The sequence below is a fragment of the Rana temporaria genome, chromosome 12 (assembly GCF_905171775.1).
Source record: "Rana temporaria chromosome 12, aRanTem1.1, whole genome shotgun sequence".
NCBI lineage: Eukaryota > Metazoa > Chordata > Amphibia > Anura > Ranidae > Rana > Rana temporaria.
The window spans coordinates 140732803-140804891 of NC_053500.1; the positions used below are offsets into that span (position 1 = coordinate 140732803).

Here is a 72089-nt window from a genome sequence, read left to right on the forward strand (position 1 = left end):
GAAAGTGAAAAGAAAAGGAAGAGAAGAAAAGGAAGCTAGGGGGGGGGGAAGGGTGAGGAAGGAAATGGAGAGGAGAGGAAAGTGAAATCAAGGAAGAGAAGAAAAGGAAACAGAGGGGGAAAAATGGGTCAGGAAGGAAATGGAGAGGAAAGTGAAAAAAAAAGGAAGAGAAGAAAAGGAAACAGAGGGGGAAAAAAGGAAATGGAGAGGAGAGGAAAGTGAAAAAAAAGGAAGAGAAGAAAAGGAAACAGAGGGGGAAAAAAGGGCGAGGAAGGAAATGGAGAGGAGAGGAAAGTGAAAAGAAAAGGAAGAGAAGAAAAGGAAACAAGGGGGGGGGGTGAGGAAGGAAATGGAGAGGAGAGGAAAGTGAAAAAAAAGGAAGAGAAGAAAAGGAAACAGGGGGGGAAGGGTAAGGAAGGAAATGGAGAGGAGAGGAAATTGAAAAAAAGGAAGAGAAGAAAGGGAAACAGAGGGGGAAAAAAGGGTGAGGAAGGAAATGGAGAGGAGAGGAACGTGAAATCAAGGAGGAGAAGAAAAGGAAACGGGGGAGGGGGAGGATGAGGAAGGAAATGGAGAGGAGAGGAAAGTGAAAAAAAGGAGGAGAAGAAAGGGAAACGGGGAAAAAAGAAAAGAAGAGGAAAAGAGAAAACGGAAGGAAAAAAGGGGGAAAGGAAAGAAAAACAGGAAATGAAAGAAAGAAGAAAAGTAAATGAAAGGAAAATACAATAGAAAAGGAAGGGAATGAGCAAAAGGGAAGGTAAAGGAAAAGGTTAGTATGAAAGTACAGTATAGGCAAAATAAAAAAAATATGATATGATACAGTCAGTAGTATTACAGTAACACAATCAGGCTGGTCGCAAAAATGTATATCCTCAAGGGGAGAAAAGAGAAAAAAGACACGGCGATGGAAAAGAAAAGACAAGGGAGAAGTGAGGAAAAAATGGAAAAGAAAAGGAGAATGAAAAGAAAGAAGAAATTGAAGAGGGGAAATACATGGAAGGGGGAAGAGGAATGGAAAGGAAAAAGAGAGAGTAATGAATAGAATAGAAAAGAAATAGAAAGGACCAAAGAAAAGAGGGTGGATGGAAAGCGGAGAGAAGAGAATTGAGGGAAAGAAATGGGGGAAATGAATAGATGCAAAGAAAAGACGAGAGAAAGGGGTAAGGAGGGGAAATATAGGAAAGGAAAGGGAAGGAAAAGGAAGATATTGTGAATGTATTTGTTGTGGTGTTGAAGATATCGGCATTGTTTTGTCATTGATGATTTCTCGGCACACTGGAGGATCTTAGCCATATCTATGCGTAACTGATTCTATGAATCAGGCGCATAGATAGGACCTGTGTAAGTCAGAGATACGATGGTGTATCTGTAGATACACCATCGTATCTCTTTGTGAATCTGGCCCATTGTGACTGTGAATGTACTTGTTGTGGTGTTGAAGATATCGGCATTGTTCTGTCATTGATGATTTCTCGGCACACTGGAGGATTGTAGAGCTTAAAAGTGCCTATTAAACTATTAATATATTTTCTTTCCTCGTTAAGGAAGTCATAATTGCTCAGAAGTGTCACAATCATAGATCTCTGGCTGCTATTCTTAGCTTACTACATTTATCCCCCGTTTACAACCTTACTGCGGAACTCCGGGCGCATAAAACACACCAATTAATTCAGTGATGAGTTTAATAAAAAAAAAAAAAAAATATGTATTTTTTTATGTTAACAGGTCCCTGAGTCTGCGGTGATGTCAGACTGGGAGGGGGAGGGGCAGAACTAAAGGCCAATCAGGTGTTCTGTGGTACACATGTGCTGAAAAAGGACCATGCTGATAGGAAGTGAAGGAGGAAGGGATGCGCTCAGCAGTCTGCTGCTATCCTAGCAAAGCGGTGCGCAGGACCACCTTTCTGGAACCAGGGCTGCTGTTAGAAATCACGGGGGCTCTTGTACAACCTACCTGGCAGCCCCCCCCCTCCCCCAATATATCAAGACCATGGGCTAGATCCACAAAGAAATTACGCCGGCGTATCTATTGATACGCCGGCGTAATTTCAAAATTCCCGCGTCGTATCTTTGTTTTGAATCCTCAAAACAAGATACGACGACTTCTGGGTTAGATCCGACAGGTGCACGTCTTCGTACGCCTTCGGATCTAAGATGCAATACTTCGGCGTCCGGTGGGTGGTGTTTTCCGCGTCGGGTATGCAAATTAGCGATTTACGACGATCCACGAACGTACGAGCGGCCGTCGCATTTTCTAACGTCGTCTCTAGTCGGCTTTTTCCAGCGTATAGTTAAAGCTGGTATTTTGCGGCGTATAGATAGAATTGTTAAGTATGGCCGTCGTTCCCACGTCGAAATTTGAATTTTTTTTTTTTTTTGCGTAAGTCGTCCGTGAATAGGGATGGACGTAACTCACGTCTAAGTTCAAAAAATTACGTCGTTGCGACGTCATTTCGCGCAAAGCACGGCGGGAAATTTCTGGACGACGCATGCTCATTTCATTCGGTGGGGGGACGCGCTTCGTTTAAATGAAACCCGCCCCCAACCCACCCAATTTGAAATCCGCCGCCAGAAATACACTACGCCGCCGTAACTTACGGCGCGAAATCGCTGAGGATTCCAAAATGCGCCAGGTAAGGTACGGCGGCTGATACGCTGCGCCGATCTACATGTATGTGGATCTGGCCCCATGGAACCAGTGGGATGTCCATCATAAGGCGTTGCATAGGCTCCAGAAGGCGGGACCTGCTATGGGACTTGGCCACACTCGGCCGCACTCGGCTACATTCGGCAGTGCTCGGGATCAGATCGATCGCGGCGCTCGCCACTCGCTCGGCGGCTCGGGGCTAATAATGCAGTTCTGCCACCCTGAGACTCGGGGCTTTACGGGTCACATTCGGGGCTTCAGCCACAGCTAGCCACCCCCTCCCGACGCCCCCTGGTCCTACTATTTGTTTCTACCATTTTCCTCTGCTCTGTTTTTATTCACACCCCCATCATTCAAGTTTCCCCCTCATTTTCTTTCACTGAACATTTTCAACAGGTTTGCAAAATATATATTTTTTCTGTTTTTTTTTTCCTGCCATCTGCTTGTCTGTAGCGTCCTGTAAATATTTATTACTCGCGGTCTGGTGGGGAATGCGCGCGCCTGGGATACCTGAGCCGCTATTTTAATATGCGGCTGTACAGTATCTCGGATTTTGGCGGCGTGAGTTTTTATTAACTGGTTTACGGTGCAGATTTATACTTTATGGAGTCGCGGAGCTCACAGCGCTTTATATGGTATGAGAACAATGCGTTCCCGCGTCTTCATGTATTTGTTAGGAGAATGGACAGCTTGTACTTATAGAGAATGTGTCAGTGGCGGCTGGTGCTCAAATTTTTTTTGGGGGGGGGGGGGGGGGGCCACACAAACTGAAAAAAAAAAAACAAAAAAACATCAATTGCCGCCACTGTGCCCATCAAACGCAGCCACTGCGCCCATTAAATAAAGCGACTGTTGTGCCCATCAAACGCAGCCGCTGTGCCATCATATACAACCACTGTGCCCATCAATTGCTGCCACTGTGCCCATCAATTGCTGCCAGTGTGCCCATCAAACGCAGCCGCTGTGCCATCAAATTCAGCCACTGTGCCCATCAATGGCTGCCAGTGTGCCCATCAATTGCCGCTACTGTGCCCATCAATTGCTCCCGGTGTGCCCATCCATTGCTGCCAGTGTGCCCATCAATTGCTGCCAGTGTGCCCATCAATTGCCGCTACTGTGCTCATCAGTTGCTGCCAGTGTGCCCATCAATTGCCGCTACTGTGCTCATCAATTGCTGCTACTGTGCCCATCAGTTGCTGCCAGTGTGCCCATCAGTTGCTGCCAGTGTGCCCATCAATTGTTGCCAGTGTGCCCATCAATTGCCACTACTGTGCAAATAAATTGCTGCCAGTCTGCCCATCAATTGCTGCCAGTGTGCCCATCAATTGCCGCTACTGTGCTCATCAGTTGCTGCCAGTGTGCCCACCAATTGCCGCGACTGTGCTCATCAATTGCTGCCAGTGTGCCCATCAATTGCTGCCAGTGTGCCCACCAATTGCCGCTACTGTGCTCATCAATTGCTGCCAGTGTGCCCATCAATTGCTGCCAGTGTGCCCATCAATTGCCGCTATTGTGCCCATAAAATGCTGCCAGTGTGCATTCCCCGCCCGCCCAGCACTTACCTGTCTCGGTGGAGCAGCGGGTCACGGCGGCGGTGTCCGCCACACTCCTCTATGTCTTCTCCCATTCTCTCTTCCCGTCCTCTGCTATGATTGGACGCCTGATAGGCATCCAATCACAGCGCCTGTCGTTTCAGCCAATCGGGTGACAGGTAACAGACCCGAGCACCTGATTGGCAAAGAGGCGGTTCAGCGTTAGGAAAGCGAATATTAATTTGCTTTCCTAACACAACGCTGAGTGAACTGCGAGCGCCCACCTCTGCGTCAAGGCAGTCCCTTTTTCTCAAGGTAGTCCCTGATTGTCATCACAGTCCATCTTTGTCAAGGTGCCCATTTTTTCCAAAGCAGCCAAAGCAGTCACTCTTTGTCTAGGCAGTCCATCTGTGTTTAGGCAGTCCCTGTTTGTCAAGGTATCCCATCTTTGTCGAGGCAGTCCCTCTTTGTTAAGGCAGTCCCCTTTTGTCAAGCTAGTCCCTGATTGTCATGGCAGTCCATCTTTGTCAAGGCAGCCCATTTTTTTCCAAAGCAGTCACTCTTTGTTTAGGCAGTCTGTCTTTGTCAAGACAGTCCATTTATGTCAAGGCAGTCCCTCTTTGTCAAGGCAATTCCTGTTTGTCAAGGTAGTCCATCTTTGTCAAGGCAGTCCCTTTTTCTCAAGGTAGTCCCTGATTGTCATCACACTCCATCTTTGTCAAAGAAGCTAATTTTTTCCAAAGCAGTCACTCTTTGTCAAGGCAGTCCCTCTTTGTTAAGGCAGTCCCTCTGTGTCAAGGCAGTCCCTCTTTGTTAAGGCAGTCCCTCTGTGTCAAGGCAGTCCCTCTTTGTTAAGGCAGTCCCTCTGTGTCAAGGCAGTCCCTCTGTGTCAAGGCAGTCCCTCTGTGTTAAGGAAGTCCCTCTGTGTTAAGGCAGTCCCTCTGTGTTAAGGCAGTCCCTCTGTGTTAAGGAAGTCCCTCTGTGTTAAGGCAGTCCCTCTGTGTTAAGGCAGTCCCTCTGTGTTAAGGCAGTCCCTCTGTGTCAAGGCAGTCCCTCTGTGTCAAGGCAGTCCCTCTGTGTCAAGGCAGTCCCTCTGTGTCAAGGCAGTCCCTCTGTGTTAAGGCAGTCCCTCTGTGTCAAGGCAGTCCCTCTGTGTCAAGGCAGTCCATTTTTTTCCCAAAGCAGTCACTCTTTGTTTAGGCAGTCTCTCTTTGTCAAGACAGTCCATTTATGTCAAGGCAATCCCTGTTTGTCAAGGTAGCCCATCTTTGTTAAGGCATCCTATTTGTGTCAAGACAGTCCCTCTTTGTTAAGGCAGTCCCTTTTTGTCGAGGTAGTCTTTGACTGTCATGGCAGTCCATCTTTGTCGAGGCAGTACCTTTTTGTCAAGGTAGTCCCTGATTGTCCATTTTTGTCATGGCAGTCCCACTTTGTCAAGGCAGCCCATATGTGTCAAGGCAATCTCTGTTTGTCAAGGCAGTCCCTCTTTGTTAAGTCCATCTTTGTCATGACAGTACATCTTTTTCAAAGCAGTCACCCTTTCTCAAGGCAGCCCGTCTTTTTCCAAGGTGAATACTGACTGGAGCACGCCGCCACCTCGTGTACGCCATGAACGTACGAGTGTCTAGAACATCACAACACGACTTTGATGTCCTTGGCGCTCTTCCCTAGTCAATGCACACGTCAACTTTCTGTGGCACATTTTGTGCGGCACACAAGGCGAAATGTTTACATTGCGTAATGAGCTGTGATGACGTCTTCGGGTAGATGCGCCCAAAACAACCACGGAGCTGTGACGCTTATTCAGCTCTGTGAGGCAGGTAGAAAAATGTGGATTTAATATCAGTTGTCTTACTCCTTTACAAGGAGAGGATCTTGAATTAAATTAAATAAAATAATGTATTTCATTTTGTATTTCATTGATACATTTTCAATGCTTTGTACCATGGCTGCCAGCTGAAGTGTAAACACTAGAGTTGTGGTAAGTATTGGCCACAGCCGGGATAAGGGGTGGGCGCGAAGAGCGGCTGCCCTGGGCACAATGGTTTATTGCAGGGATGTGGGCGCCTTGACCCTAACCCTAAGGGAAAGGGGGGTGCCCAGTATGGAATCTTTGCCCTGGGCTCTGGATGGCCTTGTCCTGGCACTGGGTATCGGTAATTGGCATTGACGAGTACTAAAAAAAAAATTGTATTGGTACTTGTGAAAAAAAGGGAAAGGTGCATCCCTACTGTCTATGCTGAAAGCGTGCTCACTGCATGCCCCCACAGTGACTGAGCTGTCAAAGGCAGTCCTATAGGTGGATTCAGAAAGAGTTAGGCCGGCGTATCAGTAGATACGCCGACCTAACTCGGAATCTGCGCCGTCCTAAGTTTAAGTGTATTCTCAAACTGAGATACACTTAAACCTATCTAAGATACGACGGCCTGCGCCGTCGTATCTTAGGGTGCAATATTTAGGCTGGCCGGTAGGTGGCGCTTCCGTTGAGTTCGACGTAGAATATGTAAATGCCTAGATACGCCGATTCACTAACGTACGTGCGCCCGTCGCAGTAAAGATACGCCGTTTACGTAAGGCATTTTCAGGCGTAAAGTTATTCCATCAAATAGCTGGACTAGTAATGTTAAGTATGGCTGTCGTTCCCGCGTCGAAATTTAAAAAAATAATTTTTTCACAAGAAAGAAATTTGAAAATTTTACGTCGTTTGCGTAAGTCGTCCGTGAATGGGGCTGGACGTAATTTACGTCCACGTCGAAACCAATACGTCCTTGCGGCGTACTTTGCCGCAATGCACACTGGGATATGTACACGGATGGCGCATGCGCCGTTCGTAAAAAACGTCAATCACGTCCGGTCCCCCCCCATTAACATAAAACACACCCCCTCAGCCTTATTTGAATTAGGCGCGCTTACGCCGGCCACATTTACACTACGCTGCCGTAAGTTAGGAGGCAAGTACTTTGTGAATACAGTACTTGCCTATCTAACTTAAGGCGGCGTAGCGTAAATAAGATACGATTTATTCCATAAATCAATAACCTATTTGGTAGACGCTGCAACTTTTGCGCGAACCAATCAATAAACGCTTATTGCGATTTTTTTTTTACCAAAAATATGTAGAAGAATACGTATCGGCGTAATCGGGGTAGGCGGTACACTTTGGTAGGGGGTGGGTCAGCCAGGCCCTGTGACCTTCAACCTCTGGGAAACTGCCTTCTGACCTTTGACCTCTGGGGAGGTCCCTGTTCCAATTCCTGAGTCCTAGCCATATTCTTCAATGGGAAACCCTAACCCCTAACCCTAAACTCTAACACCCTAACACCCTAACACTAACCCTAACTCTAACCCTAACCCCTAAACCCTAACCCCTAAACCTTAACCCCTAAACCCTAACCCTAACACCCTAACACTAATCCTAACCCCTAAACCTTAACCCTAACCCCTAAACCCTAACACCCTAACACTAACCCCAACCCCTAAACCCCTAAACCCTAACCCCTAAACCTTAACCCTAACCCCTAAACCCTAACAACCTAACACTAACCCTAACCCCTAAACCCTAACACCCTAACACTAACCCTAACCCCTAACCCCTAAACCTTAACCCCTAAACCCTAACACTAACCCTAACCCCTAACCCTAACCCCTAAACCCTAACCCCAAAACCTTAACCCCTAAACCCTAACACTAATCCTAACCCTAACCCGAAACCTAACCTGAACCCTAACTGACCTTTGACCTATGAACTTTAACCCTAAGTGCATCTCCACTTAGTGATTCTCCCCACCCTGAACCCCTACCTTTCCCAGATCCCGCTAGGTTTGTTGGAAAAAAACATAAGTGCATCTCCACTTAGTAACTCTCCCCACCCAAACTTTTTCCAAGAAATTTGGGATTTTTATTGTAGCTAAAAAGTAAAAAATATTGTGCTTTTTTTCAAAATTGTCACTCTTTTTTTTGTTTATAGCACACAAAATAAAAACCGCAGAGGTGATCAAATACCATCATTAAAAAGGAAAAAATTCCGTTGATTTTGTTTGGGTACAACATCGCACGACCGCGCAATTGTAAGTTAAAGCAGGGCAGTGCTGTATCGGAAAAAAAAATGGCCTGGTCAGGAAAGGGGTACATTCTTCTGGTGCTGAAGTGGTTAAAGGGATACCGGGGCTGGGCAGGAAGGGGTTAATTTTTGCGACATGGTCTGATCCATAAGGCTCTATTCGAATTAAAATGCTAATGAAATATCTTTCATAAACACTTCATAAAAGCCCATTATTATGAGAAGCACTTCAACATGAAATCCTTCAATGCCGTCGAAAAGGCTAAACCATCAAAAGAAACAATTTTATTCACAAAGAAATCTGTAATTTAACAAACAATCTGATCCACAAGTGCTGGCTTACAGCAGTGTGGCCAGGGGCGGACTGACCATTGAGTCACTCGGGCACTGCCCGAGGGCCCCATGCCACTAGGGGGCCCCATCCGGGTTGCCAGGCTCAGTAAAACCAGGGACAGTATGTAAAAATCTGTGTTTTTTTTAGATCTGTCCCTGCTATGTCCGAAAATGACATGCTTTTAATGTGAATATCCCAAGATTTTAGCTGCCCGCCTCTGCACTACCTCCTGGCGTGGTGGTCATCTGTAAGCCAGAGGGGCCCCATAATCTTCTATTGCCCAGGGGCCCCATGAGTTGTCAGTCCGCCCCTGCGTGTGGCTATTGTCCTATCTCAGGAGGGATTCACACAGACCCTGTGAGATAGACGCCTCATCAAGCACATTCTTCCACATTTGGAAAGATGATTGAAAATACACTATATTGTCAAAAGTATTGGGACGCCTGACTTTACACACAACATGAACTTTAACCACTTAAGACCCGGACCTTTAGGCAGCTAAAGGACCCGGACAGTTTTTTGCGATTCGCCACTGCGTCGCTTTAACTGACAATTGCGCGGTCGTGCGACGTGGCTCCCAAACAAAATTGGCGTCCTTTTTTTCCCACAAATAGAGCTTTCTTTTGGTGGTATTTGATCACCTCTGCGTTTTTTTATTTTTTGCGCTATAAACAAAAATAGAGCGACAATTTTGAAAAAAAATTATATTTTTTACTTTTTGCTGTAATAAATATCCCCCAAAAATATATAAAAAAATATGTTTTTTTCCTCAGTTTAGGCCGATACGTATTCTTCTACCTAGTTTTGGTAAAAAAAAAAACGCAATAAGCGTTTATCGGTTGGTTTGCGCAAAATGTATAGCGTTTACAAAATAGGGGATAGTTTTATTGCATTTTTAAGATTTTTTTTTTTTTACTACTAATGGCGGTGATCAGCGTGCCTGCGACATTTTTCGTGCCTGCGACATTATGGCGGACACTTCGGACAATTTTGTCACATTTTTGGGACCATTGTCATTTTCACAGCAAAAAATGCTATAAAAATGCATTGTTTATTGTGAAAATGACAATTGCAGTTTGGGAGTTAACCACAAGGGGGCGCTGAAGGGGTTAAGTGTGACCTCATGTGTGTTTCTAACTGTAGGGGGGTGTGGCTGTAGGTGTGACGTCATCGATTGTGTTTCCCTATAAAAGGGAACACACGATCGATGACGCCGCCACAGTGAAGAACGGGTAAGGTGTGTTTACACACAGCTCTCCCCGTTCTTCAGCTCCGGGGAGCGATCGCGGGACTCCAACGGCGATTGGGTCCGCGGGCTCCGCAGACACGGAGGTTTGGACTGGGTCGCGGGAGCGTGCCGTGGGCGCGCGCCCGCGACCGGCAGCTGGTCACTTAAAGAGGACGTACATGTACGTGCATGTGCCCAGCAGTGCCATTCTGCCGACGTAAATGTGCAGGAGGCGGTCCTTAAGTGGTTAATGGCATCCCAGTCTTAGTCCCGTAGGGTTCAATATGAAGTTGGCCCCGCCCTTTGCAACTATAACAGCTTCACCTCTTCTGGGAAGGCCGTCCACAATATGGCTTGTGTAGCAATTTTAGATGATATTTTATTTTTTGGTATTTCTTCTTTTACTTGAAAGTGATGGTTATCTTTTAAGGATGTGTCTGGCTGTGTCATTGTATCCAATATTTTTTTTTTCTTTTTGTTAAATTTTGTTTTATTCTCCGAAATGATTGTCAGTCACCTAAAATAATGTTAGCACAAGCTACGTCGGATTACTAAAAAGCTGATCATGTTTGACTTGTCCTTTTCTAGTCTTCTGTTTCCAATCATTGTTCCCATGGATACCGAAAAAAAAAAAAAAAACCTCCGCCAAAACTTTCAGATTCTGAATTAGCGCTTCAATAACGGATTCCCAGCGAGAGCCGCGGAGATGTTCCGCGTTCATCTTTTATTGTTTTAATAAAGCTTTAATTTGCCATCCAGGCGCTGGGAATCCTTTATCATCGGCGTCATCCGGAATTCCAGCAAACAAACAAAAAGGACTCGTGTGACCTCCCCCCCCTCCTTCTTTTCCCTCTTCCAATGTCGGAACGCCGTTTCCATGGAAACAGGGTTTTTTCTCGCTACTCTACTAATATTGGAGATGAGACTCTAAAGATATTTACAAGCGCCTCGGGGGAAAAGAAGATATTAGCATGGCAGGATGCAGAAGCGGCTCAGGAAAACTTTTTGACACGAAGGTTTTATAGGAGAATTCTGGTAAAATAATAATAAATAGAGGAAGCCCCCCCCCCCCCCCCCCCCCTTAGATGAAGCTGCAAGGCTTCCCAACCAACATAGGCGTGCCCAGGGGGTGTGCCGGGTGTGCCCGGGCACACCCTAATCACTGCTTGAGGTGCAGATTCCCCCTGCTGATATTGCATGTTCCCGAATGGGGCTTCATAAAAAAAAAAAGATTAACCACTTCAGCCCCGGACCATTTGGCTGGCCAAAGACCGGGCCACTTTTTGCGATTCGGCGCTGCATCGCCTTAACTGACAATTGCGCGGTCGTGCGACGTGGCACCCAACCAAGGTCTGCGGCATGAGCAAAGCTTGTCTTTTTTAGAGATGCTGCAAGGGTTGTAGTGTAGTCATAGCATAGACCATGGGGTGCTCAACCTGTAGCCCTCCAGCTGTTATAGAACGACATGTCCCGTGAGGCTGACAGTTACCAGCATAACTCCCAAAGGCAGAGGCACCATGGGACTTGTAGTTCCACAACAGCTGGCGGGCAACAGGTTGAGTGCCCATGGGCTATACCAGGGGACTCCAAACTTTCTACAGAAAGGGCCAGCTTACTGTCCTTCAGACTTTAGGGGGGGCAGACTGTGCCCTGTGAAAGTAAATAATGCCCGATCTTTGGTATTAGCAGGAGATATAGTCGGTGTCAGTGGGAGTGTCAGAACCTGGCACCTCTTCTGTGTCTGGCATTGACTCTTCCCACTGAGCTATCTGGGATGCTGGATAGTTCCCTGCCTGATCTGCTGGACAAACCTTTCTGATCTGTTGGACAACCCTGCCTTGTGTCTTGATTGCTGTTGAACCTTGAACCCCTTGCTCCTCCCATGAACTTCCCATAAAAGCCTTGTCTAACCTCTTTGCCAGGTTATTGTGCCTTCCCTGCCAGTGCCTTGCTGTTGTCTTTCCTACTGCCTGATCCCAACCTGCAACCACCCGTGTTTGACCCTTGGACTGTTCCTGGACTACTCTACTGCCTGATCCCAATCTGCAACCACCCGTGTTTGACCCTCGGCCTGTTCCTGGACTACTCTACTGCCTGATCCCAATCTGCAACCACCCGTGTTTGACCCTCGGCCTGTTCCTGGACTACTCTACTGCCTGATCCCAATCTGCAACCACCCGTGTTTGACCCTCGGCCTGTTCCTGGACTACTCTACTGCTTGATCCCAACCTGCAGCCACTTGGCTTGTTTACTGACCACTAGGGTGACCACATTTCCAAACTACCATTCAAGGACACCCTCCTTCCCAAAAATCAGCTTGTGCTGTAACGAATCACAGCACAGTGATTGGACACAAAAGGCGGGATTTATGATTTCTCCAATCACAAGCAGGGGCGGGGGAATGTGCTTCTCCAGGCATTCCCGGCCAGGACAAGTACTGTCAGTGAGTAAAGCGGTGATGTGGCAGCCTTTTTTGGGGGCATTTGTTTGGCTTGGGGGGTGGCTTTTTCAGTTTCATTCCGGGACACTCTATTGTTGTATTGTCCTGGAATGAAGGTGCCCGGGACAGACCTGCAAAATGCGGGACTGTCCTGGGCAATCTGGGACACGTGGTCACCCTACTGACCACGCTGCTGTTTCATCCTTGTCTGTTTATCCGCTATTGGACCCCGACTTGCTCACACCCTGGTGGGGCAAACTTGAGGACCGCGACCTGGTACTAGCTTGTAGCTAAATCCATCTCCACCATCAGGAGCTCTGGGGAAAACCGGCTAGTACTTAGACTCCGCACCTCAGGGGAGCCTGTGTCATCTGCCAGAAGTGACTGCCTGTCCTGCCACTGCTATTGCAATTGGTCTTCAAGCCCGACACCTGATCATGACAGGGAGACATAGTGGCCCATTTGAGTCATTGGAAGGAAAAATGCCCCATTGTTGGAGTCATTGGGAGGAATAGTGCCCCATTGTTTGAGTCATTGGGAGGAATAGTGCCCCATTGTTGGTATCAGTGGGAGGGGAATAATGCCCCATCATTGGTGTCAGTGGAAGGAAGATTGCCCAAATGTTGGTGTCAGAGGCAGGAAAAATGCCTCAAGGGCCGGATAAAGGCAAGCAAAGGGCCACCTCCTGCCCCAGGACCTCAGTTTTGAGACCACTGGTCTACACTGTACAGCATTGTTTTGATATCACCATGTCACAAGCAATCCTCTTGAAAACAGGAGGCCAAAAACTCATGGGGGGGGTCATTAGCTTTTTCTGTCCGACAAAATACCTGGAAACCCATTGCAGGCAGAGCTATTCTCATGGATAATTTATCAGAGAATTTTGCGCCCCCCCCCACCCCCGTAGCGTCCCTTTAAATCACAGCCGGCATGTCATGCCTTCGGCTGGCACAGCAATAAGCCGCTATCACAGCTCCGCAGCTTGAATCGGGTCCCGCTTCCGACAGATGATACCTGCATTTCAATACCAGCGGCGGCTAATAAAAGGGTCGAGGCTCTCCGCCAAATAAGTGAAAAACTAAAAGCCTTTTAGAATGTCAGGCCATCGAAAATCTCCGCATTTACCGCCAAGCGCGTCCCCCCGCCTGCGCGCCGACCTCGGGATGGCAGCCTTTAATGCCGTATCAATTAAGTCGCATTTGTCTGCCTCTCACTTGCCCTGCAGCCATCAGCCGGCAGTTTGCGGTAGATGACATTTTTTTATTTTCCAGCACTAAAGTCATTTCAGCACTACCTTCATTTCATCACGGGAATTTTTGGGAAAGTGCCCAACAACAGCCCGGGACGAGGAGGACGAGGCGCTATCCATTTCTAAAGGGCGCCTGGGTTTGACCCGGAGACTCAGAAATCTTACCAGCCAAAAAGAAAGAAAAAAAAAAGGACGCGCTTTGTGTCGTCTGTCTCTGCCCCATGGCACACTTCACCGGCAATGGCACGCACTTTATGTTTACCCACTTCAATACCGGGGCACTTACACCCCCTTCCTGCCCAGGCCAATTATCAGCTTTCAGCGCTGTCGCTGTTTAAATGACAAATTGCGCGGTCGTGCTACACTGTACCCAAACAGAACTTTTATCATAGAGATTTATTTTGGTGGTATTTGATCACCTCTGCGTTTTTTATTTTTTGCTAAACATATAAAAAAAAGAAGAAGAAAATAAATAAAATAATATTAATTATTTTGTTTCTGTTGTAAATTTTTGTAAATAAGTACGCTTTCTCCTTCACTGATGGGCACTGATAAGGCGGCACTGATGGGCACTGATAAGGCGGCAGCGATGAGGTGGCACCAATGAGGTGGCACTGACAGGCACAGACGATGGGCACTGGTAGGCAGGGCTGTCTTAATGAGAGGGCACACCTGGGCACTGCCCAGGGGCCCCCGCTGCATGGGGGGCCCCTGCACTTTCCCCAAAGCAGCTGGTCCTTGAGCCCACGCTGCCCCAAAATTGGGGGCCCCATGATGGCACTGAGAGTGATAGATACACAGGGGAGGCAGCTCTGCCTCCTACCTTCTTGATGTCTGTTTACCTGCACTGTCATCATTGTAGGGGCCCCAGAGCATTACTTTGTCCCGGGGCCCGTGATGTTATTAAGACGGCCCTGCTGGTAGGCGGCACTGATGGGTGGCATTGAAAGGCAGCACTCATGGGTAGCACTGGTGGGCACTGATAGGCGACACTGATGGGCACTAAAAGGCTGCACTGATGGGTACTTATGAGTGGCACTGATAGGCGGCACTGATGGGTACTGCTGGCGGCACTGATGGGCACTGATAGATGGCACTTATAGGCATAACTGATGGCACTGGCAGGCATTGGGAATGGGCACTGATTGACAGCTGCCTGGGCACTGATTGGCATTTCCCTGGTGCTTGTGGGTGGGCATCCGAGGGGGGGCTGCGCTGATAAATAATCAGCACAGACCCCCTGCCAGGAGATCAGCCGATCGGCTCTCCTCTACTTGCGTCTGTCAGACGCGAGTGAGGAAAAGCCGATCAACGGCTCTTCCTGGTTACATCGTGATCAGCCGTGATTGGACACGGCTGATCATGTGGGAGGCTCTTTACCGAGATCGATGTAGCGGTGTGTCAGACTGACACACCGCACCACCGATCGCCGCAATGCGCGCCCCCCCAACGTCCAGTCAGGATAACTGAACCACCGCCCGCCTATCATTCTGCTATAGGCCGGGCGGGAAGTGGTTAACCACTTCAGCTCCATGCCTTTTTTTTTTTACACGTAGCAACCAGTATTTTTTGCTAGAAAATTACTTAAAACCCCCAAACATATATATATATATTTAAAAGCAGAGGCCCTGGAGAATAAATTGGTGGGTGTTGCAACTTTTTATGTCACACTGTATTTGTACAGTGGTTTTTCCTTTCGGCCAATCAGGAAACGGGCAGTGGCGGTCCGTCTATAGAGGGCGCTGGAGCGCCGCCCCCTCTGGTGGCTCTCGCACCGCCACTGAAATAACATACATTCATGCATTGCATGAATGTATGTTATTGTTGCCTCTGCCACTGGTCTATTGAACTTGAGCGCCGGCCACCTGAATAACGGCAGCTGGTTGGCTGTGCGGAAGTGCCTATTAGTGCCAGCGGCTCTGATAGGCTTTCCGAGTACAGCCCTTGTCTCCCGGATGTCTTATCCTCGGAACGTACGGGGGCTGCGTTCCTTGGATAAGACTGACGGCCGTCTCAGCCAATCAGGTTCACCGATTCTGGTTATCGGTAACCTGATTGGCTGAAGCGTCACCAAAGCGGGAGCAGACAAAGGGCACAGTGGCATCAATGGGCACAGTGGGACAAAGGGCACAGTGGCATCAATGGGCACAGTGGCATCAATGGGCACAGTGGCGACAAAGGGCACAGTGGTGACAATGGGCACAGTGGCAACAATTAAAGGGCACAGTGGCGACAATTGAGGGGCACAGTGGCTGCGTTTGATGGCATGGCACAGTGGCGACAATTGAGGGGCACAGTGGCTGCGTTTGATGGCATGGCACAGTGGTGATAATTGATGGCACAGTGGCTGCTTTTGATGGGCACAGTGAGGCTGCAATTTCTTTATTTTTTTTTTTCATTTGCGCCCCCCCCAAAAAATTTTGAGCACCAGCCGCCACTGGAAACGGGTCTTACGCTTCCTGATTGGTCGGAGAAGAATCAGTGTAACATTAGCGAATATTCATTCAAAATCTTCATTGCCGTGCCAGAGACAGTAAACGTTGCTTGTTTTATTCGTTGTTTTTTATTTATTTCCATTGAGGGAAGCGGTGGTATTCAGCCCCACCCCCTCCCCTATCGGGTATTATGGACTGCGAGGGGTTAATCTCTCCATTCTCTCCACACTGCTGGCTGCTTATCTCTTGCCGCAGCTTCCAGTATTTGGTTTCATGCTCATCGTAAAGGGCTGTGTCAATATTTGCCGCCATCCTCATAAACAGGAGATGTGGTTGGGTGGAGGTGGGTGGGGGGGGGTCAGGTGAGATGGAACAGGTGTCAGCTGCAATGAGGAGTGCACACCGCGTGCGTGGCTCACCGGGGGGAACGTGGAAGACCTCTGCAGAGAGCTATCACTGATTTTATTGAAGAGTATCTAAAAGCAACAGCGAAAATGTTATACCTTACCAATCCTTAAATGTGGTGGCTGCATTAGTTATCTTTTTTTCATTCCCCCCCCCCCCCCTTTTATATTCACCTAGTGATCCTGCCAGAAACATACTTCCTGTTCTAGGGTGACAACGTTCAGTGTATCTATGGAGGGGAAGTGTTGTCACCAGGGCAGCGGGAATGCCGGGGGGGGGGGGGGGGGCAGTTCTGGCACCTCCAGCGCTGAATGCATGTAATGGCAAAGGGGTGCGGGTTGTGCTACAGTGTATCCTTGAATAGGACAACAGAACACCTCCCCCCTCACCTTATCTCCATAACATTACATAAGGAGGAGGTGCTCTATAGTCTACATAGAACTGGAAATAATGCTAAATTATAAAAGTGCAGTGCAGGTAGTTCTCAGCTGACAAGATTTCTGGCAGGATCTAAGGGTATATATATATATTTTGCACTTATTGAATAGATATAATGAAAAAGCTTCCAAATGTTTATTTCATGTTTCACTATTCCTCCCACTGACATCAATGATGGGGCACTATTCCTCCCACTGACACCAATGATGGGACACTATACCTCCCACTGACACCAATGATGGGACACTATTCCTCCCACTGACACCAATGACGGGACACTATTCCTCCCACTGACACCAATGATGAGACACAATTCCTCCCACTGATACCAATGATGGGACACTATTCCTCCCACTGACACCAATGATGGGACACTATTCCTCCCACTGACACCAATGATGGGACACTATTCCTCCCACTGATACCAATGATGGGACACTTTTCCTCCCACTGACACCAATGATGGGACACTATTCCTCCCACTGACACCAATGATGGGACACTATTCCTCCCACTAACACCAATGGTGGGACACTATTCCTTCCACTGACACCAATGATGGGGCACTATTCCTCCCACTGATACCAATGGTGGGATACAGACTTGATCAGTAGACCTGGTATAGTGTCTTTGCACAGACGTGATATTTTTGCACCAATTCCTAGCCGAGTCCAATACAAATTCATTTTTGAACTGATATTACAGATGAAACCTTTTCTCAGAGGATACACATTGATACATTCTGAGCCGCATCAGAGATCCCCGATCATCACAAGTGGATTTATTATCTTATCATCCCAAGTGTCGCCCTCTAATGTGTCCAGAGTGGAAGGAAACAGGATTGTGAATCCAATCGATCCACGTCCTGATTGTGTGTCCATATTAATGTAAGTGCCCAGATCAGGAGAGAACCGGCGTGTGAGTGACACCGCCATATGTGGCCTTTCCTGCTGGGCCCAGACTGGTTTATCCCTAACTGTAGGCCAGTTAGGGATAAAATAGTGAGGACGGACTATCCATAGATTCCTACTTTTTTGGGACACAAAAAAAATGGTTTGTCTTTCTAGTACTCTGATAAGGTCCCTTCATTTACACACGTACATCACAAGTAGAAGTTTTGATAATAAATGATACTTTTCATGTCAAAACCCTTTTATGGTTTACTTACTAAAATGCCCCTGTGGCTTACAGTATATCACATCACTACTTAAACAAGGAAAGATAGGCTGACCCGGCATAAATATTCTATTCGTACGCCTTCTTCTAGAGATTTTGTTGAGCAGGAAACACAATGTTACAATTAAGATTCATGATCATTGACCATGTTCCTAAACCTCATAGGTTAAAAGGGCATCGGGATTTTTGAATTAAAACACAATATGTAAATAGCGAGGTTGGAAACATTAGAACCAAAAAAGGTTAAACATTGACTTTGCCCTGTATGTATTTCTGTGAGGTTTCATTGTGATTTGGTTTCCTTCCATTTAGGTATTTGCAAGGCTTAACCTGTGCCAGGAGCGGAGATATCTTGTTTCCATATGTGTTTGATTAAGATGTTTCTCTCGATTACTTTGTATACAATTGAATGCATGTGACACGGATTTCCAGTCCTACCAGCATTTGGTTCGGGATAGAGATATAAGGTATTAGGAAGGATCGTGATATGATCGAAAACTGTTTTATTGTTATTGCAAGCAAATTCTGCTTCAAGAAAACATACAATCTGCTGCAGGTTTTGACTGCTGGATTGACTTTATATTCCCAAAAAAATAGGTACCTCTATTCTGTGTGCCCCGAATTTCAAAGTGGGTGAGAGCTGTCAAACTGTCTTTTATATATCAAAAGACAGTGAGAAGAATGTTCCTTACATTGGTGATCAGTGAGAAGAATGTCCCTTACATTGGTGATCAGTGAGAAGAATGTCCCTTACATTGGTGATCAGTGAGAAGAATGTCCCTTACATTGGTGATCAGTGAGAAGAATGTCCCTTACATTGGTGGTCAGTGAGAAGAATGCTCCTTACATTGGTGATCAGTGAGAAGAATGTCCCTTACATTGGTGATCAGTGAGAAGAATGTTCCTTACATTGGTGATCAGTGGGAAGAATGTTCCTTACATTGGTGATCAGTGAGAAGAATGTCCCTTACATTGGTGATCAGTGAGAAGAATGTCCCTTACATTGGTGATCAGTGGGAAGAATGTCTCTTACATTGGTGATCAGTGAGAAGAATGTCCCTTACATTGGTGATCAGTGAGAAGAATGTCCCTTACATTGGTGATCAGTGAGAAGAATGTTCCTTACATTGGTGATCAGTGAGAAGAATGTCCCTTACATTGGTGATCAGTGAGAAGAATGTTCCTTACATTGGTGATCAGTGGGAAGAATGTTCCTTACATTGGTGATCAGTGAGAAGAATGTCCCTTACATTGGTGATCAGTGAGAAGAATGTCCCTTACATTGGTGATCAGTGGGAAGAATGTCCCTTACATTGGTGGTCAGTGAGAAGAATGCTCCTTACATTGGTGATCAGTGAGAAGAATGTCCCTTACATTGGTGATCAGTGGGAAGAATGTTCCTTACATTGGTGATCAGTGAGAAGAATGTCCCTTACATTGGTGATCAGTGAGAAGAATGTCCCTTACATTGGTGATCAGTGAGAAGAATGTCCCTTACATTGGTGATCAGTGAGAAGAATGTTCCTTACATTGGTGATCAGTGGGAAGAATGTCCCTTACATTGGTGATCAGTGGGAAGAATGTTCCTTACATTGGTGATCAGTGAGAAGAATGTCCCTTACATTGGTGATCAGTGAGAAGAATGTCCCTTACATTGGTGATCAGTGAGAAGAATGTTCCTTACATTGGTGATCAGTGAGAAGAATGTCCCTTACATTGGTGATCAGTGGGAAGAATGTCCCTTACATTGGTGATCAGTGAGAAGAATGTTCCTTACATTGGTGATCAGTGAGAAGAATGTCCCTTACATTGGTGATCAGTGAGAAGAATATCCCTTACATTGGTGATCAGTGAGAAGAATGTTCCTTACATTGGTGATCGGTGAGAAGAATGTTCCTTACATTGGTGATCAGTGGGAAGAATATCCCTTACATTGGTGATCAGTGGGAAGAATGTTCCTTACATTGGTGATCAGTGAGAAGAATGTTCCTTACATTGGTGATCAGTGGGAAGAGTGTTCCTTACATTGGTGATCAGTGGGAAGAATGTCCCTTACATTGGTGATCAGTGGGAAGAATGTTCCTTACATTGGTGATCAGTGAGAAGAATGTTCCTTACATTGGTGATCAGTGAGAAGAATGTTCCTTACATTGGTGATCAGTGAGAAGAATGTCCCTTACATTGGTGATCAGTGGGAAGAATGTTCCTTACATTGGTGATCAGTGAGAAGAATGTCCCTTACATTGGTGATCAGTGAGAAGAATGTTCCTTACATTGGTGATCAGTGAGAAGAATGTCCCTTACATTGGTGATCAGTAGGAAGAATGTCCCTTACATTGGTGATCAGTGAGAAGAATGTCCCTTACATTGGTGATCAGTGAGAAGAATGTCCCTTACATTGGTGATCAGTGGGAAGAATGTCCCTTACATTGGTGATCAGTGGGAAGAATGTCCCTTACATTGGTGATCAGTGGGAAGAATGTCCCTTACATTGGTGATCAGTGGGAAGAATGTCCCTTACATTGGTGATCAGTGGGAAGAATGTCCCTTACATTGGTGATCAGTGGGAAGAATGTCCCTTACATTGGTACTTAGTGGGAAGAATGTCCCTTACATTGGTGATCAGTGGAAAGAATGCTTCATACATTGGTGGCCAATGGGAAGAATGCCCCTGTTGGCCAGTGGGAAAAATTCCATCCTTTACAAACAACCAAAAACACCTTTTGACCCAAGATCATTGGTGTTTGCAAAGTAGTGTTGACCCTTAAACTATTCAGGCACCATCAAACAGGAAGTCAATCAGCTACAGCTCAAGGGACTCCAAGCAAACCTTGGAGCAACCCTGGTTGAGAATGGCTGACATCATAGACAATACATGTCTATTGTTATATCTATACCTAGATTCTCTAGTTTGCCAAAGTTGGAAATTACATAAGAGGCCATGGGTCCTAGATAGTGTGACCCTAAAACATCTCAACACTATGAGGTTTTTATTTTTCCACGTTCGATCCTCTATATCTGCCATTTGTACCACTTTATAAATGGCTTAATGTATACGGCATACATTACTCATTGTGTGTCTAATCACGCTTTATCTTTCTTCAATAATTTTTTTTTATCATGCATGTTTTCTTAGATTTTGTCTTAGTTTTACGCATTTTTCTTTTGCACTACCCAAATTTCAATCTAATTTAGGAAAGAGATACCATTTTTCTCCATACTGAGGTTCCTTGTTCTTTTCAATTTCCTTCAGACGTTTACTGATCTAACTCCTCTCCTTTCTCTATTAAAGTCCTCGTACTTCCCCCATATTTCTTTTCTTTTTCTTAGAATTGCGGTTTCGCTGTCTTTTGAGGTCAGGAAAAAAAAAAACAACCACAAATTGGTCTGTGGGATCCATAACTGAAGTCTAGGCGCAAATGCGGAGACGAAATGCCATTAACCTTTCTGGTCGAACGTTCTCAGAAATATTACAATGATAGCAGGCAGATTGGTGTAATTTTAGTTTATTAACAACCCCATCATCTCAATAAGTACTCTGTGCCAGCTCTGATCTCTGGTGTTGATGTGTATCTAGGCACCCTGACTCAAACCCTTTGAAGAGCTAATATTAGTGTCATTCCGCCTCCCGCTTGGAACGGGGGAGGGGTTTAAATGACACATTCTGCAATGGAGATAATCTTGTTTGTGTCCATGATGTGTTTCAGTCCTGATAACCAGCTTGAGAGGCCGTGCACAAAAATTAGATGGTTATAGTCAGTGTGGTGCGGCATGCAACAAAGATACAAAGTGTGCCAGATTGGATTTTACTGGCTATGTAAGCCCTATAAATGAACTTCTCTTATTTGCTCTCTTTTGGTCTGTGGAATTTACCTTTATTTATTTTTTATTTTTTAAAGTGTATTTTGTGCGTCTACTCGAGAGGGGAGCCGGACTGCAGGAGTTGGGAGTAGGCAGGCCTCCCCCAGAGGCAATCTGCCACCTTCCTCCATGCCCCGGGTGGCAATGGTGGGTGTGTGAGGGGGTCCTCCCACACAGCCCGCCCTACCTGCTCCGCTTTGAAGCCCAACGGGGCAGAGGGACCCTAACCCTATAAGGGAGTGAGAGGATCTAGCCCGCTCAACCAGCCCCGTTAGTCCTTCGCCTCTCTTTTTAGAGACCGCGTGGTCAAAGTGCGTGCATGTTAACCCAATTTCGAGTGCGTGTAAGTGTGGTGGTTTTTGTGGGAGGGGGGTGGACGTACTAAGCGCAGGCTTACCTCGCATAGCACACCCACCAGGAGCCGGGCTGAGACCACCAAACTCAATTCACATGTAGCCGAGACCGGGATCCAAACCCCTAGCTGCAGAGGGGAATGGCTTGTCAGCGCAGTGCCAATCGCGTTGAGCCACCGCAGCTCCCACTGGATTTTACCTTTAGACTTGTTTTGTGATATCTGTTTCATAAGTTTTTTTTCCATGTTTTGCACCAATAAATATGCAATTTTAGCTTTGATAAAAAAGTTGCCATTTTGAAAGGGGGGACTGGGGAGTTATAAGTTAATTTAGTTCCCAGACAAAAGAAAAAATTGAACTTACCATAATGTTAATGGAAACCCAGGGCTGGTTTACAATGGTCGCATGATCAATTTGAATAAACCACATCGGTTTAACTTGGCCTATTGAGCCATGCCCACTTGGTATAAGCCACACCCTTTGATGCATTACCTTTTTCCTCTTCTGATTTTCCATGCAGCAGAAGGTGGCAACTCTAGGTCATTAACATAATGCTGTGAAGGGAAGAGGAAGGTGGAGCTAGACAACAAAAATATACGGGTCTAGAAAATACAAATTTTTGCTGTGAAATAAGATAGAACATCTGTTTGTAATGTTGCCACAAGCAATTTTTTAATATATAATTTAAGCACTTTTGAAAATATATAACAAAAAAAAAGAAGAAAAAAATAAATATAACAAATAGAATACATTTTTACTAGTCACATGGCACATATCTGATAAGGCGCGCCCTTGACTATAGACAGAACGCGGATGCCATTTTGTGTTCTGAGCATGTATCAATCCTCCTGCCAATTGTATCCACATAATGCTGTCAAGCCCCGCCTCCAACTGAAATCAAAACTCCACCCAGATTTTCTAAGCCACGCCCACAGATGAACCAAACTGCAATTTTGGAAATCAGGAAGGTGGAATGTCAACTTTACCAAAGATTCGCCAAGGAGTCGCTGTACATTCACCATCGAATCGTTCGTCTAAAGCAAGGGTCTCAAACTGGCGGCCCCCCAGCTGTTGCAAAACTACAAGTCCCACGAGGCATTGCAAAGCTGACAGTTACAAGCATGAATGCCTCAGGCAGAGGCATGATGGGACTTGTTGGAGGGCCACCAGTTTGAGACCCCTGGTCTAAAGTTATACATTCGCCAAGCAAATGCATGTATTTGCAAAGCATGCTGGGATGTATTGATTAATATTGGCCAGCGTTGGTTGTCAGAAATTGTCAGTGCTATTTGGATTGAAAAGTGATGGGGGTTCCAATAATAAAAAAAATATATATTATTTTAGTTTTTATTTCATAAATTTTTTAAATAATATTGTTTTTATGAAATAATATTTTTATTTTATTTTAGAACCCCTTGAAAGAGAGAAAAAATGAAATAATATTATTTTTTTATCTACAAGGGACACAATGATTTAGAAGAAACCCTATTGATTAGTAGGGTTGGGGGGTATCTACAACATCTGTTAGATATTTTTTGCTGTTGGGTTCCCCATTGGAAATGTCCCCTTTCCCTCCCCTTTTCTGTTGAGGCCCCCATTGGAAATTTCCCCTTTCCCTCCCCTTTTCTGTTGGGGTCCCCATTGGAAATTTCCCCTTTCCCTCCCCTTTTCTGTTGGGGCCCCCATTGGAAATTTCCCCCCTTTCCCTCCCCTTTTTTGTTGGGTTCCCCATTGGAAATGTTCCCCTTTCCCTCCCCTTTTCTGTTGGGGTCCCCATTGGAAATTTCCCCTTTCCCTCCCCTTTTCTCTTGGGGTCCCCATAGGAAATGTACCCTTTCCCTCCCCTTTTCTCTTGGGGTCCCCATTGGAAATTTACCCTTTCCCTTCCCTTTTCGGTTGGGGTCCCCATTGGAAATTTACCCTTTTCCTCCCCTTTTCTGTTGGGGCCCCATTGGAAATTTTCCCCCTTTCCCTCCCCTTTTCTGTTGGGGTCCCCATTGGAAATTTTCCCCTTTCTCTCCCCTTTTCTGTTGGGGTCCCCATTGGAAATTTTCCCCTTTCCCTCCCCTTTTCTGTTGGGGTCCCCATTGGAAATTTACCCTTTCCCTCCCCTTTTCTATTGGGGTCCCCATTGGAAATTTCCCCTTTCTCTCCCCTTTTCTGTTGGGGTCCCCATTGGAAATTTACCCTTTCCCTCCCCTTTTCTGTTGGGGTCCCCATTGGAAATTTCCCCTTTTCCTCCCCTACCACCCTGACAACATTGTTACCTCAACAGAAATTTAAAAAACACGAGCCACAGAAAGCAATACAAAAAAGCTGATAGGTGTCCTCCCCTTTTATTGCTTTTAAACAATTCAAATATAACAATTGCATATGAATATTACATATTTACTATTTGCAACCAGTAGGGGGCATGTTGTTTGCAAAAGTAGGAGTTCTCCATCCCTTATCTAATCATAAGTACTGTTTAGCACAACAGCGGCTATCTCAGCCTCCAGAGAACTCCTACTTTTACAAACAGCATGCCCCCTACTGGTTGCAAATAGTAAATGTGTAATATTCAAATGCATTTGTTATATTTACAGTGTTAAAAAGCAATAAATGAGGAGAACACCGATCAGCCTTTTTATTTTTGCTTTCTGTGACTCTTGTTTTTTAGCGACACTTATGTTGAAGTGACAATGTTGTCAGGGAGGTAGGGGAGGAAAAGGGGAAATTTACAATGGGGACCCCAACAGAAAAAAATATCTAACAGATGTTCTAGGTCCCCCCCCAACCCTACTAATCAATAGGGTTTCTTTTAAATCACTGTGCCCCTTATAGAAATAAAAATAAAACAAACCAACAACCATTATCATTTCTCTTTCAAGGGGTCCCTTATAAAAATTTTCCCATGCTTCCCAAGTGGGAAAAAATCTCCCAAGTAGAGTTCCAGACATAAAAAAATAAATTGCTGCTAAACCAACTGCAAACAAGACTTGTGCTTGTAATCGCACTAGAAGAGATACCATTATAGGTCTACTTCACTTATAGTCCATTCATATTGTTCTTAAAGTGGAGGTTCCCCCTAAAAAAACATTCTAACAATACATTGAGAAGACTGATTACACTGTGGGTATGCTGTTTTTTTTTTTTTTTGTACATACCTCGTTATCGCCGTTTCATCCCTCGGCTTCCGGGTATGATTCTTGCTGGACCTAGTTGATTGACGTTCCTCCGACCGGCGCATACTGCGCGTCACGACTTTCCGACAGAAGCCGAATGTCATTGCGCAGGCGCTGTGTAGAGTCGGCTCTATACGGCGCCTGCGCAGCGACATTCGGCTTCTTTCGGAAAGTCGTGACGTCAAGTATGTGTCGGAGGAACGTCAATCAACTAGGACCCACAAGAATCATACCCGGAAGCTGAGGGATGAAACGGCAATATCGAGGTATGTACGCATACCCGCAGTCTTCTCAATGTATTGTTATTGAATTTTTTTTTAGGGGGAACCTCCACTTTAATCAAGCCCTAACAAAGGACATTTTTGGACTGCCGAAACGCGTTGGTCACTCTTTTGATTGCTCCCCCTGACTTTTATCAAAATAAAGTTGCATCTGGACCTCTGAGCAGTGGGGTGGCGCTTCAACTTCCATTTTCTGTGTTACATTACACTACAAGCAAAGGAGACCATGGAGCTCCTCTGGGGTGTTACCTACGTCAACATCAATATTTTAGGAGAGAAATAACTATGAAGATAACCTGACGGGTCCACTGCTATTTTCCCACATTCCTGAAACATGACTTGATGGGGGTGTTAACCCTTCTCTACCCAAACCTAAAAAAAAAAGGAAAAATTTAAGCTAGAGATTCACTTTAGGTGGCGCTATTGCCAGGGCCGGCCCTACCATGGGACCCGATGGTACCATTGTACCAGGCAGCACTTTCAGGGGGCCAGCAAATTTCCTGCCTGCACGCCATCCCATTCCGCCAGCTCCACTCTCCACTCCACTGTGGGGCTAATTGCCGCCCGACCGCTCCTCCCGTTCCGCTCTCCACTCCACTGTGGGGTTAATTGCATGAATAGAGCCATAACAGGTCCTTTTTATACTCCTATATACATGTATAGAGCCATAACAGGTCCTTGTTATACTCCTATATACATGAATAGAGCCATAACAGGTCCTTGTTATACTCCTATATACATGTATAGGGCCATGATAGGTCCACTTTAGTTATCATGATATAAAATAATGGATGTGGGGGCATTTTGGTGGGCGTAATTTTTTTTGGGGGGGGGCAGCATTTCATTCTTGGTACCAGGCAGCACAATGTCTTGGGCCGGTACTGGCTATTGCACATCACTTTCTTTGATGTTGCAACTAAGGCAGGATGTGATATCACTAGTCACGCCAGTTTCCTAAATATGGCTACAACAGAAACAAAATGGCTTCCCGACCTGCGTACAGGCAAAAGCACCCATTAGGTGACTTATTTCCAATGCGCAAGATAACGCTTTATCCTTGGAGCATGGAAACAGTGTTTTGTGGTCTATTTTTACAAATAAAAAATAAATAAAAAACAAGATTTTGATTATATCCACAAACCCGCAAAGATGTAGTGAAATTTAGGCAATGTGCACTTGATAGTTGTTGTACGACACTAGCTCCACGTCTCGGGACTGAAGGTTTAAAATCAGCTGAGGCCTCTTTGTAGCCGTGTCCACTCCTATATTGAATTGCATTGTCCACCCTCTACAAAAGGCCAGGTACCAGCAGCGGGAGGCTCCCGGTGTAGTTGCCATTGCCAACTGTTCTTTTTTTCTTTCTGTAAAGCTGTTCACTTTGAGAAACAAAAAGAAGACTACTAACACATACAATTATATTTTTCCTTAATTGTTGGGATCTGGATAGTCAATATCTCTTTGAAATAATTCAGGGTTTGCTACGTAGAACAATTGGCATCAAGCTCATTCGAAAAAAAAAAAATCTTCAGTTCAATTTCCTTAAAGCTTCCTTTAACATTGTGAAAAATATTTTTTTACTTTATGAGTTAGAATCCTTAAATAATTGTTGTTTTCTGGTATACAAAACATAACTTCAGCATTAACATTCCTGTCGATCCTTGGGTTACAGTTGAATTTTACATCTAGTGTGAGCCACCTCCAAAAGGTTGGACCTACCCATGACCCACAGTTCTACTTCCTCAAAGATTCCTTTATCATTTTCTAAAATATTTTTTTACTTTATGAGTTTGAATCCTTTAATATTTGTTGTTTCTTGTTGATCCGATTCCTTGGGTTACAGTTGCCCCTTGCAGGTTACATCCAGCATGATCTACCACCAGAGGCTGGGCCTACCGGTGACCCATGTTCTAATTCCTTAAAGCTTCCTTTATAATTTTTGAAACAATTTTAACTTTATGAATTACAATCCTTCAATAATTATTGTTTTCTGGTATACAAAAGATAACTTCAGCTTTAACATTCCTGTTGATCTTTGGGTTACAGTTGAATTTTACACCAAGTGTGAGCCACCTCCAAAAGGTTGGACCTACCCATGACCCACAGTTCTACTTCCTCAAAGATTCCTTTATCGTTTTCTAAAATATGTTTTATACTTTATGAGTTTGAATCCTTCAATATTTGTTGTTTCTTATTGATCCGATTCCTTGGGTTACAGTTGCCCCTTGCAGGTTACATCCAGCATGATCCACCACCAGAGGTTGGGCCTACTGATGACCCATGTTCTAGTTCAGTGGTTCTCAAGCTTTTAGTGCCGTGACCCCTTGATAAAATTTCCCAAGTTGTGGGGACCCCTAACAGTAAGATTATTTTTGTAGCCTGGGTTGTCAGCACCCAAGGCAAGACAAGTAATTTGCGCCTCTAACCCACGAAAATTTAGCGGTCCTGAGCCCCTCCACTCGTACACTATTAAAACCTCATATGGTACATTTTAGGACGTACCACTCTATCTCTTTGTTCTCCTTTCTTTCCCTTTTATCTCTCGCTATCTAAATTTATTGTCTTTCCCCCATCTCTCTCTAGCCATCTTTTTTTCTCCCTTTTTCTTTCTTCCTCCCCTCTTTTCCTTTCCTTTCCATGTATTCTCTATTTTTATTCCTTTTCTTACTCCCTGGTGGGGGGGGGGGGGATGGGATGAGTGGCAATGCTTGGGGGTTGTTCTGATCACCCTTAGGTGCTCTTGATCATGGTCATCTGCTGATCCGAGAACTGTAGTGGGGCCTTTTAATGGCAACTAGAATCACAGGTAGTGTTACCCACTGTCTCCGACTTTGTGGTTTCTCGTAGCTGTGACACCTATGCAGAAATCAGGAAATGGGGTCTCCTCCAGACCCTCCCACCTCACAATCCTCACCAGTCAGTGGACCTCTAGTCTCTGCCCCCAGCCATCCCATGAACTGAATGGGCGGCTGCAAAGAGGCTGAGTGGGCAGACGTGGGCTCCAGGAACAGCCCAGCTGGGCAGACGCAAAAAGTCTGGCAGCGAGGTGCGGGCTTCAGGAACAGCCCAGGATTTGGTGACCCCTGGCAAATCATCATTTGACCCCCGAGGGGGGTCCCGACCCCCAGGTTGAGAACCACTGTTCTAGTTCCTTAAAGCTTCCTTTATAATTTTAGAAAAATATATTTTATGAATTACAATCCTTCAATAATTTTTGTTTTCTGGTATCCAAAAGGTGACTTCAGACTTCCTGTTAAACATTGGGTTACAGTTTCCCCTTACATTTTACATCTAGTATGATCCACCACATAAAGGTACTGTATGTAGAACAATCTGCATCAAGCTCATTAAAAAAAATCTTCAGTTTTACTTCCTTTAAAGTAGAACTATAGGCAAAACCATTTTTTTTTTTCATGTTGGATAGAGCAAGGGTAATCTGAGAGATTTCCCTTCACTTCCTGTCCCATATCCAAACAGGAAGTGGGAGAAAATCCCTGAAAATGAAGGGAATTCTTTGAGGACCCCCAGGTCACCAGAATTGGTGTCCCCATTGGAAGGTTTCCTCTCTATTACTTTTCTGGGGACAACCCAAAATGTGGGGTTTTTTCTTACTTTCAGTGGTAATGGTAAACAGGACAAATAGCGAAGGGAATGTTCTTAACAGGGGCACAGACAGCAATAAAAACTGACAAGCTTTCTAAACAATCACAAAAAATAAAAGAAAGTTTTGCCTTAAGTTATACTTTAAAGCTTCCTTCATCATTGTGTAAATCATTTTTACTTTATGAATTAGAATCCTTCAATAATTGTTGTTTCTTGTTGCTCATTGGGTTAGAGTTGGCCCTTGAATTTTACATCTGGTATGATCCACCACCAAAAGGTTGGACCTACCCATTACCCAAGGTTCTGCTTCCTTAAAGCTTCCTTTATCATTTTGTAAATAATTTGTTACTTTATAAATTAGAATCCGTCAATAATTGTTGTTTTCTGGTATACAAAAAATAACTTCAGCTTTAACACGCCTACTGATCCTTGGGTTATAGTTGCCCCTTTGCAGGTTACATCTAGTATGGTCCACCACAAAATCTTGGTCCTACCCATGACCCAGGGTTCTCCTTCCTTTATCATTTTGTAAATACTTTTTTTACTTAATGAGTTAGAATGCTTCAATAATTGTTGTTTCCTATTAATTCCATAGGTTACGGGTACCACTGTGAGGGTTACATCTAGTATGATCCACCACCAAAGGTTTGTCCTACCCATGGCTGGGGGTTCTACTAACTTAAAGCTTACTTTATCATTTTGTAAACAATGTTTTACTTTATGAATTAAAGTCCTTAAATAATTGTTATTTCCTGTTCATCATTGAGTTGTAGTTGGACATTGAATTTTACAACTAGTATGACCCACCAACAAAAGTTTGGACCTATCCATGACTCACGGTTCTACTTCCTTAAAGCTTCCTTTATCATTTTGTAAATAATTTTTTTACTTTATAAATTAGAACCCTTCAAAAATTGTTGTAACTTCAGCTTCAGCTTTGACACGCCTACTAATCTTTGGGTTACAGGTGCCCTTTTGCAGGTTACATCTAGTATGATCCACCACAAAATCTTGGTCCTACTCATGACTCATGGTTCTACTTCCTTAAAGCTTCCTTTATCATTTCGTAAATACTTTTTTTACTTTAAGAGTTAGAATGCTGCAATAATTGTTGTTTTCGGTTGAAACCTTGAGTTACAGTTGCCCCTTTGAAGGTTACATCTAGTATGATCCACCACCAAAGGTTGGTCCTACCCATGACCCAGGGTTCTACTACCTCAAAGCTTACTTTGTAAACAATGTTTTACTTTATATATTAGAGTCCTTAAATAATTGTTGTTTCCTGTTAATTATTGGGTTGTAGTTGGCCCTTGAATTTTACAACTAGTATGATCCACCACCAAAGGTTGGTCCTACCCATGACCCAGGGTTCTACTACCTCAAAGCTTACTTTTGTAAACAATGTTTTACTTTATATATTAGAGTCCTTAAATAATTGTTGTTTCCTGTTAATCATTGGGTTGTAGTTGGCCCTTGAATTTTACAACTAGTATGATCCACCACCAAAAGGTTGGACCTACCCATGACTCGCATTTCTACTTCCTTAAAGCTTCCTTTAACATTTTGTAAATCATTTTTTACTTTATATATTAGAATCCTTCAAAAAAAATTGTTTTATGGTATACAAAAAATAACTTTATCTTTAACATTCCTGTTGATCCTTGGGTTACAGTTTCCCCTTGCAGGGTTACATCTAGTATGATCCACCACCAAAGATTAGTCCTACCCATGACCCCCGGTTCTACTTCTTTAAAGCTTCCTTTATCATTCTGTAAATACTTTTGTACTTTATGAGTTAGAATGCTTCAATAATTGTTACAGTTGCCCCTTTGCAGGTTACATTTAGTATGATCCACCACCAACAGTTTGGTCTTACCCAAGGACCTTAAAGTGCAATGTGAATTTAGATAAAAGTGCACTTTATGAGAAAGGTTGGCCATTAAATTGACAAAAAGTTGTAAATTCAGTTCCTCTGTGCATCCTTGTCTTCAGATATTGCTAAGAAAACGTTAGGGCAGCCAATTTGTAATCTGTAGTGTTTTGTAATGATGTTTAACGGATAATATAAGTTTGATAAGTAGGGTGGCTTAGGCAACAAAAAGAATAAAAAAATATGAATTTACTTGTCAAACTTTTACAAATGCATCCAAGACTTATAATGGATATGGTACGATGTAGCAGAAAACCTGTAATGGCAGTCACATAAAAGGTGCCTTCATAGGCCCTTGGCGTTGATATAGTTCCAGATTTGCTTGATACCTCTTCTTGGTGAGGAAACGCTCCTTGAATACAAATCCTTTTAATAATGAGTTTCTTTTTTTTTTCTGGATAGCAAAAAGAGAAGGAGTTTAGAAATAAGTTTAAACCCAGAGACCATCTCGGAAAATGTAGAAGAAATCAGCAGAGTTTGAAACATCTCCACTTTGTTGGAGGAGCTAAAGAAGTGGTCTGGCAGTGACTAGTTACCGGGGCCTCAGGGGGCAGGTGCCCCAAGAGAAAACCTTCAGAGCACAGAAATCATTGTAGTCTTTTACTAAAAGAAATGGTTTATAATGATAGCAGTAGTTGGAGGACCACTTGAGGTCCAGACATCTGTGCAGAAATGTCTTTCATAAGACCTTCAAATATGTGTCATTTTGTTCACCCTTCCGACCTTCCAAATTCTCTCTGCTACTAATTACATAACCAAATTAGATGGTTGTAGGTGGAATTATTCAGATATGCAGCTATATTTCCAACTGGACTTGCTTAGATGCTAGTCTGAAGATCTCCATTAAGCAATGTGCGTTGCGTCTCTGTGGTTTCATTCATCCTGGACTTGTCTTGTTTGCTATCGCTTCTGTCGCCCTCATCAATGCCACTGACCCTGTGCAAGCACAAAACATTCTGAAAGCTCTTTTTAAAGTTGTCGGAGAGAAAGGCATACAAGATGGGGTTGGCACAGCTGTTGGCGTAACTCAGAACCACCACAAAGTCCCACATGGCCTTCAGGCCCGGAGTTGGCACAATCAAGAGAGACACGGATGAGACGTTGAAGATATAGAACGGGAGCCAGCAAAAGATGAAAACTGCAACCACGATGGACACCATCCTGGTGACTTTTTTTTCTGACCGCTTCCTCTTGGAGGAACCCACTCTTATTCCTGATGACTTGACTTTGATGATGATGAAGAGATAGCAGAGGCAGATAATACTTAGCGGGACTAGGAACCCGAGTATAAAGGCATAAATTATAAAACCAGTGTACCACGTCGCAGAGTTCCCAGGCCAGATTATGGTGCAGCTACCTCTCCCACGATAGAGCTGAACTCCGGCATAATTCATAATTGGCATGATCACCAGGAGAGAAATGGTCCACACTGCGGCATTGACCATTTTGGCAGTCCTTGGTCTTCTCCATTTGGCTGACTTGATGGGGTGAACCACCGCCAGGTATCGGTCGATGCTCATAACAGTAAGGCAGAAGATGCTGGTGAACTGGTTTATACCGTCCACCGTCATGACAATCCTGCAGATGACTTTGCCAAAAGGCCAATGGACCAATGCTACCTGCATTGCTAGGAAGGGCAAGCCAAGCATGAAGAGTTCATCAGCAATAGCCAAGTTGAGTATGTAGATGTTGGTGATTGTCTTCATCTTGGCGTATCGGAGTATGACGTAGATGACTAGTGTGTTTCCACAGAGTCCCACGACGCACACCACAAAGTAAATGAAGGTGAGGATGGCATTGCTAGTAATGTCATAGTATTGAGTCGTAATGTTCGTGGTGGACATGTTAGTTGTGGTCTCTATGATGTCACCCTGTGACACTGGAGAAAAGTACAGCTCCGTGATGTTTGGCAAGTCTGAGTAATCCTGATCCATCTTGATGTCGCGGAGTGAGGCCCAAAAACACGTTTTTACACGGCGTTCATCGCCTTTCCTCAGCTGTCTTCACAACTTGGTTAGGTACACCCCTGAAACAGAACACAGAGATTATAAGAAGGCCAAACAATCGTCAAACAAGATTTGGTTGACTGTTATACTTGATATACTTTATCTACTGCAATTATTTGACTCTATCTAGGAATTAAAATGATAAGTAAAGGCTAAACACTTATTTTTAGTTTTAGATTGGGGGAGGATAAGACCGTCTTTTAACGATCTACGTCCCTGCTTGTGAGGTCCACTCCCTCTAATGGTCCTGCTGGCCAGACATAAAGTGAGGGGAAATCCAAAATGTTTGACTTGTTACCAACACAAAAGGTGAGGAGGAAATCATTCAATGGGGCAAATGTTTCGGTGACAACCAGGGCCAGATCTAGGGTGGTGCTCGAATGGACTGGATATCTCAGATTTTAGTTGCATCCCCCCTCCAGGTCGCTGAACATGCATCCACTAACACATGAGCCAGCCTGATGGGGGCAATTGATTTAAAGGGGTATTCTGATTGGAACAACCCTTTCACTTCATATTTTTTATTGATCACTGTACTGGACACTAAACAGCGTTAGGGCAGTTAGTGGTAGCCCCCCCCCCCAGTATAGTGTACAGATTTATTTTGCTGATCACCGATTTTAACCACTAACTATCACTAACACACACACCATACACCCAGTGCCGATCCTGACCTCCCTGGGGCCCTAAGCAAAATGACACGTCACATTAAAGTTGAGGGGGGAGGGGGTGTTCTGCTGTCGGAAATTACATCTTACATTAAAGTGAGAGCGGGGGGGTGCTGACTTCTTACCTCTTCTCCCATGCAGCCAGCGAGTTGAGGTGAGGGGCCAAAAATGACTTCTCACCAGGCGGGGGCCTCTAGTAATTTGGGGGGCCCTCCGCAGCTTTGCGGGGCCCTAAGCGGCTTGCATAGTGAGCCTATAGGGCGGATCGGCCCTGCATACACCTCCCTTACTAGAATAGCGTCTGGACAGATCAATATCTTTGATCTGATCAGATCTATACTAGCGTCCCCAGTAGAGTAGTGTTCCCAAAAACGCAGCGTTTATATAAGGCCAGATTCTCGTCCAGCGGCGTATCTCTGCGGTGGCAAAACGTATCCGATTTACGTTACGCCGCCGCAACTTAGAGGGGCAAGTGCTATATTCTCAAAGCACTTGCTCCGTAAGTTGCGGCGGTTTAGTGTAAATCGGCCGGCGTAAGGATCAGGGGGCGTGTTTTATGTAAATGTACTGTGACCCGACGTAATTGACTTTTTTCCCGAACGGCGCATGCGGCGTCCGTGGAATTTCCCAGTGTGCATTGCTCCAAAGTACGCCGCAAGGACGTCATTGGTTTCGACGTGAACGTAAATGACGTCCAGCCACATTCACGGACGACTTACGCAAGCGACGTAACTTTTTCAAATTTCGACGCGGGAACGACGGCCATACTTAACATTGTTACGCCACACTTATGCCACCATATAGCAGGGGCAACTATACGCCGGGAAAAGCCTAACGTAAACGGCGTAACTTCACTGCGTCGGCCGGGCGTACGTTCGGGAATTCGCGTATCTACCTAATTTGCATACTCAACGCGGAATTCAACGGAAGCGCCACCTAGCGGTCAGCTTAAAAATGCAGTTACGATCCGACGGCGTAAGAGACTTACGCCTGTCGGATCTAAGGCCTCGTACACACGACCGAACATGTCCACTGAAACTGGTCCTTCGGACCAGTTTCCGCGGACATGTCCGACCGTGTGTAGGGCCGACCGGACAGTTTTCCGGCCTAGCGGACAGGTTTCCAGCGGACAAATGTTTCTTAGCATGCTAAGAAACATGTCCGCTGGAAGCCTGTCCGTCGGACATGTCTGACGGTCAGTACGACTCATCGGACATGTCTGCTGGCCCGAGAACCCGCGCATGGCGTCGAAGTGATTCGACGCATGCGTGGAAGCATTGAACTTCCAGGTTCGCGCACGTCGCCGCGTCATCGTCGCCGCCACGTCACCGCGTTGTCACTGCGTAATCTGTCCGCTGGGAATTTGGTCTGATGGTGTGTACAGCCATCAGACCAAATGATCCCAGCGGACATGTCCGATGAAAACAGTCCGCAGACCGTTTTCATCGGACATGTCCGCTCGTACGAGGCCTAACAGATATCTATGCGTTACTGATTCTAAGAATCAGGCGCATAGATAAGACCGGCCGGACGCAGAGATACGCCGTCGTATCTCCTCTAAGAATCTGGGCCATAGTGTATATATACAGTATACAGGGCCGGATTAACAATGGGGCTGATGGAGCTGCAGCTCCAGGCCCCTTTCTCAAGATAGGCCCATTTGCCCAAAAAAAAAAAAATATATATATATATATATTTTTTTTTTTTAAGAATTTTTTTTTTTTAAAGATCGAATTTGGGGGGTTGTAGCTCGATGACCAGAGGTCACAGAAACCCCACATTTGGGGGTAGGCAGGGGAAGAGCTACCCCACAACTGGTTAAAATATGGGACAGCTATCATTTATGGTTCCGGAGATACGGGCCTGCTTGCACAGCCTGTCAGAAGCTACATTCAGAGCGGCCAATATAAATACAAGCTGACACACTACAGCAGACTGATAGGATCACAGGGCTTATAATAATTATTTGTATATTACTCATGGTAATTAACCCCTTGCCACCCAGGCCAATTCTGACACTTCTCTACTACATGTAAAAATCATCATTTGTTTTTTGCTAGAAAATGACTCTATGGTGGTCTTTGCACTTTTTATGTTGCAGGGTACAGAGCTGCACGATTCTGGCTAAAATGAGAATTGCAATTTTTTTGCTTAGAAGATAGATCACGATTCTCTCACGATTGTTGCGGCGTAACATCATCTTTCACATTTAAAAAAAAAAAAATGGACTAACTTCACTGTTTTGTTTTTATGGTTTTTATTATTCATTGAAGTGGGAAAATGCAGTGTGACATAACATATTGCAGCAATAGCCATTGTATTCCCTAGAGTCTCTGCTAAAATATATATAATGTTTGGCAGTTCCAAGTAATTTTCTAGCAAATAATATTGCTTTTTAACTTAAGAAACAAGTGTTGGACTTTAAAGCGGGGGTTCACCCTATATAAATTTATTTTTATTTTTTTCCTCTAGCATTAAATTCGGCATAGTAGCGCGAGCTACAGTATGCCTGTCTGTATTTTTTTATCCCGGTACTCACTGTGCTATTGTACATTGAAGATTCCGGGGAATGGGCGTTCCTATGGAGAGAGAAGGTGATTGACGGCCGGCCCTGGCACGTCACGCTTCTCCGGAAATAGCCGAAATAGGCTTGGCTCTTCACGGCGCCTGCGCATAGCCTGTGCGCAGGCGCCGTGAAGAGCCGAGACCTACTCCGGCTGTCTTCAGGGAGCGTGACGTGCCAGAGCCGGCCGTCAATCATCCTCCCTCTCCATAGGCACGCCCATTCCCCGCGGGAGTCGGAATCTTGAATGTACAATAGCACTGTGAGTACGGACATAAAAAAATACAGACAGGCATACTGTAGCTCTCGCTACTATGCCGAATGTAATGCTGCACTGTTGTTAAGAAGGGTGAACCACCGCCTTAAGCGGTTAAATTTAGTTACAATGTTAGTTAGTTACAATGTTTCATTTTGTTTACAAACTTCGCAGACTGCCCAGATTTGTTCTTTACACACAGAAGTGTATCCCTTTGATCTAAGAAGGAAGTGTCAGTTACAATGTTTCCTGTTAAAAACTTGGCAGACTGCCCAGATATTTTCTTTTGACAGCTGAAAGTCTCTCCACTTGTTATATGAAAGAATCAGCAAACTCTGCATTGAAGATCGTCAGGGGGGTTGAATCGAGATCACAATTTTTTTAACGATTAATTGTGCAGCTCTAGCACGGTATTTGCGCAGCAATTTTTCAAACATGTTTTTTTGGAAAAAAATGTTTCATTCATTAAAAAAACAGTTAGTTAGTTAAGTTAGCACAATTTTTTTTTTGGTATCCTAAGCGATGCTTTACATTTTTTTAGGTTACATGTTTAGAGTTACAGAGGAGGTCTAGTACTAGAATTATTGTTCTCGCTCTAACAATCGTGGCGTATGTAACCTGTGTGTATCTGGCTCTGATACTACCAGTGCCTACCCAGCCACTGACTAGTATCTCTCCCCAGCCTGTCCCCACACACCCTCTCACCTGCTGACCTGTGGATGGGGGAATCACTCCTGCAGTGTTATTGTGTTCTGCCAGTGCGTACAATGATCAGTGTTGCTAACTTTAGCTGGCAGCACTGATTGTTTTAAGAAAAAAAAACAGGCTGGTTGTACTCAAGTTGATTAATAGATTGACTTGTGTAAAACCAGCTAGCCCATACATAGATTGACTATGACTGGTCTCTGCATAATTGGCGTAATTTCATTCCATGTATGACCCGCTTAACCACTACTCAGTCCCTAAATATCCTTCCACTCCTGTACATAGTGCTCACTGTCATACTCTCCACACTCCTCTCCTGTACATAGTGCCCACTGTCATACTCTCCACACTTCTCTCCTATACATAGTACCCACTGTCATACCCTACACACTCCTCTCCTGTACATAGTGCCTGCTGTCATACACTTCTCTCCTGTACTTAGTGCCCACTGTCGCACCCTCCACACTCCTCTCCTGTACATACTGCCCACTGTCATACCCTCCACACTCCTCTCCTATACATAGTGTTCACTGTCATACCCTCCACACTCCTCTCCTATACATAGAGCCCACTATCATACCGTCTACATTCCTCTCCTGTACATACTGCCCACTGTCATACCCTCCACACTCCTCTCCTGTACATACTGCCCCATCATACCCTCCACACTTCTCTCTGGTACGTACTACCCTCTGTCATACCCCCTCACTCTTCCTGTACATACTGCCCATTGTCATACCCTTCACACTCCTCTCCTGTACATAGTGCCCACTGTTAGACCCTCCACATTCCTCTCCCTCACCTGCACATACTTCCCACTTATATACCGTCCATACTCCTCCCCTATGTCGCTTACCCACAAAAACAGTTCTTTAAAATTATACTGAATATCCTCAATGTTACCAGCTCTAGAATGGACACACTTTTGTTAGTTCAACTAAAGGAAATATCAGTTCTCATATTTGTTCTGCCCCATTATTAGTACTCATTTAATTTTGTGATTACTACTGTGATGTATAGAGGAACATCGGGGATCTCAGCTACTCTAAATATAGCACTTATATAAAAAAGTGGCCCTGAAAATATTTTTTAAATGTTGGCAACTGTGCACTTAGGCACTGCCCAAGGGCCACCGTCCACTGGGTCAGTAGGGGGCCCCATGAGAGGCTCCTGGGATCCTGTGATAATAAAGCGGTAGTAAACTTTCCTGACATTACTACTTTTTAGAGGCCCTGGGGTAGGTTATGCCACAACGTACAAGTATGCACAGCATATTAGCACATTAGTGTACACTTACATTTTCAGACTGAGCCCTCCAGTGCTGCGATGAATCAGGCGGGGCCCGGGCACTTCCATCTTCACCCGGTCTTCCTTCTGGGTTCTGTGCCTTTGGTCACTTGCCTTGGCCGGGCTGCGTTCATGTCATTCCCACGCATTTATTTATTATTTATTACACCCCATTCACACCGACGCCGGCCGCTCGTGCCGCTGGAGGGGAGAATTCCCATTGCTGTCTGTGAGATGGTTCACATCTCATAGACGCCGTACACCTGCGGCATGAAAAAAAAGTCCCGGACCCTTTTTTTCAGGCGGCATTGGCGTTCGGCCATACAAAGCAATAGGAAGGATTTGTAAAAAAAAAGTTACACTATTCGCGGCAAAATACGCCGCGTACGCGGCGTTACTTGTCGCGGAGGTGTGAATGCAGCCTAAAAGGCCCCACCAAAATCCTCAGCACCAGGCCCATGATGTTCTTAATCTGGCCCTGACAGTATATACCCCTTGGCCTTGCATGATATTCTGAAACATCCAAAATATTTCCTAATAGAGCCAGAGCCTGACACAAAATCAATATTCTGGTCATTTTTAGCTCCGTAGGCAGCTGTCTAGCCGGCCTCCGTATCGGGAAATGAGATTCGGCTCATTAGGAGTCGGCGTTGTCTCCATGAAATGTACTAAAATTGGCGAGCGGCTAATATACGGCCTATAACGTGGAAGAGTAATGCACCTCTCCCCGCTGCTTCTGAGGAATTACGCGGCGGCTCCTCAATAACGCTGGTAATGTGGGTTGTATCCTCCAGGAGACCCGAGTTATACGAGGACGCCCACTAAAAGAAGAAGGACAAGAGAACAACTGGTAGGTTCCTCACATAAAATCAGATTATTTATGGCAACGTTTATATGAAATACTGGGCACAGTACTTATGTTGTGCATACTTTAATGGGTTTTTACAAAAGCATGTAGATCAGAAGCAATAAAAGCAACAAAGTATGTTAGTGAGGAATAAATACAATGTGATAATAGGTCTGGCGGCAGGTAGGGGGAGGGAGAGTGCGCTAAAAGCTTGCATTTAAATGTAGTTCAGTGAGCTGCTAAAAGCTCTCACTTTGGTAAAAAAAAAAAATAATCCTTTTATCAACTAAGTAGGTGGAGATGAGAGAACGGGTTTCGGAGTGTTCGTGAAATTCCTCTTCCAGCGATTGTGGAGCTCCAAGTCCCGGATGAATGGCAGGAACGTTTGGCCCCCAGCCGATGCAATAAAGCAGGGGTCTCAAACTGGCCGACCCTCCGGCTGTTTGCGAAACTATCTATGTGACCGATTCATAAGAATCAGTTACGCATAGATCTACCTTAGATCCGACAGGTGTAAGTGACTTACACCGTCGGATCCTAGGCTGCAATCTTCCGCTGTCCACTAGGTGGCGCTTTGTGTTTTACTCGCGACGAATATGCAAATGAGGAGATACGCCGATTCAGAAACGAACGCCCGCCTGTCGATTTTTTTTTACGTCATTTGCGTTCGGCTTTTTCCGGTGGATAGTTACCCCTGCTATATGAGGGGTAGCTACTGTTAAGTATTACCGTCGTTCCCGCGCCGAGTTTCAAATTTTTACGTCGTTTGCGTAAGTCGGTCGCGAATACGGATGGCCGGAATTTACGTTGCTGCCAAAAACAATGACGTCCTAGCGACGTCATTTGGAGCATGCGCACTGGTAAATATCGCCGGCGGCGCATGCGCAGTTAAATCGGCGCGGGGACGCGCCTGATTTAAATTGTACACTCCCCCTAGCCGCGGAATTTGAATTCCGCCGGGGGAGTTACGATCCGCCGGCGCAAGTTTGGAGGTAAGTGCTTTGTGAATACTGCACTAGCCTTGCAAAATTGCGCTGGCGGATCGTAAATCACATAGATTACGCGGATCTAAAGATCCGCTAATCTATGTGAATCTAGCCCATTGTGTTTTGAGAGATTGTTACATACAATATATCAACAAAAGTAAGCACACCCCTCACATTTTTGTTAATACAGTGGAACCTCGGATTACGAGTATAATCCGTTCCAGGAGAATGATCGTAATCCAAAGCACTCGCATATCAAAGCGAGTTTCCCCATAGAAGTCAATGGAAACTAAAATTATTTGTTCTGCATTGACTTCAATGACATGCAATACCGCATGTGGCCAGAGGTGGGGGGGGGGGCGCCGGAGGTTGCATTTGATGGGCGCTGGTGAGGCTGCATTTGATGGGCGCTGGTGAGGTTGCATTTGATGGGCACTGGTGTGGTTGCATTTGATGGGCGCTGGTGAGGCTGCATTTGATGGGCGCTGGTGACGCTGCATTTGATGGGCACTGGTGACGCTGCATTTGATGGGCGCTGGTGAGGCTGCATTGATGGGTGCTGGTGAGGCTGCATTGATGGGTGATGGTGAGGCTGCATTTGATTGGTGCTGGTGAGGCTGCATTGATGGGCGCTAGTGAGGCTGTATTGATGGGCGCTGGTGGGGCTGCATTGATGAGCACAGGTGAGGCTCCATTTGATGGGCGCTGGTGAGGCTGTATTGATGGGCGCTGGTGAGGCTGCATTTGATGTGTGTTTCATTAAAAAGGTGGGGTATACATGGACATGACAAATAGGGTGGAGTCAGGGGTGGAGCCAAAATGAGGTTTCGCCCCGGGTTTCAAAATTCCTTGCATCAGCCCTAGCTGTGTGTTGGGTTATTTTGAGGGGACGGCATATGTACACCGTTATACAAGCTGTACACTCACTACACGACATTGTAGATACAAAGGTCTGGATTCACAAAGAGTTACGCCGGCGTATCAGCCGACTGAACTCGGAATCTGCGCCCTCGTAAGTTTAAGTGTATGCTCAAACTGTCGTATCTTAGGGTGCAATTTTTCCGCTGGCCGCTAGGTGGCGCTTCCGTTGATTTCGGCGTAGAATATGTAAATGACTAGATATGCCGATTCACGAACGTACGCTTGCCCGTCGCAGTAAAGATACGCCGTTTCCGTAATAGGTACGCAGGCGTGGCCTAGCCAATGTTAAGTATGGCCGTCGTTCCCGCGTCGAAATTTGAAAATTTTACGTCGTTTGCGTAAGTCGTCCGTGAATGGGGCTGGACGTAATTTACGTTCACGTCGAAACCAATACGTCCTTGTGGCGTACTTTGGAGCAATGCACACTGGCATATGTACACGGACGGCGCATGCGCCGTTCGTAAAAAAACGTCAATCACGTCGGGTCACCAATCATTTACATAAAACACGCCCCCCTCATCCTCATTTGAATTAGGCGCGCTTACGCCGGCCCCATTTACGCCACGCCGCCGTAAGTTAGGAGGCAATACAGCACTTGCCTCTCTGACTTAAGGCGGCGTAGCGTAAATATGATACGATACGCCGCCGTAAAAATGCACAGATCTACGTGAATCCAGACCAAAGTGTCTTTTCTTCAGTGTTGTCACATGAAAAGATACAAGAAAAGATTTACAGAAACATGAGGGGTGTACTTACTTTTGTGAGATACTGTATTTGTTAGATTGTAACGCATTCGGAGGATTTTATTTATTGTTGCATCATCACATAAGCACAGCACAAGTTCATTTCTTTGTAGATGTAAGTCGCTGTGTTTTGAGATAGTGTTACACATTTGTTACATTGTTACACATTTGGATGATTTTTGTTGTTATCACAGAAGTGCAGCACAATTGTATATAATCCTCGCTGTGTCGCTTTGCACCGGGAATAAATCCTCCTCTTCATGTTAATTCTTTGCTTCGGACGGACAATTTCCCGGCGGGTGAAAACGCAGATTGGCTCATTAATAACGAGGGGCGGTCTCTGGACAAGGAGTTTAATGAAGAAATATAAATGATGGGGGGGGGGGGGCGTCTCCCCCTCCCGGAAGGAACGGCTCCTCCCAGCTGGAGAAAAATCCATTCTGAGCGCAAATTTCTAAATCGCATTGAATGTCGGTAAGGCCTCGTTCCTCGCTCACACAGGCGTGCTACAGTCAGTGTACCAGTGTTGCCAACCGTGCGTATTTTTACAGACAGTTCATAAAAACAGGCACTTTTTTCCCCCCGTTCATAAATGTCCGTGGTTGCGGGAATGTGCCAGTAAAAATAGCTGAGATCGGTTCGGCTTGGAACTGCGCATGGAGATTGGAGGCTGGGGGTGATGGTGGCTGTGGTGGCACCACAGAGGGGAATGGAGGCAGGGGGCAATGGAGGCAGGGAGTGATTGGAGGCAGGGGGTGTTGGTGGCACAGCAGAGGGGCATGGAGGCAGGGGATGTTGGTCGCACCGCAGAGGGGGATGGTGGCACCGCAGAGGGGGATGGAGGCAGGGGGGTGATTGAAAGCAGGGGGTTATTGGAGGCAGGGGGTGATGGTGGCTGCTGTGGCACCGCAGAGGGGGGTGGAGGCAGGGGGTGTTGGTGGCACAGCAGAGGGGGATGGAGGCAGGGGGCAATGGAGGCAGGGGGAGATTGGAGGCAGGGTGCAATGGAGGCAGGGGGTGATTGGAGGCAGGGGGTGATGGTGGCTGCGGTGGCACCGCAGAGGGGGGGTGGAGGCAGGGGGCAATGGAGGCAGGGGGTGATAGGAGGCAGGGGGTGTTGGTGGCACAGCAGAGGGGGGTGGAGGCAGGGGGTAATGGAGGCAGAGGGTGATTGGAGGCAGGGGGTGATTGGAAGCAGGGGGTGATTGGAGGCAGGGGGTGATTGGAGGCAGGGGGTGATGGTGGCTGTGGTGACACCGCAGTGGGGAATGGAGGCAGGGGTGTTCGTGGCACAGCAGAGGGGGATGGAGGCAGGGGGGAATGGAGGCAGGGGGAGATTGGAGGCAGGGGATGTTGATGGCACCGCAGAGGGGGATGGTGGCACCGCAGAGGGTGGGGGATGGAGACAGGGGTTGTTGGTGGCACCGCAGAGGGGGATGGAGGCAGGGGGAGATTGGAGGCAGAGGGAGATTGGAGGCAGGGGGAGATTGTGGCACCGCAGAGGGGGGTGAAGACAGGGGGTAATGGTGGCAGGGGGTGATTCGAGGCAGGGGATGTTGGTGGCACCGCAGGGGGGATGGTGGCACCGCAGAGGGGGATGGAGGCAGGGGACGATGGAGGCAGGGGGTGATTGGAGGCTGGGGGCTTGGTGGAGATTGGAGGCAGGGGGAGATTGGAGGCAGGGAAGGATTGTGACACCGCAGAGGGGGGGGGGGGGAAGGCAGGAGGTGTTGGTGGCAGAGGGGGGTGAAGGCAGGGGGTGTTGGTGGCAGAGGGGGATGGAGGCAGGGGGTGTTGGTGGCAGAGGGGGATGGAGGCAGGGGGTGTTGGTGGCAGAGGGGGATGGAGGCAGGGGGTGTTGGTGGCAGAGGGGGATGGAGGCAGGGGGTGTTGGTTGCAGAGGGGGGTGAAGGCAGGGGGTGTTGGTGGCAGAGGGGGATGGAGGCAGGGGGTGATGTGACTAAATAATTTGCCTTTATTATATCGAAAATAACAAAAATATGTTTTTTTACCTTAAATCACATTGCTATTTGCCTAGCGGACTTGTTTGTAGCCTAAATACAGAAATTTGCACCTAAAAATTGTATTTAGTAACTTTTGTGAAATGCCAGTAAAAACATAAATTTCGGGCGTCGTGCCAGTAAATTTCAATCTGGTAGATTGGCAACACTGCAGTGTACATCCATGTGAGGGCCGTATTTGCCCACATGGGTATGTGCAGGTGCAGTGCCAGGATGAGGTCATCTATGGCAAACTGCGACCCCCCCAAGATGTAAGAGCATTGCGTGTCAGCAAAAATCCCCCCCCCCCCCCCCGAAAATGAAAACTGAGCGCTAATCTACATTCTTACCCCCTAAGAATTAATTCCCCCCCCCATAGAAAATCAATCCACCCCATTGCTGACATCCCCCCTCCCAGCACAAGTCTTTGCCCCCATCAGTTCTCCTCCACAGATCCGGATGAAGGTAATGACCCACAATGCCGATCCAACCCAGATCCATATCCATCCAATGGGGTCTCCATCCCACCCCCCGACCCTTTCCTGCCCAGGCTGGTGTCAGACCACTAAGTGGAAGAATTGCGCACACCGCGGTCTGTTTACATCTCTATCATTTCATTAGAGGCTGAGCAGACGAACATTCCAGGTAGATGTCATCTGGCTTTCGCCAAAACCATTTGTCTTCCCTGAAATCTATTTGTCAGGCCTGTCAACGGGGAGGAGGATGAAGCGAGGATGAAGCGAGGATGAAGCTCTGTTTACCATCTATAGAAGCAGACGGTGCGCCTCGCTCATCACATCACATCACCAGGCCACATCCAGTGTGAAAATCCGATTGGAGCTTCAGGTTGGTCTCCTGGGCTTTGTAGTTCCACAGGGGTCATGGATATAGTTATATAGGATGAAGAACCACGCATGTTCATTGGGTTCAATACTTCCATTTGTGTTTGTTGGGTCATTGGTAAAAAATAAAATAAAAAATTGCCTACTTGTAGTCTCCACCAGGGGGCATATGTGACAGGTGACAACACAGGAGCACAATTGGGAGAGAGGGACAGAGCGTTGTCACCCTATACCAAGAAGTGTCTGAACAAAACCCTTATGGCGGGATCACCACAGGTTATTTCAAGGATGCAGATTTCAAAGTTACCGGTAAATACATTTTTTGAAGTTACATTTGCTTTGCTTTCTGCGACACATTTCCTTCACTGTAGGGGCTCCTCCTGGTGGTCATCTGTATGTAGACAGTGCAATCAACACATTTGTGAACTAACGCCTAAACAGGAAACCTGTATACTGACCAACCTTATGACCCCCCGGATCCTGAGACACTGGGCCGTATTCAAGTAGATTTGCGCATTTATTACGGAGGCGCAGGGCAACGATTTTGCCCTGCGCCCCCAATATTTTTTTGCGCTGCCCTCGATTCACGGAGCAGAAGCTCCGTAAATTGCGCGGGCGCGCCGGCAAAATGCGCAAGCACGCGCATTTTAAATGATCCCGTAGGGGGCGGGAATCATTTAAATTAGGCGCGTTCCCGCGCCGATCGTAGAGCGCATGCTCCGTCGGGAAACTTTCCCGACGTGCATTGCGGCAAATGACGTCGCCATTCACGAATCACTTACGCAAACTACGTAAAATTCTAATTTCGTGACGCGGGAACGACGGGTATACGTAACATTGGCTGCCCCTGCTAATAGCAGGGGCAGCCTTACGCAAAAACCGCCGTACGGAAACAACGTAAATTGCGTACGCAGGGCTCGCGCAACGTTGTGAATCGGTGTTAGTATGCAATTTGCATACTATACGCTGAGCACAACGGGAGCGCCACCTAGCGGCCATCGCAAGAATGCAGCCTAAGATATGCGGGCATAAGAGCCTTATGCCGCGCAGATCTTAGGCTGCAGTCGGCGTAACGAGGTTCCTGAGTCAGGAGCATTCGTTACGCCGGGGCAAGTAAGCAATTTCGCTGTGTAACCTATGGTTACACAGGCGCAATTGCTTCTTGAATCTACCCCACTGTTAACCCCCCCCCCCCGCAAACGGCGCGTATTTCGTCAGGGGTGGGTACACCCAAGTCACGTCGACTTTACAGGTTGGCCCCACCCAGACCGCCACCTCTGAATCAGCAAGGACCACCCACCCGTGAGCCCAATTGCTGCAACGAATGCATGTGCAGTGTTACTCAAATAAAGTTCATTCTGCGATTCCAGGACAGAGCCCAGGACACATCATTGGCAGCACAGAGGGTCAAGACGCGGGACTGTCCCGGCCAGTCCAGGACTGTCACTCTCTAATCACCATAGATAGATTCCTGCATTGTATGAATCTAACTATGGTCACTGCTGTCACCCCCTATTCAGGTGTCCGGCCCCTTTTCGGGCACCGGGCACCTGAATTACAGCGGTTGGGGTGTTTTTTGGAAGCACCTGATTAGAGCCTTTTGCTCTAATAGGCGTCCAAAAAAGTGAGAAGCGGGCGCAACGCTGTGCGTTCCTTCTTACTCGGCTTAATGTTAGAAATCAGGTTGCCGGGTCTGTTACCAGTTTCCTGATTGGCTGAAACATCAGGCACTGTGATTGGGCACCTATCAGGCGTCCAATCATAGGAGAGGAGGACAGGAGAAGACGCATTGGAGGGGAGAAGACACCGCTGCTCGCCGTCACCTGCTGACCCACCGAGACAGGGTAACTGCCGGGCAGATGGCGAGGGGGCGGGAGGGTCACAGTGGCAGCATAGGATGGCGCAGTGGGAGCATTGGGAGCATTTGATGGCACAGTGGCAGCATTGGGAGCATAGGATGGCACAGTGGGAGCATTTGATGGCACAGTGACATCATTGCAAGGCACAATGGCTGCGTTTGATGGGCACAGTGGCTGAGTTTGATGGCACAGTGGCTGAGTTTGATGGCACAGTGGCGGTATTTGATGGGCACAGGGGCTGCGTTTGATGGCACAGTGAGGCTGCAATTGATGTTTTTTTTTGTTTGCTCTGGGGCCATGGGGCCCTATATATTCCACTGGCACCAACAATGCGGCCCTATATCTTCCACTGGCACCAACGATTGGACATTATGGGCCAGATTCACAAAGAGATACGACGGTGTATCTACAGATCGTAAACTGGTCCTATCTATGCGCCTGATTCATAGAATCAGTTACGCATAGATAGGGCTAAGATCTGACAGTGTTACACTGTGTTACACTGTCGGATCTTTTTTTCAATTTAAAAATTACGATAAATAATATGTAAATCAGCGAGATACGCAAATTCATGAACGTACGCGGACCCGACGCAGTCTTCTTACGACGTTTCCGTAGCGGCGTACCCGTCGTATACTTACCCCTGCTTTCATCAGGCGCAGCCAATGTTAAGTATAGCCGACGTTCCCGCGTCGAATTTAAATTTTTTAACGTCGTTTGCGTAAGTCGTTCTCGAATACGGACGGACGTCGTTTACGTAAGCGTCGCAACCACTGACGTCCTAGCGCCTGATTTAAATAGTACACTCCCCTAGCCGCGGAATTTGAATTCCGCCGGGGGATTTAGGATCCGCCGTCGCAAGTTTGGAGGTAAGTTGTTTGTGAATTAGCCACTTGCCTCCTAAACTTGCGGGAGCGGATCTTAATTCACGTAGAACGAGCGGATCTATAGATCCGCTGCGCTACGTGAATCTGGCCCCATATCTCCCACTGGCACCAACAATGGGGCCCTATATCTTCCACTGGCACCAACGATTGGGCATTACATCTCCCACTGGCACCAACGATGGGGCTATATTCCTCCCACTGGCACCAACGATGTTGCACTATATCTCTCACGTGCACCTCTAAGTGTAGCAATAAGTTGCTAAATGTTGTACCTTCATTAAATATAAACATATTGCTACAGTTAGAGGCTCCTCTCTTCTCTTTTATACTCCGTTGTGACATGACGCTACTTGTATATCAAGACATCGCTTGTATATCGAGTCAAAATTTATAAAAAAATGTTGCTTGTCTTGCAAAACGCTCTCAAACCAAGTTACTCTCAAACCGAGGTTTTACTGTACGCTATTACAAAATATTTTACCATAGTACACCAAAATATAAAGTACTAGTTCATCAGATGCATAAATAGTGCTCCAACATATAAAATGAAAGCGTCCAAATAAAGTTGGAAAAAAAAATGTAACCCAGGAAAGAGAATCACTGACCACCTCTAGCACGTGCGTAAAAGATCTCGGGAGCAGCTTAGCAGATAACCATGACCCTCTGGTTCGGTGCGGTCATAGTAAACATGTGCGCAATCACAAGGTTCCTCTAAGCAGCTGCCAAACTCTCGATATCAAAAGCTCCAAGGTGCTTCGCAAGGTCTCTCCGTCATAGAGAGATAATGATAGGATACGGGAAAAAGAAGACCCACACCTGGTGTAAAATCCAGGATAAAAGAGACTTTTGCAACAATTGAATTCAGATGTTACGGCTGTCCTCAGACGTGGTGGCAGCATTCGTTTTCTTTCTTCAAGCCAAGCACGTGTTCTCATCCAAAAATCACACTCTTAAAGCAGGTGTAGTACTGGACCATAGAACAAGGGAATTTTGGCGCCGTGATGGAGGAACCACCGTGTGCACCCGGGTTCGCCTTCCTCGGTTACACGCCCATTTCTCCTGGGGCAACGGCAGTCGGTGAGCCGGTTATGTGGTGGAGGATCGGTAAGAGACTAGGGGGAAGACAGGAGAGTATGACCCCCCTCAGAGTTCCACAACAATCGCCACAATAGTCACAACAATCGTGGAACTCTGAGGGGGGGGGGGGTCACATCCAAAACACAACCTGGTTAGAATGGTGCCAATCTGGGTAACAAGCAACGATTCAACTCACCCAGTTGTCCATGGCCACAAGGCAACTTTAACAAGTGACAGAATGAATATGACCATTCATAACTGGATAGTGTAGGTATTGGGCACTTGCGAGTTTGGGAAAGATGCCCTCCAGGTCTGTACCCCCTCTAATTACTATTGCTAGCTAAAATAATCTTTGTGTGCCACCACAGCCAATGTCTCCAACTTCTTGAGCACCACCACAGCCAATGTCTCCAACTTCTTGAGCACCACCACAGCCAAGGTCCCCAACTTCTTGAGCACTACCACAGCCAATGTCTCCAACTTCTTGAGCACCACCACAGCCAATGTCCCCATCTTCTTGAGCACCACCACAGCCAAAGCCCCCAACTTCTTGAGCACCACCACAGCCAATGTCCCCAACTTCTTGAGCACCGCCACAGCCAATGCCACCAACTTCTTGAGCACCGCCACAGCCAATGCCCCCAACTTCTTGAGCACCGCCACAGCCAATGCCCCCAACTTCTTGAGCACCACCACAGCCAATGCCCCCAACTTCTTGAGCTCCACCACAGCCAAAACCCCCAACTTCTTGAGCGCCACCACAGCCAATGCCCCCAACTTCTTGAGCACCACCACAGCCAATGTCCCCAACTTCTTGAACACCACCACAGCCAATGTCCCCAACTTCTTGAGCACCACCGCAGCCAATGCCACCAACTTCTTGAGCACCACCACAGCCAATGTCCCCAACTTCTTGAGCACCACCACAGCCAAAGCCCCCCAACTTCTTGAGCACCACCACAGCCAATGTCACCAACTTCTTGAGCACCACCAGAGCCAATGTCCCCAACTTCTTGAGCACCACCACAGCCAAAGCCCCCAACTTCTTGAGCACCACCACAGCCAATGCCACCAACTTCTTGAGCACCACCACAGCCAATGTCCCAAACTTCTTGAACACCACCACAGCCAATGTCCCCAACTTCTTGAGCACCACCACAGCCAATGTCCCCAACTTCTTGAGCACCGCCACAGCCAATGCCCCCAACTTCTTGAGCACCACCACAGCCAATGTCCCCAACTTTTTTTCAGCGGTACATCTGAAGCACCACTTTCAACATAAAGTTGGCTTCAAAAGACATTCCATAACATTAGACTAAATCACTTTGACTGGCCATCTGTCGACAACTAAGCATATCACATCCAAAACACAACGTGACTTTAACTGTGGATGGTGACCAGTTTTTTACAAGTGACGGAGTGAATTTGAGCATTGGCATTCGGGTAGTGTAGGGATGACCAATAAGGAGCATCACATTCAAAACACAACTTGGTTTGACAGTGGATGGTGCCGTGAATCAAGGATCTATTCAAGTCATACAAGATGCCCATGGCCACAAAGCAGTTTTACAAGTGACGTAATTAATATGAGCGTTAATAATCAGGACACCCTTAGCTAAGTACCATGGCCAAATGTGAGAATGTGAAAGATGCCCTAAGGAAACCCCCTCCCCCACTCCCTCCATTAACTACAACCCTAGCTAAAATAATCTTTGAGCATCACCACAGACAATGGCCCGGATTCACAAAGCACTTACGCCGACGTATCTTGAGATACGCCGCGTAAATATAAATATGCACCGTCGTATCTATGCGCCGTGCCGACAAAACTAGATACGCCTGAAAATAGGCTTCATCCGACCGACGTCACTTTCCTACGCCGGCGTATCGTGGGCGCATATTTATGCTGGCCGCAAGGGGCGCTCCCATTGATTTTAATCAATATGCAAATGAGGGAGATCCGCCGATTCACAAACGTAGTTGCGCCCGGCGCATAATATACGCGCTTTGCGTAAGTCGTACGTCCGGCGTAAAGTTATTCCCCATATAGGAGGCGCAAGTCATGCAAAGGTATGAACCAGGGAAAACAGCCGTCGTATTTTACGTCGTTTACATAGTACGTGAATATGGCTGGGCGTAGGTTACGATCACGTCGTAGGCAGTGATTGGACGTATCTTAGGCAGTTGTTTCGACGTGATTCTGAGCATGCGCACTGGGATGCGTCCAGGCACAACCTAATCCCCCCATGCACTAGTGCCACCCAGTGTATCATCCAGTGTACAGAAGTGTGCAGGGGGAATGGGACCTGAGGGAAAGGGGGCCCACTGTGCCCTGTCACGCACTACATACCCAGATTAATCCATATCTCTCTTACCCCATCCTCTCTCTCTCTCTCTCTGACCCCCTTCACCCTCTCTCTCTCACCCCCATTACCCCCTCTCTCTTACCCCCCTCACCCTCTCTCTCTCACCCCCTTACCCCTCTCTCTCTTACCTCCCTCACCCTCTCTCTCTCTCACCCCTCACCCTCTCCTCTCTCTCTTACTCCCCCTCACTCTCTTTCTCACCCCCCTCTTTCTTACCTCCCCTTACCCCTCTCTCTCTCTCGCACCCCTCTCTTACCTCCTCTCTCTTTCTCTGACCCCCCATCTCTCTCACCCCTCTCTCTCACACCCCCTTATTTTCCCTTTACCCCCTCTCTCTCCCCTCTGACCAATTCTGCCATAAGATTTATATATATATACAGCACACATACCCACACGCATATGTTTGAGTTGTGGGGGGCACACCCTAATGCAATAGGCTGGGCACACCTATGATTGTGAGAATAAGAAAGATGCCCTAAGGAACCAATCTCTCTTGCCCCTCCAACCCCATAAACTCTAACCCTAGCTAAAATAATCTTTGTGCATCACCACAGACAATGTCTCCAACTTCTTTCAACATTACATGAGTAGCACCAACTTAGTATCCACTTCCAATATCAGGTTGGCTTCAAACGATGGGGATGCCCAATGAGTACTTGTGGAATGTGGACCCCTCAGGGTCCAATGCCTGTTGCCCACCCCTATTAGAATCCCTAACTAAAATAATCTTTGAGCACCACCACCACAGCCAAAGCATCCTTCTTCTTTCAATGGCACACGTGTAACACCAACTTTGTATCTACTTCCAACACAAGGTAGGTTGCAAATCAATTTCCAGAATATTAGAAGAAGATATGTTTGACTGATCACCTGTTGAAAACTGGAAGCATCACATCCAAAGCACAACTCAGACAATTTTTGCAAATGATAGAATAAATCATTGATCATTGATATTAAGGTAGTGTAGGGGCGCTCAATGAGCACTTGCAAGTACGGGAAAGATGCCTTCAAGGTTTAGTCCCTCTTACCCCCTCCTATTAATACCCCTCGCTAAAATAATCCTTGAGCACCCCCACAACCAAGGTCTCCAACTTCTTTCAATGGTATATGTGTAATGTAACACCAACTTGGTGCCCACTCCCAACACAAGGTAGGTGACAAATGGTTATTCAGAATAGTAGAAGATATATTTGACTGATCACCTGTTGAAAACTGGAAGCATTACATCCAACGCTTAGTGTAGGACGCTCAATGAGCACTTGCAAGTATGGGAAAGATGCCCTCAAGGTCTAGATCTACTAATAATAGTAGAGCCAACTTGGTGGCCACTTCCAATGAAAGGTTGGCTGCAAACGATTTCCCAGATTACTTGGTTATCCCTATGATAGAAGCCAAGCCACCCAGTTGTCTATGACCACCAGACAGTCTTTGCAATCGACAGAAAAAATGTGAGCATTGATAAACGGTTAGCGTAGGGACGCCCAATGAGCACTAGCAAGCGTCGCAAAAGTGTCTGCAGTCAAGATTACAAACGTTCCCTTTTCTCTATGGAATAGTAGAAGGATTCTTCCTTGGGGTAAGAATCCTTCCACTTTTCCATGCATCAGAGCCCAGCGTTTCAAGAAAAGTCACCACGGATTTGCGACTTTGATGGAGATATATCATCTGCCTTCATGAGAGCGTCGCCTTAAGCATTTTACCAAATCATATTTTTTTAATGATGAGCATCTGTTGACATGTTGATTTCTGCGTCCCAAACATATTGCACCGGTCTCCCTGCTTTCCTCCAACACGTCCTCCGGCCGTAATCGGCGACCTCTGCTACCCGCGTTTTAAGGTCTCCCAGGCAGCCTTTCACATCTAATGATTCCACAACACTGACTGCCAGAAAACAAATAAATAAATAAATAAATAAAAGCTCCTTTTTCTTGCTACCGGTCATTAAAGTCACCGATAAGATGACTTCAAGTCGCAATTTACTTTGAACAAATAAGCTTTTCCAGGCAAACTGCCCAGATTGATGCCATCCAGCTTTCTATATTGAGTTCCTATAGTAATGTGTCTGGAAAGCCCCCTTTGCCCACAAAAGCTGGAAGTTTATGACTCAATTTACATGATGCAGTTTTTGGCTTTGAGCATTTTCATTACCAACCGCACACTTACCATTTAGAAGTGATAACATTTTGCGAGGATCCCTACCCTGATCACATCCCTTTGCCAATAATACCCCCCATCCTATCCAACCACGTTCCTCTGCCACTAATACCCCCCACCCTACCCCAACCATGTTCCTCTGCCACTAATACCCACCACCACCCTCCCCTGACCACATCCCTTGTCCCTCTGCCACTAATACCCCCCACCACCCAACCCCGACCACGTCCCTCTGCCACTAATACCCCCCACCACCCTTCCCCGACCACGTCCCTCTTCCACTAATACCCCCACCACCCAACCCTGACCACTTCCCTCTGCCACTAATACCACCCTACCCCGACCACGTCCCTCTGCCACTAATACCCCCCCACCCTACCCCAACCACGTTCCTCTGCCACTAATACCCCCCACCACCCAACCCCAACCACGTCCCTCTGCCACTAATACCCCCCACCACCCTACCCGAACCCTGTCCCTCTGCCACTAATACCCCCCACCACCCTACCCTGACCACCTCCCTCTGCCACTAATACCCCCCACCACCCAACCCTGACCACTTCCCTCTGCCACTAATACCCCCCACCACCCTACCCCAACCATGTCCCTCTGCCACTAATACCCCCCCACCACCCAACCCTCGACCACATCCCTCTGCCACTAATACCCCCCCACCACCCAACCCCGACCACGTCCCCCTGCCACTAATACCCCCCACCACCCAACCCTCGACCACGTCCCTCTGCCACTAATACCCCCCCACCACCCAACCCTCGACCACATCCCTCTGCCACTAATCCCCCCCCACCACCCAACCCCGACCACGTCCCTCTGCCACTAATACCCCCCACCACCCAACCCTCGACCATGTCCCTCTGCCACTAATACCCCCCCCCCCCCCCCGCCACCCTACCCCAACCACATTGAACAAATAAGCTTTTCGAGGCAAACTGCCCAGATTGATGCATCCAGCTTTCTATATTGAGTTCCTATAGTAATGTGTCTGGAAAGCCACCGTTGCCCACAAAAGCTGGAAGTTTATGACTCAATTTACGTGATGCAGTTTTTGGCTTTGAGCATTTTCATTACCAACCGCACACTTACCATTTAGAAGTGATAACATTTGCGAGGATCCAGAAAATGCATGTGTAATAAAATTCAAATAAGGTCATTGGGAAAGCAGAATATTTATGCGGGTGTCACCGCCTTGCGCTTTAAGGACAACATGCAAATCTGTGTTCCAACTAATGAAAATTTTGGCCATCTAAATGTTGAATGCGTAAAAATAAAAAAAACGCAGCAGCTGCAATAAATGTGTTTTTTTTGCATTTTATGTAATTAGGGTAGGATGGTAGTTTGTAGGGGAACCAAAACAGGTGCACTTACCTGGGCACAGGAGCTGAAGTTTTAGGAGGAGACTGTCTCTCCAACCCTGGAAGTCAAAACGTCCAGCATGGCTAAGTTTTTCACCTGCAGGAAATCCGCATGGGATGCAATGTAATCTGCAGCAGAGTGTCAGAGAACATTGGGGGAGAGTGGGGATGTGATAGAGAACGGTCCTTGTCTGTGTTTGTACAGGGACTCCTCCTCAGGCTGGTCCTCAGCTGCACACCTCTGAGCTGTGTCTGCTCAGGCTGAAGCTCCTCTTCCATCTGAGCTGCTTGTGCAGCAACCAGAGAGGAGTACAAGCTCAGTTCCTCCTGCTCACCCACAGGGGGCGCTCTTCTCCAACTAGAGCTCTGCAAAGATGGAGACAGCATCACTTAGTCTCTTAATTCACTCTTTCTTCTTCTTCTCACCATCTGTTTCTATCTCTCTTTCTTTCCCTCTCATTTCTCTTTTTTCACCTCTTCCCTTTCTTTTGCTTTTTTTCACTCCTCTGTACTCCCCATCTTTTCTCCTCTGTAGGCTCTTTCTCTCTCCCTTTTTCTCTCCTCTGTACTCCCCATCTTTTCTTCTCTGTTGCCTCTTTCTCTCTCCTTTTTTTCCCCTCTGTACTCCCCATCTTTTCTTCTCTGTTGCCTCTTTCTCTCTCCTTTTTTTCCCTCTGTACTCCCCATCTTTTCTTCTCTGTTATCTCATTTTCTCCCCCCCCCCCTGTACTCCCCATCTTTTCTTCTCTGTTGCCTCTTTCTCCCCCCCCCTGTACTCCCCATCTTTTCTTCTCTGTTGCCTCTTTCTCCCCCCCCCCCTGTACTCCCCATCTTTTCTTCTCTGTTGCTTCTTTCTCTCTCTCCCCCCCCCTCTGTACTCCCCATCTTTTCTTCTCTGTTGCCTCTTTCTCCCCCCCCCCCTGTACTCCCCATCTTTTCTTCTCTGTTGCTTCTTTCTCTCTCTTCCCCCCCTCTGTACTTCCCATCTTTTCTTCTCTGTTACCTCTTTCTCCCCCCCCCTCTGTACTCCCCATCTTTTCTTCTCTGTTGCCTCTTTTTCTCCCCCCCCCCCCCTGTTCTTCCCATCTTTTCTTCTCTGTTGCTTTTCTCTCTCTCCTTTTTCCCCCATCTGTACCCCCATCTTTTCTTCTCTGTTGCCTCTTTCTCTCTCCTTCCCCCCCTCTGTACTCCACATCTTTTCTTCTCTGTTGTCTCTTTTTCTCTCCCCCCCTCTGTACTCCCCATTGTTTCTTCTCTGTTGCCTCTTTCTCTCTCCTTTTTTTTCCCCTCGGTACTCCCCATCTTTTCTTCTCTGTTGCTTCTTTCTCTCTCCTTTTTTTTCTCCTCTGTACTCCCCATCTTTTCTTCTCTGTTGCCTCTTTCTCTCTCTTTTTTTCCCCTCTGTACTCCCCATCTTTTCTTCTCTGTTGCCTCTTTCTCTCTTCTTTTTTCCCCCTCTGTACTCCCCATCTTTTCTTCTCTGTTGTCTCTTTCTCTCTCCCTTTTTCCCCCTCTGTACTCCCCATCTTTTCTTCTCTGTTGCCTCTTTCTCTCTCCCTTTTTTTCCTCTCTGTACTCCCCATCTTTTCTTCTCTGTTGCCTCTTTCTCTCTCCTTTTTTCCCCTCTGTACCCCCCATATTTTCTTCTCTGTTGTCTCTTTCTCTCTCCCTTTTCCCCCTCTGTACTCCCCATCTTTTCTTCTCTGTTGCCTCTTTCTCTCTCCTTTTTTTCCCCTCGGTACTCCCCATCTTTTCTTCTCTGTTGCTTCTTTCTCTCTCCTTTTTTTTCTCCTCTGTACTCCCCATCTTTTCTTCTCTGTTGCCTCTTTCTCTCTCTTTTTTTCCCCTCTGTACTCCCCATCTTTTCTTCTCTGTTGCCTCTTTCTCTCTCCTTTTTTCCCCTCTGTACCCCCCATCTTTTCTTCTCTGTTGTCTCTTTCTCTCTCCTTCCCCCCCTCTGTACTCCCCATCTTTTCTTCTCTGTTGCCTCTTTCTCTCTCCTTTTTTTCCTCTCTGTACTCCCCATCTTTTCTTCTCTGTTGGCTCTTTCTCTCTCCTTTTTTTCCTCTCTGTACTCCCCATCTTTTCTTCTCTGTTGGCTCTTTCTCTCTCCTTTTTTTCCTCTCTGTACTCCCCGTCTTTTCTTCTATGTTGCCTCTTTCTCTCTCCTTTTTTCCCTCTCTGTACTCCCCATCTTTTGTTCTCTGTTGCCTCTTTCTCTCTCGTACCCCCCCCTCTGTACTCCCCATTGTTTCTTCTCTGTTGCCTCTTTCCCCCCCCCCCCCCCCCTCTGTACTCCCCATCTTTTCTTCTCTGTTGCTTCTTTCTCTCTCTTTTTTCCCCCCCCTCTGTACTCCCCATATTTTCTTCTCTGTTGCCTCTTTCTCTCTCCTCCCCCCCCCCCCTCTGTACTCCCTAGGCATGTGCATTACGTTTCGTTCCGAATCTAAATTCGGACACATTTTTCATTATTCGGACATTCGAATGATTACGAATTCCCGAATTGTAATATTAACAAATTTACCGAATCCGAACTAATGTTTTCGAATCGAAAACCCGCGGACGAAATTCGATCGAACATCGAAAACAACTTCTATTCGAATCAAATTAGAAAACAAATTCAAATCGAATCGAATTCAAAAACAATTCGATTCGAAAACAAATTCGAATGAAAATTGAAAGCAAATTTGAATCTATTCGAATAGAATTTGTTTTCGAATCCGATTAGAATATTATCGAATCCGGTCGAAATATTTTCGAATTCGACCGGATTTTTCTAAATTCGGTCGAAAACGAACGGATTCCGAAAACGAATTTAACACAAGTAACGAATCTAACTTAACGAAATTAATTAAATAACAAATTAAAACGAAACGAAACGTAACAAATTTTTCCCTTTTGCACATGCCTAGTACTCCCTATCTTTTCTTCTCTGTTGCCTCTTTTTCTCTCCCCCCCCCCCCAGTTCTTCCCATCTTTTCTTCTCTGTTGCTTCTCTCTCCTTCCTTTTTTTCCCATCTGTACCCCCCATCTTTTCTTCTCTGTTGCCTCTTTCTCTCTCCTTTTCCCCCTCTATACTCCCCATCGTTTCTTCTCTGTTGCCTTTTTCTCTCTCCTTCCCCCCCTCTGTACTCCACATCTTTTCTTCTCTGTTGTCTCTTTTTCTCTCGCCCCCCCCTGTACTCCCCATTGTTGCTTCTTTGTTGCCTCTTTCTCTCCCCCCCCTCTTTTTGTACTCCCCATCTTTTTTTCTCTGTTGCTTCTTTCTCTCTCCTTTTTTTCCCCCTCTGTACTCCCCATCTTTTCTTCTCTGTTGCCTCTTTCTCTCTCCTTTTCTTTTTCTTTTTCTACCCAATATCTAATTTCCTCTTGTCTTTATATGCCTCCCTCTCTGCTCTCTCTCTCTCTGCTCTCTAGTCTGTGTCTTTGTTTTTCTCCCTCTTCTCTATTTATTCTCTCTCCTTCTTTATCTAAGCACTGTGCAAACTGTTGCTGCTATATAAATCCTGTATAACCCTCTCATGCCTAATGCCGCCCGCGTACAGACGATCGGAAATTCCGACAAATTCCGTCAAGAAAACCGTGGATTTTTTTTCTGACGGAATGTTGGCTCAAACTTGTGTTGCATACACACGGTCACACAAATCATGTCGGAAATTCCGACCGTCAAGAACGCGGTGACGTACAAGACGTACAAGATCAATGAAGTTCAATAGGCAGTTCGGCTCTTCTGCTTGATTCTAAAACATGCGTGTTTTTGTGCGCGTCGGAATTGCATACAGACGAGCGGATTTTCCGATAGGAATTTTTTCCATCTGAAAATAAAAGAACCTGCTCTCAATCTTTTGTTGGCGGAAATTCCGACAGCAAAAATCCGATGGAGCCTACACACGGTCGGAATATCCGACCAAAAGCTCACATCGGACTTTTCTTGTCGGATTAGCCTATTTCTGAAATTTGGTGTTTACGCGTTAAAATCTGTATTTATTTGCTAGAAAATTAGAACCGCCAAACATTATACAGTAAAACCTTGGATTGCGAGCATAATACGTTCCAGAAACATGCTTGTAATCCAAAGCACTTGTATAGCAAAGCATTCTTTTTTTTACAGGGTATAAAAGAGAAGCGAGGCGCCTCTAAGTGTAGCAATAAGTTGCTAAATGTTGTCCCTTCATTAAATGTAACCATATTGCTACACTTAGAGGCTCCTCTCTTCTCTTTTATACTCAGTTGGGACATGACGCTACTCTTATTTCAAGTTATATATACGCTTGTATATCAAGGCAAAGTTTATGAAAACATTTTGCTTGTCTTGCAAAACGCTCTCAAACCAAGTTATACTGTATATATATTTTTTTAGCAGAGAATCTAGAGAATAAAATGGCGATTGTTGCAATATTTTATGTCACACGGTATTTGTGCAGCGCTGTTTTAAATGCAACTTTTTAGGGAAAAAGACACTTTCATGAACTTAAAACGAATTAAACATGTCGCGCTTTAAAATAGGCGCACATTTGTGGAAAGGCGTCAAACTACGGTACCTAAAAATCTCCATAGACAACGCTTTAAAAAATAAATTACGGTGACCAGGTTAGAGTTACAGAGGAGGTCTAGTGCTAGAATTATTGCTCTCGCTCTGACGATCACTGCGATACCTCACATGTGTGATTTAAACACCATTTATATATGCGGGCGCGACTTCCGCCATATGTGTTTAGTTTGCTGCACGAGTGGATGGGGGCGCTTTAATTTTTTAAAACATTTTTTATTATTTTTTATTTATTTTTTTTATATTTTTACATTCTTACATAAAAAAAAAAAACTTTGGGCCAGATTCACAGAAGAAATACGCCGGAGTATCTGCTGATACTCCGGCGTACTTTCAAATTTGCCGCGTCGTATCTTTATTTGTAATTCACAAACAAAGATACGACGTCATTTGGCTAAGATCCGACAGGCTTACGGCTTTGTACGCCTTCGGATCTTAGGATGCAATACTTTGGCGACCGCTGGGTGGAGATCGCGTCGTTTTCCATGTCGGGTATGCAAATTAGCTGTTTACAGCGATCCACGAAGGTACCCGCGTTCGTCGCATTCTCTTACGTCGTCGCTAGTCGGTTTTTCCCGTCGTAAAGTTGCGATTGCTATTTAGGTGGTGTAATATTAGACAGCCCATGTTAAAGTATGGCCGTCATTCCCGCGTCGAATTTCAAATTTTTTTTTTTTGCGTAAGTCGTCCGGGAATACGAAAGGACGTAACGCACGTCGCCGTTCAAAACAATACGTCGGGCGACGTCATTTTCGCGCAAAGCACTGCGGGAAATTTCAAAACGGAGCATGCGCAGTACGTTTGGCGTGGGAACGCGCCTAATTTAAATGGTACACGCCCCATTTGAATTAGGCGGGCTTGCGCCGGACGGCTTTATGCTACGCCGCCGCAAGTTTACACGCAAGTGCTTTGTGAATCAAGCACTTACGCTGAAAACTTGCGGCGGAGTAACGTAAACGGGATACGTTACGCCGCCGCAAAGGTATGTAAATCTGGCCCCTAGTGTTGGTCCATCACATAAAATATATTTATTTTTTTAGATTTCAACTCTCTTATATCTTTACCTTCTGTCTCTTTTCCTTCGTTCCCTTTCTAAACCCATTTTCCTTCATTTCCCTCTATATCTTTCTGACCCTTCTTTATTTCTTTTTTTCGTTCTTTCTTTCTTTCTTTCTGTCTTTCTTTCTTTCCTTTCTTTCCTTCTTTCCGTCTTTCCTTCTTTCCTTCTTTCTTTCTTTCTTTCTTTCTTTCTTTCTGTCTTTCTTTCTTTCCTTTCTTTCCTTCTTTCCGTCTTTCCTTCTTTCCTTCTTTCTTTCTTTCTTTCTTTCTTTCTTTCCCTCTTTCTTTCTTTCTTTCTTTCTTTCTTTCTCTCAAGTCAGTTCAATTTGATTAAACTAAAATAAACATGTTATAACGTCCTGCTCTGGGTATGGGTTGGTTGGGGATCATGGGAATAGCTCTAGGACAATTTTGGGGTGTAACGGATAATAGAGGGTCCATGCAAGTCCTCTCTCTATCTCTTAATATCTTTCTCTCTCTCTTTCAACTCAGTTCAATCCAAATGAGCTTCATTGGCAGGACCAAATACATTTTAACATTTTGCCTCCCCCTCCCCCATCACTGCTGACATTTTTCTGTCACTCCTCTTATCTCTGTGTCACTCTCTTTCTATACATATTGTGTACATTTTGTTGCTGATTGAATATTTGCAAACATTGTTGCCACTCACGGATAACGTCTCCTGAAGGGCCGGAGCCGTGGTTACTCTTCTATGGATTTCAAACAGAAATATTCAATTAAAGAGAGACTCCGGCTTTGCTGTAAATTGTATATTGCTGGAAGAGACCCAGAGGGGAGCTGAATTATACAGCTTCCTATATTCTCTGTGTGTGAAGATTCTGTATAAAAAGGGGAATTGTAACACTAAAGTCTGTGGACTAATATCCCCCCCCCCACCACCAATGCACCACCACCCTACCCCGACCACATCCCTCTGCCACTAATACCCTCCCACACCACCCTACCCCGACCATGTCCCTCTGCCGCTAATACCCCCCACCACCCTACCCCGTCCCTCTGCCACTAATACCCTCCCCCACCACTCTACCCTGACTATGTCCCTCTGCCGCTATTACCCACCACCCTACCCCGACCACGTCCCTCTGCCACTAATACCCTCCCCCACCACTCTACCCTGACTATGTCCCTCTGCCACTATTACCCACCACCCTACCCCGACCACGTCCCTCTGCCACTAATACCCTCCCCCACCACTCTACCCTGACTACGTCCCTCTGCTGCTAATACCCACCACCCTACCCAGACCACATTCCTCTGCCGCTAATACCAACCACCCTACTGCGACCACATCCCTCTGCCGCTAATACCCACTGCCCTACATCGACCACATCCCTCTGCCGCTAATATCCACCACCCTACCCCGACCACATCCCTCTGCCGCTAATACCCACCACCCTACCCAGACCACATCCCTATGCCGCTAATAGCCATCACCCTACACCGACCACATCCCTCTGCCGCTAATACCCACCACCCTACCAGGACCACATCCCTCTGCCACTAATACCTACCACCCTACCCCGACCACATCCCTCTGCCGCTAATAAACCAACCCCCAACCCCGACCACATCCCTCTGCCACTAATACCCACCACCCTACCAGGACCACATCCCTCTCCTGCTAATACACACCACCCAACCCCGACCACATCCCTCTGCCGCTAATACCCACCACCCTAGCCCGACCACATCCCTCTGCCACTAATACCCCCCACCACTCTACCCCGACCACGTCTCAATCAATAACAAACTATGAAATCTTTATTTTTATTTTTTTAAATGCTCAGTCTTTTTTCGATTATTTAGCACAAAATAAAATAACCAGTGGTGAATAAATACCACTAACACAAAGCTCTAATTTAAAGCTGAAAGCTGAAAGAAAAAACAAAAATGTCATATGGGTACAGTGTTACATAAAAGTGCCCGGTAGGCAAGTGGTTAAAGGGGCGTGGCAAGGGGGTGTGTCCTATGCCTACATACTTTTTGCAAATAGATGTCCCTCGATCCCATCTCAGAAAGTTGGGAGATGAGCCTACTGTACTTTTTTGCATGCTCCCTACGCGCATTCGGCAGACCATTGAAATGAATGGACTGAGCGGAAACGTGCAAAAACGCACCCTGCATGGTGTGAAACGGCCCTCAGGGAGAAAGAATAATTTTAGTTAAAAGGCATTAGAGCCATTTATCTGAACCCTGAACCATGGCAGACTCATGTAATATTTATACCAGCCGAGGCAACCGGCACAACATAGGAGAATTCTCCTGTAATGCCATCCAGATCCTAAATTATTCACGGCGTCTATATCACCCTGACAATAATCACCGTCACCGGTGTCACCGCAGACTAATGTTTGTGTCTCACAACCATCAGGATCTGAGAATGGATCAGCTTAGATCACAGAGGAAACAAATTCACCCGTCAGCAAAATTAACATTGACAGGCATTTCCTTTTCTAAAGCTTCGACGTCTTCTAAACATCGCTGTCATGTACTGGGGATGTCCTCCGACTCCGCCCCCCCCCCCCCCCCCGACAACGCTTCATAACGAAATTACGGGCAAACCGTGAAAAGAGCCTTTCCTATAAGATTAGTGATGAGCCGAACTGTCCTGGGTTAGAGTTGAGTGGGGTTCCTTCGAACTTCAAACAAGTTGGTATGCCAAACCCAAACCCTTATTGAAATGAATAAGAACCGAATCGGTAAAATCATAATTGCCCATTTTTGGAACTAATAGGAAAGCGGTTGTTAAAAAAGCAGGGGGGGGGGAACGTAATTTTATTTTATATTTTATTTTATTCAATGCCTAAAGTAACTCTGCCTTGGCCGGTCCCAATCCCATGCTGCAAAAAAGAGTAGAGTTGGGTGGTGGGGCAGCAAACAAGCCCAGTAAAAAAACATTAAAAAAAAATGCTTAAAGTAACTCTACCTTGGTTGGGGCTAAGCCCGAGCTGCGAAAAGTGAGGGGTTGGGTGGTGGGGCAGCAAACCAGCCCCTTAAAAAAAACATAAAACAAAATGCTTAAAGTAACTCTACCTTGGAGGGGGCCAAGCCCATGCTGCGAAAAGAGTAGAGTTGGGTGGTGGGCAGTAAACCAGCCCTGTAAAAAAAACATAAAAAAAATGCTTAAAGTAACTTTACCTTGGCCGGGGCCAAAAAGAGTAGAGTTGGGTGGTGGGGCAGCAAACCAGCCCCGTAATTTAAAAAAAAAAAAAATGCCTAAAGTAACTCAACCTTGGCCGGTCCCAAGCCTGTGCTGCAAAAAGAGTAGAGTTGGGTGGTGGGGCAGCAAACAAGCCCAGTAAAAAACATAAAAAAAATGCTTAAAGTGACTCTGCCTTGGCCAGTCCCAAGCCCATGCTGCGAAAAGAGTAGAGTTGGGTGGTGGGGCAGCAAACAAGCCCAGTAAAAAAACATAAAAAAAAAAATGCTTAAAGTATCCCTACCTTGGCCAGTCCCAAAAACCGTGGTGCAAAAAGAGGAGGGTTAAGTGGTGGGGCAGCAGACCAGCCCTGTAAAAAAACATGCAAAAAAATGTTTAAGTAACTCTCCTTGCCCGGCCCGGTCAGTTTAGGTGGACGGCCATGTCTTGGTAGGTTTGCAGTTGTGCCATACTCTTTCCATTTTCCGATGATGGATTGAACAGAGCTCTGTGATATGTTCAAAGCTTGGGAGATTTTTTTTATAACCTAACCCTGCTTTATACTTCTCCACAACTTTATCCCTGACCTGTCTGGTGTGTTCCTCGGCCTTTATGATGCTGTTTGTTCACTAAGGTTCTCTAACAAACCTTTGAGGGCTTCACAGAACAGCTGTATTTATACTGAGATTGTATTACACACTCTATTTACTTAATTAGGTGACTTCTGAAGGAAATTGGTTCCACTAGATTTTAGTTAGGGGTATCGGAGTAAAGGGGGCTGAATACAAATGTACCCCCCCCACACACTTTTTACACATTTATTTGTAAAAAAGTTTGAAAACCATTTATTATTTCCCTTCCACCTCACAATCATGTGCCACTTTGTGTTGGTCTATCACATAAAATCCCCCCAAAAAATACATTTACATTTTTGGTGGTAACATGACAAAATGTGGAATATTTGAAGGGGTATGAATACTTTTTTCAAGGCACTGTACATTAGTTGTATATTTAGATTCATTCCATTTCCTGATTTTGTTCCATCATCAAGCTCGAGGCACTTCAGTTACCCCCCGAAGGGGGGGAGGGGGGGGGGAATAATTAGTATGATTAAAGATTGCACCATTGTGAAACAAGTGGAGTCGTGGAATGAGAGATGGAAGCCCGGAGACTATAGAAAATACATTTCTAATTGCAGCGCAAGAATACATAAATGCATGTACATGTACTTGTCTTTCCATACAGCCTCTTACAGGGATGTGTAATGGCGAGGTTATGGGGATAAAAGCACCCAGAAGATCAAAGGAGAAAGTTCGTGAAAGTGCATTTACTGTATAGGCGAGCAACGCTCCTGAGAGTTCGCAACCTTTGTAATGGAACGAGCGTTCATACTGCGAGAAAATCATTTTAAGGGGAAACCTACAAAGGTTTTTGGTCAATGTTATTTTATGTTATGTTGTGTTATTTTATTTTTTGTTTTGTTATTTTAAGTTATGTTATTTTATTTTTTGTTATGGTATTTTATTTTATGTTATGTTATTTTATGTTATGTTATGTTATTTTATGTTGTTATTTTATTTTTTGTTATGGCATTTTATTTTATGTTATGTTATGTTATTTTACGTAATGGTATTTTATTTTATGTTATTTATTTATTTGTTATGTTATTTTATTTTATGTTATGTTATTTTTTCCTACACTGACCACTACACTAACCTCTACACTAACCTACATGATTCCTAGACTGATCACTACACCTACCTACCTGACCACTGCATTGACCTACCTGATTCCAATGCTGACCACTACATTGACCACTACCTACACTACATTGTCCACTACACTACATTGACCACTACACTACATTGTCCACTGCACTACAATACCCACTACACAACACTACATTGTCCACTACACTACAATACACACTACACTACAATACACACTACACTACAATACCCACTACAGTACATTGTCCACTGCACTACACTACAACACCCACTACATTACAATACCCACTACACGTCATTGTCCACTACACTACATCAGAGGTCCCCCATCATATCAGAGGTTCTCCCATCACATCAGAGCCCCCCCCCCCATCACATCAGAGGTCCCCCATCACATCAGAGGTCCCCCATCACATCAGAGGTCTCCTCATTACATCAAAGGTCTCATCATCACATCAGAGGACCCCCATCACATCAGAGCCCCCCCCCCCTTATCACATCAGAGGTCCCCCATCACATTAGAGGTCCTCCCCATCACATCAGAGGTCCTCCATCAGATCAGAGATCCTCCCATCACATCAGAGGTCCACCCATCACATCTGAAGCCACCCCATCACATCAGAGGTCCCCCCATCACATCAGAAGTCCCCCCATTATATCAGAGGTCCTCCCATTACATCAGTGGTCCCCCCATCACATCAGAGGTCCCCCCATCACATCAGAGGTCCCCCTATCACATCAGATGTCCTCCCATCACATCAGAGGTCCTCCCTTCACATCAGAGGTCCTCCCTTCACATCAGAGGTCCTCCCATCACATCAGAGGTCCCCCATCACATCAGAGGTCCCCCCATCACATCAGAGGTCCCCCCATCACATGAGAGGTCCTCCCATCACATCAGAGGTCCCCCCATCACATCAGAGGTCTCCCATCACATCAGAGGTCCTCCCATCACATCAGAGGTCCTCCCTTCACATCAGAGGTCTTCCCATCACATCAGAGGTCCTCCATCACATCAGAGATCTTCTATCACATCAGAGGTCCCCCATCACATCAGAATTTCTACTGTACATGAGAGCTCAACTCACATCATGTCTGTGTCCTGTGCTCCTGGCATCCCAGGGGAATCGGATTGAGAGTAGTATATCAAGAGCCATAATTAACTCCGATAACCTGTGAAGGCTTCTATGAAAAAATTTAAGCACTGTAGTTTATCACCATTTGATGGGCACGTGCAATTTTTTGGTATATATTCACTCAAAACAACATCATCTTATATATTTTGCCAAATTTGTATATTATATTGTGTTTGTGTTCATTACAATAAATTTTAGTGTGTTTTTTATTCCTGATCATACGTTAACTGAAAACAACATAAAAAGTAGCAACTACCACCGTTTTATTCTCCGGGGCCTATAATGTTTTGGAGGATCTAGCAAGGTTTTTATTTAGCAAAAGAAACAGGTTTTAACAAGTGTATTTTTTTTTTTAACTTAATTCAACTTGATTATAATAAAAAAAAAGAGTAGGCGCAGATTTGAGGTGGCTAAACAGCAGAACATAAATGGTAAGGCTGCAGCTCCCTGGAGCCACCTGACTCCGCCTCTATGGCAATTAAATGGTCTCTGTTGGAGAAAAATAAATGTTTTATCTCGGTTTTCCTCTGATTATACAGATGGGAAGGTTATGCCGCTTTTCTGCTTTATATTAAAGAAGACTTATTGACATTTGCCACTTTCAAAGTACGATGACAATAATTAACTGACCCGACTTCCTGTCAAAGGGGACCTGTCATGGCCAACTAACTTCAGAGCAGCTCTTGTCTATAGATGAAAACGTTTAAAAAAAAGTCTTAAAGGTTAAATACTTGTCACGCCAATGTGCCGCCAATCGGGGCTCTGCTGCAGAGCTAACAATGGCTGAAATATCTTTAGAATCAAACACTACTGGATGGGTTGGGTACCTGGTCTATCCCTTATAATGGACCATTTGTTATTATGGACCATCCCTTATCATGGACCATCCTTTATATTGGACCATCTCTTACCATGGATCATTTCTTCATTATATTATTCAATATAAGGAAATGTTACTAATAATAGACCATCCCTTATGGACCATCCCCTATAATGGATTATCCCTTTTCATGGACTATCACTTATCATACACTATTACTTATAATGGACCATCCCTTATCATAGACCATCCCTCATCATAGACCATCCCTTATCATAGACAATTCTTTATAATGAAACATTGCTTATAATATACCGTCCCTAATGGGACCAACCCCTATAATCATGGACTATCCCTTATCATACACTATTACTTATAATGGACCATCCCTGATCATGGACCATCCCTTATAATGGGCAATCCCTCATCATAGACTAATACTTATGGACCTTCCCTTATCATGGAGTATCCCTTTTCATGGATCATCCTTTATCATAGACTAATATTTATGGACTATCCCATATCATGGAGTATGCCTTTTTCCTGGATCATCCCTTATAGTTGACCATCCCTTCTGATGGATCATCCTTTATCATGGACCATCCCTTATAGAAAACTATCCCTTCCCATGGACTATCCCTTTTCATTGTCCATCCCTTCTTATGAACCATCCCTTATGTTGGAATATCCCTTATCATGGAACATCCTTTTATCATAGACTATTACTTATAATGGACCATCCCTTCTCATGAATCATCCCTTTCATGGACCATTCCTTCTCATGGACCATCCCTTATCATGGACCATCCTTTATCTTGGGCTATTACTTATAATGGACCATCCCTTATCATGGACCATCCTTTATCATAGACTATTACTTATAAGGGACCATCCCTTTTCATGAACCATCCCTTTCATGGACCATTCCTTATGTACCATCCCTTATCATGGACCATCCTTTATCTTGGACTATTACTTATAATGGACCATCCTTTATCATAGACTAATACTTATAATAGACCATCCCTTCTCATGAACCATCCCTTTTAATGGACCATTCCTTCTCATGTACCATCCCTTATCATGGACCATCCTTTATCTTGGGTTATTACTTATAATGGACCATCCCTTCTCATGAACCATCCCTTTTCATGAACCATCCCTTATCATGGACCATCCTTTATCATAGACTAATACTTATAATGGACCATCCCTTCTAATGGACCATCCTTTATCATAGACTATTACTTATAAGGGACCATCCCTTCTCATGAACCATCCCTTCTCATGAACCATCCCTTTTAATGGACCATCCCTTATCATAGACTATTACTTATAAGGGACCATCCCTCCTCATGAATCATCCCTTGTAATGGACCATTCCTTCTCATGAACCATCCTCTGTAATGGACCATCCTTGATCTTAGACTAATACTTATAATGGACCATCCCTTCTCATGAACCATCCCTTGTAATGGACCATCCCTTATCATGGACCATCCTTTATCTTGGACTATTACTTATAATGGACCATCCCTTATCATGGACCATCCCTTATCATGGACCATCCCTTATCATGGACCATCCTTTATCATAGACTATTACTTATAACAGACCATCCCTTCTCATGAACTATCCTCTGTAATGGACCATCCCTGATCATGGACCACCCCTTATCATGGGCCATTCTTTATCATAGACTATTACTTAAATTGGACAATCAATTATCATAGACTATTACTTACAATGGACCATCCCTTCTCACGAACCATCCCCTGTAATGGATCATCCCTTATCATAGACCATTACTTATAAAGGACCATCCCTTCTCATGAACCATCCCTTATAAAGGACCATCCCTTCTCATGAACCATCCCTTGTAATGGACCATCCCTTCTCATGGGCCATCCTTTATAATGAATCATCCCTTATCATGGACCATCCTTTATCATGGGCTATGACATGGGACAAGGTAAGCAACAGTGGAGCAGCGTATCCCCACAGAACATCACTGTACTCTCTAGATACCGTATGTTAGTATGTTGTTTCTGGGATAACCCATGGAACAAGGTAAGGGGGTTAAAAAATGGGGGGAGGGGGTGGGTCGCAATTCCTCTTTAGAAATGCTACTGTGCTACTATGAGCATCTTCTATTGACTCCTCCAGGGAAAAAATAGCACCCCCTGGACCATCATTGAAGGCTTTTACGTCTGGCACCTAATCAGATGACCGCATTTGCTAACCCACTTCTGGATTTGCTGAGTGGCTGTAGCCGTCAGAGTGCGCAGCATCAGCGATGTGCTTCATGCATGACTCAGAGGTGAAAATGACCATCTCGATGTGTGTGAAGGAGAAAGTTACGCAACAGAAAATTCACGCCAACTTCACGCCCATTACTGTCTTCTGTCTATTGCTGGAAAAACCCAGAAATTGAATTTCGCAGGCTTATGATGTAAACGGGGCAAAGATCACTTGGGTGGAGGCAAATGTTCATTTTGCAATTCAGAAATGACACAAGTCAAATCACATTTAAATTGACTCACGGTTGCAGGAATTTGGGGGCCCTAAGCAAAATGGGGGGCCCCCAAGCACCCCCGCATGCAAAGCCTACGTTAACGCTACACTAATTTTTTTTTTTATTCTTACCTCCCGTTCTTCCCTGTAGGCTGCCGCTGTAGCGTGGCCGAGCTCCTCTTCCCCCTGCCTCTTCCCCAGTCCCCTATCAGATAGTGCCGGGTACCGCACGTGGTACAGGAGATTCAGTTTCCTGTTCCCGGCCGGACTGAAAGAAAGTGAGCACTCAGTGTGCACTTCCTGTCAGTCCGGCCCGGGAACAGGAAACTGAATCTCCTGTACCACGCGCGGTACCCGGTCAGACTGACAGGACTCCAGGTGGAAGCAAGAGGAGCTCGGTCACGCTACCGGCTTGGGAAGGGGAAGTTGGGGGCCCCAGGCCAGCTCGGGGCCCCAAGCAATTGTTTGTTTTGCCTGTCCTGTAGCCCGCAGTCCCTTTCTGCAAAATGCATTTGCTTTGGGCCTGACAGAACCAGTGTCAGGTTCCCACAACAGTGCTAGCTGGTCTTGGGAGTGATAGGAGCCATGGGGGGGCTGTAAAATTAGGTTTTGCCTAGGGTGTCAACAATCCTTGCACCAGCTAGCCGAGCGATCGGGGGGGGGGGGGGGGAGGTGTCTGTGGGTGCATTGTCTGCCACCCCCCAAAAAATATACCACCAGCCGCCACAGTATCATGTGTGTCATACGGAGAATAACATGTGCAGAGTGGCGTGTTCGTGATGGGAAAGGTACATTTTGCACCTCCAACCCGTTCCAATTAATCTCCCAGTCTGTGATAATTGTGTGTAATTTCCTAATTGCTGCCTTTTCTGGTCCCTCGACTTGTTTGGCATTCCCATGTGCGCTGCTTTATAATTTCATCACAGATTCTGGGTAATTGCTCCGACGAGGGCAGCGCTGATTGCCGCTCTCCTCGCTAAAACATTTGCACCGTTTATTTCTGTTGCTTGTCTTTAGACTGCTATTGATTTGATCTTTTTTAGAGGGAGCATCAAAATTAGACCAGGAGACTGGCAGAAAAATCAAAAATGAATGAAGAATTATTTCTCGTTTTGTTTTATAATACACAAGCCATAGAGAAGGAACCCGGAGTGATCAACAACAGTAAAGCTGGATGTGGTGAAGACGACTTGCTGCTGTTCAAACCGAGCATCAGAATGGGGGAAGAAAGGGGATTTAAGGGACTATGAACGTGGCATGGTTGTTGGCGCCAGACGGGCCGGTCTGAGTATTTTGGGGATTTTCACACACAAGCATCACTCGGGTTTACAGAGAATGGTGGGGAAAAGAGAAAATATCCAGTGAGTGGCAGTTGTGTGGAGGAAAATGCCTTGTTGATGTCAGAGGAGAATGGGCAGACTGGTTCTAGATGATAGAAAGACAACAGTAACTCAAATAACCGCTCGTTACATCCAAGGTATGCAGAATACCATCTCCAGTCCAGTAACCCGTCTTCAGTCCAGTAGCCCGTCTTCAGTCCAGTAACCCGTCTTCAGTCCAGTAGCCCATCTCCAGTCCAGTAGCCTGTCTCCAGTCCAGTAACCCGTCTCCAGTCCAGTAACCCGTCTCCAGTCCAGTAACCCGTCTTCAGTCCAGTAGCCCGTCTCCAGTCCAGTAACCCGTCTCCAGTCCAGTAACCCGTCTTTAGTCCAGTAGCCCGTCTTTAGTCCAGTAGCCTGTCTCCAGTCCAGTAACCCATCTTCAGTCCAGTAACCCGTCTCCAGTCCAGTAACCCGTCTTTAGTCCAGTAGCCCGTCTCCAGTCCAGTAGCCCATCTCCAGTCCAGTCACCCATCCCCAGTCCAGTAACCCGTCTCCAGTCCAGTAGCCCGTCTCCAGTCCAGTAACCCGTCTCCAGTCCAGTAACCTGTCTCCAGTCCAGTAACCCGTCTCTAGTCCAGTAGCCCGTCTCCAGTCCAGTAACCCGTCTTTAGTCCAGTAACCCGTCTCCAGTCCAGTAACCCGTCTCCAATCCAGTAGCCCGTCTCCAGTCCAGTAACCCATCTTTAGTCCAGTAACCCGTCTCCAGTCCAGTAACCTGTCTTCAGTCCAGTAGCCCGTCTCAAGTCCAGTAACCCATCTCCAGTCCAGTAACCCGTCTCCAGTCCAGTAGCCCGTCTCCAGTCCAGTAGCCCATCTCCAGTCCAGTAACCCATCTCCAGTCCAGTAGCCCGTCTCCAGTCCAGTAGCCCGTTTCCAGTTCAGAAAACCATCTCCAGTCCAGTAACCCATCTCCAGTCCAGTAACCCGTCTCCAGTCCAGTAGCCCGTCTCCAGTCCAGTAGCCCGTCTCCAGTCCAGTAACCCATCTTCAGTCCAGTAACCCGTCTCCAGTCCAGTAGCCCGTCTCCAGTCCAGTAGCCCGTCTCCAGTCCAGTAGCCCATCTCCAG

The 72089-nt window shown here is 45.9% G+C and overlaps 1 protein-coding gene across 1 annotated transcript; it reads right to left on the reverse strand.

Moving 5' to 3' along the window:
- Window positions 1–31301: 31301 nt before the first annotated feature.
- Window positions 31302–55060, reverse strand: SSTR2 (somatostatin receptor 2). Its single transcript, XM_040331006.1, has 2 exons — window positions 54686–55060; window positions 31302–33158 (listed from the first exon to the last, which is right to left on the reverse strand). The coding sequence occupies exon 2, from the start codon at window positions 33064–33066 to the stop codon at window positions 31951–31953; it is 1116 nt and encodes a 371-aa protein (XP_040186940.1). The 5' UTR covers window positions 33067–33158; window positions 54686–55060; the 3' UTR covers window positions 31302–31950.
- Between the last annotated feature and the right edge of the window lie 17029 nt (window positions 55061–72089).

What these genes read in the sequence shown, in the direction of transcription:
- SSTR2 (XM_040331006.1), bottom strand. Translation starts at nt 33,066, where the DNA reads ATGGATCAGGATTACTCAGACTTGCCAAACATCACGGAGCTGTACTTT.